Source organism: Pleurodeles waltl, chromosome 12 (genome assembly GCF_031143425.1).
Source record: "Pleurodeles waltl isolate 20211129_DDA chromosome 12, aPleWal1.hap1.20221129, whole genome shotgun sequence".
Taxonomy (NCBI): domain Eukaryota; kingdom Metazoa; phylum Chordata; class Amphibia; order Caudata; family Salamandridae; genus Pleurodeles; species Pleurodeles waltl.
Window position 1 is genome coordinate 163,519,024 of NC_090451.1, and position 72,089 is coordinate 163,591,112.

The following is a 72,089-nucleotide window of genomic DNA, read 5'->3' on the forward strand; positions in this document are numbered from 1 at the left end:
GCTGGCAGAATGATGCAGCTGAGACAGATTTTTATGAACAAAGTCTGAAATGTCTGTGCATGGAAATGTTAACTCACCTGAAAGTAAAAGCTGTAATGTGTGTCCATGTAACACACAAATCCTATTTCCTCACACAAACTGCAGTCCACTGACTACCAGTGACCATTAGACAGTATACCATTACTATGACTGACAACATGCAGCCATGTTAAAATGAAAGTGAAGTTCAGGGAAAAATTGTAGAGGGTCTGGAGTTGTCTGATGCTGTACTGCCATGTAGGATTCCAGCACATATTGTGTATTAGGTTGCTCTCTAAGGTTGAAACCTGTCTCGGAGCCACAAAGAGGTAAACTTATTTTAGGTGCAGCAAGTTCAGATGACACAATCTGTCCATTCCAAAACACACTAGTTCAAACAACCCACACATCTCTGCTCTTGCTGGCACATAGCAGCCCTTCTATCTTGCCCTCAGTCACTGTATGTGATTCAGACCATGGGTTCTGACTCATGGGATTTTAGCCAGGAAGCCAATGTACCTGTGAGCATGATTATGTACAAGGATTGTAGAGATGGTTTGGCTTTTAGTAGCTTACAAATGATTGTGAATATTCAGGGGTGCCTCTTTTAACATGATTAGTTGCATAGCTCTGGCCAAGATGATGTTGTAGGCCTGATTAGGTAACATGAGAAGCTAGCAAGTATTGATGGTGCACATGAGATCACTGAAAATCAGTATTTCTGCTCTACCTGTAACAATTTGCTGGTAAAAATTCTAGTAACTGTTGGTAAATGTACGTGTGAATTTCCAAAATGTAATGTCACAGCAGCACTGCCCAATTGTAACACTGAATTTCCTTTTCTTGTTCTTTTATGCCACCTAAACAGGTCAGTGCCCATCCGAAGTGGGAAATCTGGAAGGCTATCACAAAGAAGGTGTGGAACCTGGGGTCCACAAGCAGTGTAGCCTGCACTGTTGGAAGAGGTGGAAGGACCTGCATAGACCAGCAAGAGTTAGCTGAGAGCCTAGTCGGACAGTCCTCCCAATGATCCAAGCAGTTGTGCCACACCCTGACCCCCCTAATGGTCCACATCCCTGTGATGGCTTAACCTGGGCTTAATGGGAAGTATATTGTTGTGGTTCAACCTAATTTCTTTCCAGCTATGTTGTATGCCATCAACTTTGAAGTTGACACACATCCAAAGCCCAGGGGTATTTCTGGAGATGTAAGTTGATCAGACACTGTCTGATGCTGTGTGTGGTGTATTACTTCGTGTTGAAGGGTGTCACTAGATTACAAAGGAATTGCTGAGGGACAGTTTCACAAAACATGCCCCATGTCATGATTGGGTCAGGTGTGATGGTATGTCACAAAGATGTGTAGTGAATCTGGCTTCATTTCTGGTATCTGTGGCAAACTGTGCAATTATGAAGCATCTGATATATAAGACTTGACATTGCTAAGTTGGTGCTTTGACAATGTGAAAATGTTCATCCACACCAAACGTATTGGTATTCTGTGTAGAGTGCCATCATTTCTTTTCTGAAACATGTTTGAAAGCAGTTTGACAGTGTTAACGCGTCCTTCTATGTTAATTTATACACATTAGGACTCGTTTTTGGCCAATGAATCTTGTGACCCAGTGGTGAGACACCGTAGGACGAGATAACTGATCAATATGTCAAGCAATATATCAATAATGTCATCAATATTAAATACCACAATGCGCTTTACTTTCGATAAAGACATTAATCAAATTGTCGACGCAACCATGACCTTTCAGTCATGAAAAACCACACCTTTTGATAGAATTTTATGAATTTTATTCCCTATTGATTACAATCTATGAGCAGAAGAGTCAATCTCAAAACCAAGAAGCATAAGAGCATAGTCACAATATGCCAACTGTGATAAGGTTTCATTAATGCAAGAATCACAAACATAAGAACATAGCACGGCGTGAACATAGATCAGAATACAGTGAATATCACAAAGGTCTCAGTTCAGCATAGCGCAACGTCAGTCATTTGTCAATTTGCATCAGTCAGAGTGATCTCCTATCCTAACCACTAATTAGCATCAGCATGTTGGGCTTCATGCAAAATAATTTAGAACACCAATTTAGAAAACACCTAACTATGGCCTCTATTAAAAATGAGCAGTTGGTACCTAGAAAGGAAAAGCAAACAGACAAATTACAAATTGCATTGTCATAATTACCCTCCAAGGATTAGGTCAGCACACAGGATCAGTCTTCGTCTTCAGGACATCAGTCAAATCGCCATCAGTATAACTTTGTCTAAAGGACCGGGACACTTCCCTCAAAAGGAGGAGAAGTGTAAAGGGGCAGTCTATGGGTGAGGATGGTTTATTAAGTTTCAAAGTCACCAAGCAGAGTGACAGAGTTTCTGGATAAAATCAATCGCATTCCCTACCTAGTTCTAACGACCCGTCTGTGACATGGGTTTTTATCCCTTTTTTGTAATACCTTCCCCAAAATTCTATTGGACATTTACTATACCCCACTATCTTTAACCTATCAAATTATACATTAGGTAATTCCAATTGTCACCCCACGATAATTCATAACATTTTGATTGGTCTTCATAATTGACGCCTTCAGAGGTGGCACATCCGGGGTTACTTCACCATTTGGCACGTCTTCTCGGGTCATGAGTTTCCTTTGTCCATGGTTAAACGTCCTTGTACATTACATTAATCTACTTTTGTTTCAACTTTGTATTTAAATTCATACTAAACAACAAGCATGCGGATGAGAACAGAATCTGTTTTGATACATGAAATGAAGAAAAAGGAACAATTGCAGGGTCATGGCCCTTTGCGAATCAAAAAAACAGAGAAATGCCTTTAATATGAAAGCTAGGCAGCTAGATCCACAACTCACGCTAACTTAAGCCCTATAGGTTTTTCAATGCAATATTGTAAATGCTAATATAAGTTTGATTAATCATCTCACGAACAATTTTACTCATTATTGTCATTAGTTCACATTAGTAGCTCCACATATCATAATCATAATTCAAATGCACGTTAAGCAAATCACAAATTATTGTTGTTTTCTATGCAGCATCATTAAACATTGATATAAGCATTTCATTCTAATATATGTTATTTAGACTACGCTCGCTCAATCCCTCCTCTGATGACGCTCGTCATCACACAAACCTTTCTCTTTGACCTTTCACTTTAAATTTTTCACCTTGCGCATAATGCGCATTTCAACATCTTGCCCTTTATGTGAACTTTCCCAAATTTCATTGAACATTTTCTCTCTTTCACTTTCTTAATTTCTTCTGGTTCTTTTAGTCCAATTTTTCTTAATTTTGCCATTAATTTTGCATGCCCCCCCACAATCCTAATAGACAGGCCAGAACAATTAATAGACCCATTAATATTTTTGCAAGCATTCCAAATATTGGTAAACCAGCTACCAACTCTGGCAATTCCCTTTCCAAATTTCTCCCACACTCCAGGTTCCTTCAAATCCTTCAAATCCACACTATCTCTAGTTAGGTTAGTAAGCATACCTCTAATCTTTTTACTATTGGCCAGAATGTATGAGCAACAATGGCGCTCATTAAGCATCTTGCAGACCCCTCCACTCTTTGCTAAAAGAATGTCTAAAGCAAGCCGATTTTGAAGAGTCATAGCTCTTTCTGCAGCAAGTTCAGTATCCATCAGGAGTATAGCCCCTGTGAAAATTTGTCAGCATGTTATCCACAATAGTAGACAAATTTTGAATTTTCATAGAATTCAAGATAACCCCCACTGAAGGGATTATAGCTCCAAATATGTCACCAATGACAGCAGCCACTGATTCTCGCTTTTGTCTAGGATGTTGTAATTCAGACGTTTTAGGTATTTGTTTTAAGTCATCAATCTGGTAAATCTTTGGGAAAACTATTCCCAAATAACATGTCCCATACCATCCCCTAGAGAGACAGTAATAAGCATTGAGTCCACAGATGTAATAGATCCCAGGGATCGCTGGATCCTGTCCATTCAACATAAATGTCCATTTACTCTGAAACAAAAACACATGTCAACATTCACTCGTTCCCACAAACAAATTGTCTTGCTCAGATTTTGGCCTATATCTACAAAGCCTACCTACATGTAATGCATCTATAGCTAGTTTGCCTTGTGTTTTGATTGCAGTGTAAGCATAATCATTTGCATATGTGCGTTTTTCTAACCCTTTTTCTAATCTCTCCTTCAATGCTTTGTGTCTCTCATCAGTGTGACCTAAAAAGCTTTTCTCTACAGGTGATAGCAAGCAAGTCAAATTATTGCGATGTGCATAAGCAGTTCCAAATGTAAGCATCGGCTCAAAGAATCCTCTAACTATTTTTATATCATGTTACTTAGCTAACTTATTTAAGAATTCAATCACAGGTACAAAAGAAAACACAACATCCAGCTCGGGTTCACAAGTGTGTGACCCCTGGGATCAGGGAAAACAGTGAGGTGAACTGTCCCAACACCTGGCGACAGTCCCTCTGCTGCTCTTTAGTCAGGGAGGGGGAGAGGATCACTCCCTCCACAGAACCATCTTTTTCTCCTGCACACAAGAGGTCAGGAAGAGGCTCACACTCCTCCTCCACCCCATCATCTGTTGCAAGGAGCATGGACAGTTCAGTCCACTCAAAGTGAGGTTTGAGGCAGTTGACATGCAGGACCCTTAAAGGGTTCCTTGGAGACTGCAAGTCCACCATGTAGGTGACTTCAATCTTGCTCCCCACCACCTCAAATGGCCCAGTCCACTTATCCTGGAGTGCCCTAGGCTCCACTGGCGCCATCACCCACAATTTCTGATGAGTATGAAACTCGACCAGACTGGCATTCCAGCCATACCACCGTTTCAAATCCTCCTGGCTTCCTTCTAGGTTCCCCTGTGCGAGACTCCTGAAGCGGGCAGTCTGGTTTCTCAAAGCCAGCATGTAGGAATACATCCTGGGGGGGGTTTAGTAGGAGCTTTCTCCAAAGCCTCCTCCACCAGACTCAAAGGTCCCCTCACAGGGTGGCCATAGATGAGCTCAAAGGGACTAAACCCAAGTCCCTTTTGAGACACCTCCCTGTAAGTGAACAGAAGGCATGGCAAGAGGACGTCCCACTTCTGCCTCAAGGGCTCTGACAGGCCCTGAATCATGCCTTTCAAAGTGTGGTTGAATCTCTCAACCAGACCATTACTTTGGGAGTGGTAAGGTGTGGTGAACTTGTAGGTCACCCCACGCACCTTCCACAGAGACTTCATATACTTGGATATGAAGTCGGTACCCCTATCAGATACCACTTCCTTGGGGAACCCCATGTGGGTAAAAACCCCCATCAGTATACGATCCACCACAGGAAACGTGAATGATCTCAGAGGAATGGCTTCTGGGTACCGGGTGGCATGGTCCACCAAGACCAGGATGAACCTTTTGCCCAAGGCTGTCTTGGGGACCAGAGGCACCGCAATGTCAATACCTATTCTCTCAAACGGAGTACTAACCACAGGTAAAGGTTGGAGGGGAGCCTTACATTTCCCCCTACTCTTGCCACTTGCCTGGCAAGTTGGGCAAGACCTACAGTGTGCAGCAGAATGTTTGCTTTTCTGGGGCCAATAGAAGTGGGAGACAAGCCTCTTATAGTTCTTGTCCTGCCCCAGATGTCCTGCCAAAGGCACATCATGAGCCAACCCCAGTAGGAAGGCCCTGAAGCACTGGGGTACCACCAGCATACGAGCTGACCCAGGCTCAGGAACCTTAGGCTCACTATACAGGAGGCCATCCTCCCAATAGATCAGATGAGTACCTTACTCCTCGCCAACCACCTGGGCTGCAGCCTGCCGCCACAGTCCCTCTAGAGTAGGGCAAGTTTTCTGTGCTTCACAGAATACCTCCCTGCTGGGTCTCCCTTCCTGCTGCCACTGCGACAGCTCAGGGACCTCCCCCAGTTCAGCCACCTGTTCCCCTGTAGGCTCCGGGGCGTAACCCTCAGGCTCCTCCTCCTCCCAGACCATGGGAACTTCTGGGGCCGGTTTCCCATGCCCCCTGCTCTTCCTCTTCTTGGCGGTCCCCTGGGCCACTGTTTCAGGCTCCAGGGGCTCTTGACCACCCTGACGTGCTGCAATTGACTGGGTGGATACGCATACCCACCCAGGCAGACCCAACATCTCCAAGTGAGACCTGTGTTCCACCTTCCTCCAAGGGGAATCCTCCAGGTCATTGCCTAGCAAACAATCAACAGGCATGGTTGGACTCACCGCTACCTTCAAGGAACCTGAGACCCCCCCCCATTCAAAGGGAACCTGCGCTACTCTTCACAGGCGCTCTGTCCACTGCAACTACTTGGTGAACTACCAGGGGATCAATCTGCTCTTCATACACCAGCTGACTCCTCACTGTAGTCACACTGGCTCCTGCGTCTCTCAGAGCCTCCATCCTCTATCCATTGATGGTCACCCACTGTCTGTACTTCTTAGTGTTCTCAAGCACTAGGGTTCTCTGGACCATCTCACTGTCCCCTAGTAATGCAAGGGTCATCTCTGCTGGCTCCCACCCACCTGGAACCAACTCCTCCCCAAGCACTACACTGGCCAAACCCTGGGACGGAGCACCAGTGGGTGCTGGTGTGCATTTGGGGTCCCCCCTCACATGACACACCTGGTCACATGCATGGCACTTACGTGAGGGACCACCTGCCACTGGTTTCCCTTTGGAGAACCATGGCTTCTTCTCACTGGGGGGTTTGAAATCTTTGCCCTGGGAATCAGTTTGGGGCCCTTTAGAGATCTCCCCCTTTCTATCCTTACCCCCCTTCTTCTGAGAGGGACCCTGTCCGCCCTTGGCGTGGTCAACCCCATACCTCCTTTGGACCCTGGTGCTCTCCCAGCGGTCCGCTTCCTGCACAAGCTTTCTGGGATCAGTCAGCTTGCTGTTACTCAGGTGCTGGCGTAGCTCTGGAAAACATAAACTGTATAAGTGCTCCCAAGCAATCAGATTTTAAAGCCCCTCATACGTAGTTACCTTACTGCCCTTCACCCGACCATCCAATGACCTGCAATAGGAATCAACACATTCCAACCATGTTTGTGATTCCTTCTTCTTAGAGGACCTAAACTTGTCCTTACACTGCTCAGGGGTGAGACCATATCTTGTGAGTAGGGCATCCTTCATGATAGTGTAGGTGAGATTCCGGTCATCCCCTAAGGCCATTAGTGTATCCCTCCCCTCTACCTCAAAGTGCTTCCACAGAGCTGCCCCCAAATGAGCTTCAGGGACCAGATTCATGTGGAGAGCAGACTCATACTCCTTAAACCACAAGTATATGCCATCCTCCCTCTTGTAATCCTTCACTAGGTCTTTTGTGATGTGTACCCTTCTTTCAGGCTACATTGTACTGTTTCTGCAACCATCTCTACTGGGCTGGCCCATATGATCTAACTCCTTTAGGCTAAGCTCATGAGCCAGCAGTATCTTCCTTTCCTCAATGGCCATCCTTCTCTCTTCCATCTCTAGACTGAGCTTCTTCAGCTCCAATTGGTACTCTGTTTCTGCCTGTCTGTCCTGCAACTCTTCAGGTGTCGGACCCTTGGAGGAGACACTACTACCTGCCTTAGAGACTCTGGCCCTCATTCTAACCGCGGCGGGCGGCGGTAGCCGGCCGCCATGGAGTAACCGCCATATGGCCGCTCCGCGGTCAAAAGACAGCTGGGGCCATTTCAACTTTCCCGCTGGGCCGGCGGGCGCTAGCCAAGTTAGCGCCCGCAGGCCCAGCGGGAAAGGGGCCTGCAACACTGAAGCCGGCTCCGAATGGAGCCGGCGGTGTTGCAGGTGTGCGACGGGTGCAATAGCACCCGTCGCGCTTTTCACTGTCTGCTAGGCAGACAGTGAAAAGCAGGCTGGGGCCCTGTTAGGGGGCCCCTGCACTGCCCATGCCATTGGCATGGGCAGTGCAGGGGCCCCCAGGGGCCCCAGGACACCTGTTCCCGCCATCCTGTTCCTGGCGGTAAAAACCGCTAGAAACAGGGTTGCGGGAAGGGGGTCGGAATCCCCATGGCGGTGCTGCTTGCAGCGCCGCCATGGCGGATTTGGGCAACCGGGGGAAATCCGGCGGGAAACCCCCGGACCCAGTTTTCTGACCGCGTCAGAATGGTCCAGGAAACACCGCCAGCCTATAGGCGGTGCTTCCGTCACCCGCAGCCCTGGCGGTCTATGACCGCCAGGGTCGGAATGAGGGCCTCTATCCCTAGACAGACCAGGCCCACCCACTACATAATTGTGAGTGACTTGCACCTCTTCCTCCTCTTCCTGCTCAACATCTGTGTGCTCCTCAGCTTGTTTGGCTGTCACCAAGGCCCTCAGCGCCTTTTGCAGCTCCTCCTTCTTGGATGAGCTCTTAATAGGACAGGCAAAATCCTTGCAGAATTGCTTCAACTGAGCTACTTTGTAGCTCTCCACTTTCTCTATGTCAAAGGCAACTCTAGCTGACGCATCTCCAGATTGAAACACGATGAAGATTTGAAAAAGTAAAAAGTTCCAAAGGCAGAAAAACAAGTTCCCAAATGAAGTTTAAAAAAAAAAGTCAATCACTGGATCAGCAAGAAGTAGAACAAAAAGAAGTGCCAAAGAGAAAAGCAAAAATCACAAGACAGGTAATATGTGGTCACGTAGTTGTCTGAACTCAAACAGTAGTGTACACTTAATTACTGTATGTCAAGTACAAATACAAGTCCAATCTCATCCGCTGATCACCAATGTTAGAAATGGGGTCTTTGGTTGGCAGCCAGGTTACCCCCTGTCCAAGCAAGGACCCTCACTCTAGTCAGGGTAAAAGAGAATGTGCTAGGTGTAAAGTATTTGTACCAACACACACAGGCCCTCATTCCGACTCTGGAGAGTCATAGACCGCCAGGGCCGCGGGTGTCGGAAGCACCGCCAACAGGCTGGAGTTGCTTCCTGGGCCATTCTGACCGCGGTCAGAAAACCGGGTCCGGCGGTTTCCCGCCGGATTTCCCCCGGTTGCCCAAATCCGCCATGGCGGCGCTGCAAGCAGCGCCGCCATGGGGATTCCAACCCCCTTCCCGCCACCCTGTTTTTGGTGTTTTTTACCGCCAGGAACAGGATGGCGGGAACGGGTGTCCTGGGGCCCCTGGGGGCCCCTGCACTGCCCATGCCAATGGCATGGGCAGTGCAGGGGCCCCCTAACAGGGCCCCAGCCTGCTTTTCACTGTCTGCCTAGCAGACAGTGAAAAGCGCGAGGGGTGCTACTGCACCCGTCGCACACCTGCAACACCGCCGGCTCCATTCGGAGCCGGCTTCAGTGTTGCAGGCCCCTTTCCCGCTGGGCCGGCGGGCGCTAACTTGGCTAGCGCCCGCCGGCCCAGCGGGAAAATTGAAATGGCCCCAGCGGTCTTTTGACCGTGGAGCGGCCATATGGCGGTTACCGCATGGCGGGCGGCTCCCACCGCGGTTAGAATGAGGGCCACAGTAACTTAATCATAACACTACAAAATGACACAACACAGGTTTAGAAAAATAGAAAATGTTTATCTAACCAAAACAAGACCAAAATGACAAAAATACACAATAAACAAGTCAAGTTTTCACAAAAAATGCAAAAAGACTCTTTATGTAATTTTAAACACACACTAACGCTGTTAGCGTGAAAGTGTACCTTGGGTGCATCCAATATAACCCCGCACGGGCGAGTGTGCGTTGAAAAGGGCTTGCGATGTGCCAATATCACTCATGAGCGAGACCTTGCATGTTTCTTCTTTAGTCAGGTCGGCGTGCGTCATTTCTTCTCTACGCAGGAGAGCGATGCATCGATCTGGTCAGCACTCCCGGGTCCAGACAGGCCTTGTGTCCTTTCTACACGTCCAGTGGTGTTTGCATCGGAAATCCAGCCCCACAATGATCTGAAAACTGCGCAGCACGGGTTGCATTCTCACCAGCTGTGCATCGTTTCTCCAGCCCTGGGCGTCGCTCTTCGTGTCACGTCGCAGGTCGGAGTCGCATCGATCTGTCTGTGCGTGGATTTCTAACTCTTGGGCTGCCTGCTTCTCCTTTCAGGGTCTGGATGGGCAGGGTAGGAGTCTCTCCAGAAACTCCAGGTGCTGGCAGAGAAAATTAATTGCTGTCCCTGAGACTTCAAATAACAGGAGGCAAGCTCTAAATCAAGCCCTTGGACATCTTCACAAGAAGGAAGGCAACACAAAGTCCAGTCTTTGTCCTCTAGCACAGGCAGAAGCAGCAACTGCAGGATAGCTCCACAAAGCACAGTCACAGGCAGGGCAGCTCTTTTTCCTCAGCTCTGCAGCTCTTCTCCAGTCAGAGGTTCCTCTTCGTTTCCAGAAGTGTTCTAAAGTCTGTGTTTTTGGGTGCCCTTCTTATACCCATTTTCTCCTTTGAAGCAGGCCTACTTCAAAGCAAAGTCTCTCTTGATTGTGAAATCCTGCCTTGCCCAGGCCAGGCCCCAGGCACTCACCAGGAGGTTGGAGACTGCATTGTGTGAGGGCAGGCACAGCCCTTTCAGGTGTGAGTGACCACTCCTCCCCTCCCTCCTAGCACAGATGGCTCATCAGGAAATGCAGACAACACCCCAGCTCCCTCACTGTCTAGTGAGGGGTGCAACCAGCCCAACTGTCAAACTGGCCCAGACAGGGAATCCACAAACAGGCAGAGTCCCAGAAGTGGTTTAAGCAAGAGAATGCTCACTTTCTAAAAGTGGCATTTTCAAACACACAATCTTAAAATCAACTTTACTAAAAGATGTATTTTTAAACTGTGAGCTCAGAGACCCCAAACTCTACATGTATATCCGCTCCCAAAGGGAATCTGCAATTTAATCAGATTTAAAGGTAGCTGCCCTGTTAACCTATGAGAGCGACCGGCCTTGCAAAAGTGAAAAATGAATTTAGCAATATTTCACTGTCAGGACATATAAAACACATTACTAATAGGGTCATTACGACCTCGGCGGTCTTTTGAAATGACCGCCGAGGCCGCGGGAGACAGAATACTGCCATTGCCGGCGGTATTCCTGTCTCCCTATTATGACATTTCCGCTGGCCCAGCGGACGGTAACAGTGTTACCGTCCGCTGGCCCAGCGGAAATGTCACATCAACATTGCAGCCGGCTCGTAATAGAGCCGGCGGCAATGCTGATGTGCAGCGGGTGCAGTAGCACCCGTCGCGCATTTCACTGCCCGAAATTCAGGCAGTGAAATGCGCAACGGGGCTATGCCTGGGGGCCCCTGCACTGCCCATGCCAAGTGCATGGGCAGTGCAGGGGCCCCCAGGGGCACCCCAAGTCCCCTTACCGCCGGCCTTTCAATGGCGGTGTGTACCGCCACGGACAGGCCGGCGGTCGGGGACTCATAATCCCCAGGGCAGCGGTGCTTGCAGGCGGAATCCTGGCGGGAAAATGGAGGGGCCGGCGGTATGGCCATGGCGGAAGCTGGCGGAACACCGCCAGTCTGTTGGCGGTGTTACCGCCAACATACCGCCGGCCGCCAGGGTCGTAATGACCCCCTATATGTCCTACCTTAACCATACACTGCAACCTGCCCTTGGGACTACATAGGGCCTACCTTATGGGTGCCTTATATGTAAGAAAAGGTAAGATTTAGGCCTGGCAAGTGTATACACTTGCCAAGTCGAATTTACAGTTTAAAACTGCACACACAGACACTACAGTGGCAGGTCTGAGACATGATTACAGAACTACTTATGTTGATGGCACAACTAGATCTGCAGGCCCAATAGTAGCATTTGATTTATAGGCCCTGGGAACCTTTAGTGCACTGTACTAGGAACTCACTAATAAATCAAATATGCCAATCATGGATAAACCAATTACATATACATTTTGTATAGGAGCACTTGCACCTTAGCACAGGTTAGCAGTGGTACAGTGCCCAGAGTAACAAAAACAGCAAAAACAGAGTCCAGCACACATCAACAACCTGGGAAACAGAGGCAAAATGTTAAGGGAGACCACGCCAAGGATGAAAAGTCTAACCTGGTAATATCTGATCTGAAAGGAGTGGAATTGTCGTGTTGGTATGGTTGCAATGGTACTGAGAAATCCTGCATACTGGTGAAGTTAGATTTAACATTACTAGTTTAAAAATGCCATTCTTGGGAAGTTGGCATTTCTCTGCACTTACTGCTCTCTGTCCTTTACAGCCTGTCTCAAATCCACGTCTGGTCTGTGCTGATTGACAGCTCCCCTTGTGCATTCCAGCCAGGCAGCCATAAACACAGGACAATCAACTGCATCTACATTCAACTGCATACTGGTGGGTCTTCCTGACGAGGACGGGTGGAGGGACCCTCACTTACACTTCAAAGTCAAGTGCCCTGACCTCACACAGAGGACTGATAACTCCCCACAGATCTCCTGGCAGGTAGGACAGGTTTGAAATGGGAACTTGTGCACTTCAAAACCAATCTTTCAAGTCAACTCCATTTCAAAGGCACATTTAGGTACATATACTGGGTCTGTATCCCCCTCAAATCAGACACTTCTGGTCCTACAACTAGACACTGTCAGAAGGACTACCATGCTGACCAAAGGACTAATCTGGACTGCTTTTCTGGAAGGACTACCCTTCTGCCTGCTGCTCCCTGACTCTGCTGGAAGGACTCTGTCTTCCACCACATGTGATCTCTAAGGGATTTGGACTGAGCTTGCCTCCTTTTAAAATGCTTCAGGGCCATCAAAGACTTCACCTGAGAGAGAGAATCCATTGCGCCAAAAATAATCAATGTGACACCTGCAAAATCAATGCAAGTAGAATCGAAAAATGAAAAATAACTGCAATGCCTACCAAATCGACACAGTGTCAGTTTCATCATTGCAGCATGTTTGGATTTTCCATGCATCATCCCTGAGCATCAAATTATCCCTGCACCACACTAAGGAACAAAGGCAGTGTGACTGTAAATCGATGCATCACCTTACCCACGAGAAAAGAATCAATGCATCACCTCCACCACACCAGAAAAATCAACACAGCACTTTATTTTCTGATGCATCACCTCATCTGCTGCCCTCGTTGAGGCATTCCAAGTACTTTGTGCTAAGAGATACATCCATTGATTCCTATTGATTAAGATTACTTAAACCTCTAAAAAGTGAAATCCTGACTTGTGCATATTGGATTTTTGTTGTTTTGTCTTGTTTTATTTAGATAACTATTAGCTATTTTTCTAAACTGGTGTGGATCACTTTTTGTGATGTTTGCACTGTGTTACTGTATGAGTTATTGTACAAATACTTTACACATTGCCTTCTAAGTTAAGCTTGACTGCTCAGTGCCAAGCTACCAGAGGGTGGGCACAGGATAATTTTGATTGTGTGTGACTTACCCTGACTAGAGTGAGGGTCCTTGTTTGGACGGGTAACATGACTGCCAATCAAAGACCCCATTTCTAACATCTGCCAATTAGAGACCCACATTCCTATCACTTATGTAAAGACATTTTATTTTGAGCATACATTTGTCCTAGCCTTAATTTTGGATTGTTACTAATTGATGATGTTCTTTCTGCTAATGTGTGAGCCAAGCACTTACTCTCATTTGTGACAGTGACAAACACAGGTTGTATATTTTAGTTGTTTTTTTAAATGCATACATTAGATTTGTACATTAGGGATGGACACATTAATTTTGGTGTAAGCATCCATGTTGTTATTGGACAGTTACACCAAAATTATATGTGTTTCTGTTTTTGTGAGAGGAGATTGCATGTTTGCTTATTTTGACATGATGTGTCAATAACATGCACATATGCATTACACAGATGGCACTTTACAGTTGAATGGGATCTTATGTTTGTGATATATTGCACACACCAAGGGGACATGTGACCTCCATACATCTCTGGCAAGTTTGGAGTGTCCCAGCAAAAATTGTATTACATTCTGTGCACACACACCATTGCATGTTGTAGTGTAATTGCTACATTATCATTGGATTGTTTGTTTCAAATAGGGATACTGTTTAAGTTGATACTCAAGATATTTTGGGGTCATTATTGGGCACACATTTACAGACACATTTCTATCTGTGTCCATTGCCATGACGGCAGTTTGTCCCAAATTGGTGGGTGATACTTAAATCTCGAGGTCTGTTTAGTTACATTTTCAGAGTTCAACATTACACACTTCAGCATTGTGCAACACTATGGTGGTGTTCACACAAAGTAATGAACCATGCATTAGTGCAGTAGTATTGTGAAGCTACAAGTCCAAGGGTAACAGGAATATCCATGACCTATCTTCTGTTCTGGCAATGATGGGGTTGATTTCCATCTTGGACCTGACCTAGGAGCAACAGGGGGACTGGCAGCAGCGGGTTCACAGTGGCAGGATACGTGAAAGTATTAAAAATGTGAGTTTTATGTTTATATAGCTCTCAAACTGCCAATTCAGGTGTGAAGTTTTAGATGCCACAGTTACGTCAGCGGGACTGCACATCGTGATTGGCTCAGAGGTAAAAGGGGCTGCCATCCCACCGCTGCTTTTACCTATGGCACCATCAACGTGGGTGAAGATTCTTGGCAGTGACGACAGACAGCCAGTGGTTTTTTGCCTATGCTCTCGCTGACATCTAAAAATGGAGGGAGGAGCATCAGAGGGGTGGGCTGGTTTCCGGTCGAAAAGTCAACGGTGGGACCGATACCACCAACATCTAAATCAGGTGCATAGCTTCAAAAACAAATAGGATTTGTCTGCCTCTGTGCAGAAAAGAAACTGTGAGGAAAAAAAAGATTAAGAGACTTCATGTTCCTCTGCTTCTTCTGTGACAGCGAAATGGCATGAAACAGACAGTAAAGATGGATTAAATGGAAAGGTCTACCCACTAAGGTAGCATGTCAGGGAAAACTAAATAAAAAAATGGAAATTAGCTATAAATAGCATACTGGAATCGAAGAAATATGACATTATATTGATTAAGCAACACAGAACATCAATCCAAACTAAGAGGGTGATCTTATTGTTGGTTCCTGATGTGCAAGTCTGCCAAGATGGAGGAGATTTTGACTTCTGCCCCCTGCTGTAGGGCCATCTACCTCATTTAGAGATCCTTGCCCACCTTGCAAGATCATTTTGTCTTTAGGACATCCAATAGTTCAGCATGTGTTCAAGGAAGTGCTGAGATTCTCAGCAGGCACAATATTAATTTCACGTGCTTGGACTTCATTTTTTACTGAATCAAACTCCCAAAGTTGAAGTTTTTTTACCAAAACGAAAAAATGAGGGCCCTACTGTGCAATGAGTTCTATCAGTGGTGTATCAAAGGCCCTCTGCAGCCCCTCGTGCAGGGGTGGGGGGGAGGCAGCTCCAGGGACTCCCTTCAGCACAGCACCCTGGCCTGAGAGCTCCTGAGTGAGTCTGGAGGGAGCCCCTTCCATGTACTTTGCAAAGGGACCCCCTCAAGTTTCATTACCTCACTGAGCTCTATCCCTGCACATGGTGGACAGTATTTATTTATCTAGCCTGGCTTTGTTATTTCTTGCATAATAGAGTGAGCCATGGAAAATCAGTGACTCTCATCCTGTTTTAATTAGTCTGGAGAAATGTTTAATGTGCTTTGTCGGTCCAGTGCAAGGTAGATCATTGGGTACAGGAGTTCTGATGGCGAAGAGTTCTGAGTTTCCTCTGCCTGAATCCCTTTGTTTCCTCTGACTGTAAATGAAGGGCTTGGGAATATGGACTGCGAGTTTGGTGGAACATGAGCTCCACAAATTTATCGTGGTGCGCCCATCCAACACCAAGTAAGCCCCTGAAAACGAATCTAGGGCCAGATGTAGCAACCGTTTTGCATGGCGCAAACTGCAAAATTCAAAGTTTGCGCCATGCAAAACGTGCATCGTGATGCACATTCCCATTTTGCGAGTCGGTACCGACTCGCAAAATGGGAATGCGACTCGCAAATAGGAAGGGGTATTCCCTTCCTATTTGCGATTCGCACCGCAATACAGAATTGCTTTGTGACCACGAACGCGGTCGCAAAGCAATTCGCGGTTATCACCCATGTCAAGTAGGTGCTAACTCATTCGCAAAAGGGAAGGTGTCCCCATGGGACCTCTTCCCCTTTGTGAATGTCGCCAAAACTATTTTTCAGAGCAGGCAGTGGTCCAATGGACCACTGCCTACTCTGAAAAAACGAAACCAAATGGTTTCATTTTTTCTTTTGTATTGCAACTCGTTTTCCTTTAAGGAAAACGGTCTGCAATACAAAAAAAATAAAATAAATTGCTTTATTAAAAAAGCAGTCACAGACATGGAGGTCTGCTGTCCGCAGCAGGCCACCATCCCTGTGAGTGCAGGGAATCGCAAGGGGGTCGCAAATTTCAACCCACCTCATTAATATTAATGAGGTGGGTCTTTTCGATCCCCTTGCGATTTGCAGAATGTGTCATGGACAACATTCTGCATATGAATTTGCGACTCGGAAATTGCGAGTCGCACCAACTCGCAATTTCCGAGTCGCAAATTCATATCTTCCTACATCTGGGCCTTAGTTCTCTGCAGTAAAAAGATTATATCAAGACCCCCCCACTTATTATTTGTGAAGAGAAATGGAAAATGAAGTCGAGGAGAATTGACAGTGTGAGTAGTCGAAAGTATAAGTGAATGGTCGAGTAGGAAATCGTTTTCTGAACAGTTACATTAAATGAGAGACATTGCATTTGGGTCACGTTAGGTTTGTGTATATCTTAAGTTCCATTGTGATACACAAACACAGTGCATTATACTAGAACAGTAAAATACACTAACAGTTACAACTATTAGCACATTTTAAAAAAGAAAATATGTTTAGTCTACACTGGAAATCCGCTGGTTAACTAGGTGCCAGTTTTGCAAACTCAGCCTTTTGTCTCCCAATCTGAGGTTTGGAAATATAACCACTGACATTATACATCCCTTACAGGGGCCAATTTACAGGGGCCAATTTCAAGTGGCCTCGTAATCGGCCCTTCTTCCCACAAGGAATTGTCTCCCAGCCGACCTCATTCTTGATAATGAAATCTGAAGAGTATTACAATAGCCGCGATAGCTTTTATTTGTGATGAAGAGGCAGTAAATGTTTGACACAAATGAATAAGTGTGAGTGTTCTATTTCCAGTCATTTTCTTGAATTTTTTAAATAAAAGTTTGGTAAATGCGCACACCTAGATTTTGGACCATTCCAACCAGAATAGGCTTTTGTATCACAGATACCAGATAGCAGACATTTAAATAAAAGCATCACCACAGATTAAACGCCAGAAAAAGGTTTAATATTCGTGTTTAGTTTAGTATTCATAACCACATGAACCAGCCAAGGCCCTGACTGACACATTATGGTCAGTTAAAATATCTTGCCGATTGGACAGAACTACAGTATATTGTTTTTGCCCACGTGACACAGAGTAGAATAGGTTTGAGAAACTATAAAGTGCAAATACATGGGAACATGTTGGTATACAAATAAGAGGCCATAGAGCCATGTTCTGCATAAGACCACCGGAAAGTCTAAGTAAAAGGATTTCAACAAATGTTTACAGAAGGTTTTGTTTACAAATATAAGATTCTCAGTTCAACTGCTTGTGCCCTCCCCCTAATACCACAGATGGCACTAGGACTGACCCTCATCAGGTTTTGAGACCCATTTTCGAATCCCTCTTCCACACCTGTGGTAGGAGATGTGACCTAGCAGTACTTCCTACTTCGGAACTGGGAAACAAGGTTTGAATACTGGTCCCAGCTCAACATTGTGTGATTCTGGCAATTTGTTCAATCTTCCTGTGCCTACAAAATGTGTAACATCTGTCTCTCTTGTAAAATATTCAGATGCCCTCAGACTAAGTTGTTTGGCTATGTAAAACTGAAAGAAAATTTGTCAGCACAGTTACTGACATTTACTTAAGGAAGTATGAAACGATTCTGCTTCTAGTGTACCTGAAAAAAGTATGTCCAACCTATTTAGAAGATATTCTTAGCAATCAAAACATGCTATCTGTGTTTCATGCACTCACCTGGTCCCAACTACGGAGATGGCACTGGAGCTGATGCTGGACCTCCACCCCGTACCAGAATGATGCAAGATCCAGGAACGGTACTCCTAGATTCTGCACCGTCCCGAAGGGGGGAAAGGACAAAATAGGCAAAAGAAACTTGCTCACTAGATCTGTTCAGCGATCGTACTATGCAGCTTAATAAGATGCATCGCTCCTGAGACCTTCTGGGTATGCGGAGGTGGAAGTTTATAGGACCATCATCTCTTGTTTCATGAAGATTCAGTGCAGAGGGAACAAGAAAAGGCAATTACCATCAGTACACTAGGAAAACTAGGAAGACTCTCGAGGAAGAACTTGAAATGAAATATTGATTGGAGCCTCTGACACTCCTGGAGTAAACTCGGAATACAGATTGGAGTTACTGGCAATCCCAAGGTTACACTCAGTACATAGGTTGCAGTATAGAGACACTTCCAAGGTATGCTACAAACAAGGTTACACGGCAACTAGGTTACTCTTGGAACTAGGTTACACTTGGAACAAGGTTGGACTTGGAATAAGGTTGGAGTTACAGACAATCCCAAAGTTGTACTCGAAACACAAGTTGGAGTTACTGACACCGCCAAGGTAGCACTTGGAACATAGGTTAGAGTTAATGACACTCCCAAGGTATGCTAGAACCACAGAAACACAGAATTAAGGGCCAGATGTAGCAAGCCGTTTGCATGTCACAAACTGCGAAAATCGCAGTTTGCACCATGCAAACGGCCTCACGCGATGCACATTCACAAATTGCGAGTCGGTACCGACTCGCAATTTGTGAATGCGACATGCAAATAAGAAGGGGTGTTCCCTTCCTATTTGCGACTCGCATCGCAATTCAGAATTGCTTTGTGACCGCGAATGCGGTCGCAAAGCAACTCGCAGTTACCACCAGTGTCACACTGGTGGTAACTCATTCGCAAAAGGGAAGGGGTCCTCATGGGACCCCGGCCCCTTTGTGAATGTCGACAAAAATATTTTTTCAGAGCAGGCAGTGGTCCTATGGACCACTGCCTACTCTGAAAAAAACGAAACCAAATGGTTTCAGTATTTTTTTCATTTTGCAACTCGTTTTCCTTTAAGGAAAACGGGCTGCAAAATGAAAAAAAAAAACTGCTTTATTTAAAAAGCAGTCACAGACATGGAGGTCTGCTGACTTCAGCAGGCCACCATCCCTGTGAGTGCAGGGACTCGCTATGGGGTCACAAAATGCGACCCACCTCATGAATATTGATGAGGTGGGTCTTTGCGACCCCATAGCGAGTCGCAGACGGTGTCTGAGACACCGTTCTGCATCTGAGATTGTGACTCGGAAATTGCGAGTCGGACAGACTCGCAATTTCCGAGTCGCAATCTCGGACCTTCCTACATGTGGCCCTTAGTGCCTGATTTAGATGTTGATGGGAGTTCTGTTGTCACTCCATGGTGGTGGTTTCCAGTACTCCGTCAAGCTGATGGAATTGCGATCACCATATTTAGATGTCTGCGGCTCATCCTTTGTCCACGTTAGTAGAATGTAGTCTGTGGCATAAGTGGTTTCCTGCTGCTGATGCAGAGGACGCCCATGCTAGCTAAAAGTACTCCATCACCGTCAGGGTGGGGACATTGGTTGAGCATACTTAGATTTCCATGTTGTGCTGCCATTGTTCCAGAGGCAGATTCTTGATTTCGGGAGTTCATGGCGGAACCCACTCAACATTGTCCTATGTCTGTAGCTAATGGATGGATGGTAGCACCACACACTTGATCTCATTTGGCTAATTGATCACACCTGCATACAACACTATAAACATACTCCATTTCAGACCTTGATCCTTTGCCAGTCCACTGCACAACACCATTCTGCTGCTAAATTTGCCACATTGAAGTTAGGTTATTTTCGTTCTTTTCCCTCTGTTAATCTTTCAGTTGTTTTTTTTCCTCGACTTGTGGGTCGTCTATTAAATTCAATTTTATTTCATCATAATGGCATGGAGAAGAAATTCCCATTTTACAGAGGGAAAATTGTCAGTCATGGTGGATGAAACCATTAGAGTATAACCACAATTGTTTATAGCACAAGTGCAAAATACAAGCATATCTCAGAAAAGGCAGATGTGGTCCACAATAGTAGACAGAGTGAATGCTGTAGCAATCAATGTGTACACACAGGAGTACTTTAGGAAGTGGTGGAACAACCTGCAGGGGACAGTGTGTTCCCTGGCCATCAAGCATCACCTGGAGGTCCAGAGGACTGGTGGTGGTTCTCCGGGTACCCCATTACAACTTTTCCCTAGGAGGAAAAGTTCTTGTAGATTCTATATCCTGAATGCTTGACAGGAATCACTTGTGAAGTGGGGACTTCTAAATCACACTTTTGAATGGCGCACTAAACATAACTGTTGTTTTTGCTCTTAAGTTAGCTGTTAATAAATTGGGTTTATATGTTTTATGTTTGTAAAACATAAGCCCAATTTTTCACATCTATTGTTATCATCAAATTAGTAGCATTATGGTACTATCTCTCTGATCCTGTGGCCACAAAATGTAGTACTGCCATGATTTTGACTATTGGTGTTCTTGATGTGGGATTCCTATTGTGAGGAATAAGATCTGGTTGTAGCTGATTAAATAAATCAAGTTTTAGTTTGCCTATTCATTCGAATTTTTTGATAATATCCTGTTCTCCCTTGGTGGCAAGGTCTGGATATGGCCTAAAGACTTGAGGCTGTCGTCTTTTACCTCTCCCCGGGTTCATATGACTGCATTTAAGAAAAACAGAAAAAAACATTTCAAATGTGCCGACATCTCCTTGATATCAACAAAAATCTCAGGTCTTTGTAATTTTTTTAATGTTTTGTAATATATCTGTATGCAACATTACTTAGTGATGTTGGAAATTAATATAACTATTTTTACTTGTCTGATAATTTAACAAAAATGTGCAAATAATAAATTTTAGTTGTATTATTTGCACTTTATTTTTTTAAAGAAAAGTTTTCTAAAAATAATCTGTCTACGGACGTTTAAGCTAAACCATGTAACTATTGCATTTAAACACAGTAATACACTATATCATACTATTTTTATTTAACAAAACTGAGTAGCGTTCGCATTTTGTATATGTAAACAAACTTGCCACCATTTTGAGTGGTGGTGACTCGCTTAACTTTCAAAAATACACTGTTCCCCAATATAGAATGGCTGCAGCTGCAAGATCAGGACATAAAGCCGTTGGCAAAAGTTGACAGTGTATCTGTTGTGGGTGTAAACTCCACAACGGATACAGCCATCGGCTAATGTGTGTGACAGCAACGTATGACAGCCAATAGAAGTGTCAGTCTCCATTGATGATCACATATGTCATGTACATGTACACGACATTTGTAAAAATGCTCACTTGCCTGCTAATAATGCAGCCAACAACACCTCCTCCACTGTTGCTGCTATTTCAGGACTCTGGGAGCCAAGATGCTAGGAAGAGCAGGTGACAGGGCCCCTAACTTCTTAGCTGAGGAATACATTTGCTGGTCACCAAGGTCCTGTCCCTGCACAGCTAGCTGTATGGCTCACCAGAAGAACGGGTACATATTTAAAATGAAAATGTGATTCTAATTAACTTGTTTTTAATTGAAACACAGGCTAGAATGTTACTTTTAGTTCCAGAGTGAAGCATAGTGAATGGAGTGAAGCCAACTCAATATTGGAGCTGTGAACAAAATGATGTTTCTGAATGCTTTTAAAGGTCAGCAAATTTAAATGATGAGTTACCTTGAAGATTAAGGTAACACTTCATTTTAGTTTACTCACATATAAAAGTGTTAGCAGGAAGAGCAGGTGACATGGCCCCTAACTTCTCAGCTGAGGAATACATTTGGTGGTCACCAAGGTCCTGTCCCTGCACAGCTAGCTGCAAGGCTCACCAGAAGAACAGGTACATGTTTAAAATGAAAATATGATTTTCACTAACCTGTTTTCAATTGAAACACAGGCTAGAATGTTACTTTTAGTACCAGAGTGAAGCATAGTTAATGTAGTAAAGCCAACTCAATATTGGAGCTGTGAACAAAATTATGTTTCTGAATGCTTTTAAAGGTCAGCAAATTTAAATGACGAGTTACCTTGAAGATTAAGGTAACACTTCATTTCAGTTCACTCACATATAAAAGTGTTACATTTGCAAACTGCAGGCCCCTTACTCCCAATGGCTAGTAGACATTGTGCCATAAATATCAGTGAAAAATACAGCCATATGTTGACATGAGAGAAATGTGCAGAATAATAATTCATGTTATGAACTTGTCTGCATAAATATAATCTACCCTTTAAGTGTATCCCATTTTCAAAATAATGAGTGTCTGTTTTACACATTTAACATTGCCACATATGGCAAAAGGTATATCCTGTGGTGCAAGCACATATGACACAGGCTCTCAGTCACCCATACAATTATATCCCATTCTTACACACACATGTTCATACATTACCAAAGCCACACTTTTACTGACACACATCGCAGTCCTTTCATAGTGCCTTAGTCATAGTCATGGTCATAGTATATGTTCTAACCATAGTATCTGGCTATATGGACATTAGGCATTATGCCAATGCACCTGGGCGTGGTAGGGTGTGGTAACAATGCACAAGTTGGTTATTTTTCAATAGCTTACAATGATTCGCACTGATCAGAAGTAGCTCTCACTACAGGAAATGTTCCAGAGCCCTGGTCTAGATGATGTTAGTGACCTTGATTTGGAAAATGAGGACATGAAAGTGATGAGGATACTCAACAGAACACTACAAATTTGTAGTTTCAAGTATAAAACAAATTTTATAAAATATGCTGTATTCATTTTTATAGAAATGCTTGTGATTTATCTAAATTGTCACATCAAGACAAACAAACAAAACCTAACAAAAAATGTTGTCTTTCTTTTTTCATATCAATACATGTCAATGCCCATCAAAATGACCATGTGGAAGGCCATCTCAAAGAAGGTGTGGACCCTGGTGATCTACTAGCAGTGCAGCATTCAATGCAGGAAGATTTGGGAGGACCTACGACGCTGGTCGAAGAAGTCATCCGAAGTCCTCCCAACATGGGAAGTGTGTGCCCCGCACCATGACACGCCTAATGGCCAGCATACATGTGGTGGCCTACCCCAGTTTGTTGGGCAGTTGAGAGACCAACAGCAGCATCACTGGGGTAAGTTCCTTTTTGAGTTCTTTTTATTTAATAACTTTTGTTTGTTACAGAACAAATTATGTCATCAACATAAAGCTTGACACAAGGTGCATGATGATGTGTTCTGTGTATTAATGTGTTGACATTGTTACCACTAGATTTCTGATCACTACCAAAGGACTGTTTTGAACAGATACATGCCTGTCTAGGAAAAAAGAGGTACATGGATTTTTTCTATGTTCTGAGGGACAGTTGTACAAGACAGGCCACAATTAATAAATGTTTCAGGTGTGATGTTCCATTACTAGTGGACCTATTACAGGTAACGTAGCATACAATGCACTTCTGATACATAGGATGTTCCAAACATCACATTGGTGAGTTGACATAATAAACAAACAATAGTGAGCATGTGATCAAGAATGACTAGAAACATGAGAACAATGGCAACATCTTTTAGCAAAAACATATCAAAAATATGTTTTCACTTTCAAATTCAAGTCAGTTCATGTTAACAGTCGCAATCCGGCATGAAGCCTTACTCCATCACAAATGTGCATGGTAAACCAGTCTGTTTTTTTCAAACATAATTTGAATTTTTGAATGAAACAGACAGGAATGTGTACACATTGGTGCCAATGTAACTTATACCCCAAAACAACATTTTTGTGTCCTTTAGTATGTCCAAATGCTAAATCAATATTGAAGAAAAAAGAGATTAGTGAAAGGGACTTTTGCAGATGGACAATGTACATGGTACAAAGGTTTCTTGCTCATATTGATTTTAGTGACACGTGTTCCTTATTTAAGACAACCAATTTGTACCATTCAGGGGTGTTCAACAATTCCAGTGGAAATTTAACATTTTTCAAACAATTTATCAAAATTGAAATGGGAGTAATGATGGGAAATTTCAAAACTGTGATCAAATGGGTCCTGAAGATGTTTCCTAAATGCATGGGCTAATTGTAAAATACCTAAGTTTAAAAGGATTAAAACAGGTGAAATATGAAAATTAGGAAATGTTTTGGTAAAAAACATCATGATCACTTTTCTTTGCACAGATCCAATACAAATGTTGTATTTGTATTTTCAGCACCTTCAGGAGCAGGCAAAGGGGACATTGGTCATGAAGGCAGGGAAGCATCTGGTCACTGTTTGTCAGTGGTGAGACCCCAGAACCCAATGGACACAGTGGCATTGAGGGTGAGGGGACTGGTACAGAGGTCACCAGCTTGTCATCTTTTTCAGAGGCCTCCACAAGTGACCGGTCCCTAGTGGCGGTGGTCTCTACAGGACCTTTACCATCTCCATCCTCGTCCACCACCCAGATTCCCATCTCTACTCTCGCTGTTGCTTTCCCACATTTGGCCAAACCAGCCCCCCCCAAAAGGGCTCCTGTGTTCTTTGCCACAGGCACCGCCCCCACCCTTTGCCCCCCCAGCTGCACACAGTGAATGGGCTATTGACCTTTTATGCAGCATCTCTGCAGGCCAGACTGTGATTGTGAATGGCATCCAGGGACTTAGGGCCAGATGTAGGAAGGCATTAGCGCCTCGCAAACAGCAAAAAACACAGTTTGCGAGGCACTAATGCCCTCACACGATGCTGAAACACATATTGCGAGTCGGTACCGACTCGCAAAATGTGTTTCAGACTCGCAAATAGGAAGGGGCGTTCCCTACCTATTTGCGAGTCGCACCGCGATGTAGGATTGATTTGTGACAGCGAAAGCAGTCGCAAATCAACCCGCAGTTACCATCCACTTGAAGTGGATGGTAACTCATTCGCAAAGGGGAAGGGGTCCCCATGGGACCCCTTCCCTTTTGTGAATGCTCACAATAATGTTTTTTCAGAGCAGGCAGTTGTCCTATGGACCACTGCCTACTCTGAAAAAACACAGAAACAAAAAGGTTTCGGTATTTTTTTCTATTTGCAGCTCGTTTTCCTTTAAGGAAAACAGGCTGCAAAGATTTTTAAAAAACTGCTTTATTTAAAAGCAGTCACGGACATGGTGGTCTGCTGTCTCCAGCAGGCCACCATCCCCGTGAGTGCCTAGGCTCGCTAAATATTTATGAGGTGGGTCTTTGCGACCCCATAGCGAGTCGCAGAAGGTGTCTGAGACACCTTTCTGCATACCAATTTGCGAGTTTCAAATTGCAAGTCGGAAGGACTCACAATTTGCAACTCGCAAATTGGTTTCTACCTACATCTGGCCCTTAGTTGCCAAATGCAACAAATGGATCTGGATCGTATTTATAGTTCAATGTGTGGCATGCAGAGATCTCTTGCGCAAATAGCTGCTGCACTGCCCCCAAATAGTCAAACCTTGTGTCCCTACTCTGATCCCTTTCTCATCTCAAATCCCACCTCTCACGCCAATCCCAAACACACTCACGTCTTTGCAGGCACACACTCTAACAGATACAAGGAGCACACCCACACAAAAACGCACAAAGAAACACAAATAACACCCATCCAACATACATACTACTGACACTTTTACTAATTTGGTGTAAATCCATTAGGTAGTTTTGAAATTATTTAAGAAATAGAAGTATAGATATCTAGGGACAAGGAGGGTCAATGGACCTGAGAGATCTCATTGTCAGATCTGATTGGCTGCCAACTCTTCAACCAGGAAGTGTTGGCAGGCATCTTGGGACTTGGAATCATGGACTCAGCCGTCATGGAATACCCTGACCCCCTAGGCCTGGTGGTTTGGTCCACCAGGAACACACCATGGCCCAAAAAAATGTTTTGTTTTTTTTAAATGTCGAAAATTTGTGCAGGATCCACAAATCCATGCAAAAATAATAAAAAAATACAAGAGCAGTCTCCTGCTTTTTTTCATATGCCCCCCAGGTGGGCCAGGGCCCAGGTGGAGTGAAAAATGTATTTTATTATGGGAGGGGGCGCGCATGTTCCCCCTCCCGAGGCCAAGTTCAGTCCCGGGGAGTCCATCCCTGGGGCCCAGCTGGGTTTAAAATGTGGGGGGGGGCCCCCTCCCAGGTTGATATCAGCCCCCGCTCCAAATCAGGCTTGACCCTGCTCCCCATGGGACAATCCTGCCCAAACTGCCAGGCCAGGTCCTACCTGGACTGGAAGTAAGCTCCCTGGGACCTGTTTCGGGTATCACCGCTCATCGGCTAGACTAACGTGAATCCAGTGACGCAGTGAGCGTGGTACTCACGTCTGGACAAACCCTTCTCACTTAGCGTGACAAATGCAAACAGAACAGATGATAGACGGATTGCTGTACTAGTCAATCATTCACCCACAGTCACAGATTTGGTTTAATCAATCGTTTTTTTGCACTCCATTCCAGTATACAACCAGCCATAATCAAATCAGTCTTGACCCTGCTTCTCATGGGAACAGTCAAGCCAGAACTACCAAACAGGTACTCCCTGTACTGGAAAAAAGCATTGGGGGACCGGTTTCGCGGTTATCATCCCTCATCAGTCAGGCTACCTTGAATCAGGTGGCATACTGAGCACGGGACCCACATCTGGACATACCCTTCCCACTTAGTGTGACAAATGCAAAAATAACAAATGATAGATGGCTTCCCTAATGGTGCCATTGCTTCAGCAAGCACAGAGCTGCTTTGACAGGAATGCAGGGTACAGAGATGAAAGCTCTGCTGTTTGACAGTGGGACCTGCTTTAGAGGTTCCGCTGTCAAACAGTGGAGTGTTTGCTATGAATTGGCTGCAACTGCAGAGCTGCAACCAATCCACAGCAAACATCTATGTCCTGGGGGGACAGGGCATAGCAGGATCCTGCCCGGGGATTGGCAGTCCCCAGGCCATCTGTGGCTTCAAAAGAGGGCCGCTGGCCCCCCTACAACGAGGACACAGCCTCGGGGAGGTTGTACTCACCTAAATGTTTCCCCTGGGGGGAGTGGTACCCAGGACAGCAGGGTGCCATGCAGCCCCTGCTCATAAATCAGTGTAGCCCCGGGAGATGGAGGTCCCCGGGACTGTGGGTGAGGCCATTGGGCCTTCCCCACTTATTTAAAACATTTTTGCCCTGAGGAGTGGTGGTCCCAGGGGGCAGAGGGCAGTGTGACCCCCTTGCTCATATTTGTATATTTGCCCCAGGGAGGTGGTGGTTCCTGGGGCACAGGGGCCACGTGGCCCCCTGCACAAATTAGCTCAATTGACTCAGGGAGGTGGTGTTCCCCAAGGCTTGTTAAAGCCCAAGGAGGGGATCCCCATGTGCCCTCCTCCTACATTAACCCCAAATGTCCCTGGCCCACCCGGGGGGCAAGTATAAAAAATCTTGATAAAAAACACAGACCCATCTGTGAACTTTTCTTTTTTTTTAAATGCTTTTTAGCCCTAGCATGATTCCTCAGGGACCCCAGCACCAGGGCTAAGGGGTCAGGGTGACTCTACCGTGGCTCTTTTTCTTTTTTTTTTGTCTTTTCTTTCTGGGACTCGGCTGAAGCAGAGTCCCAAGATGGCTGCCAACACTCTTTGTTAAAGTATTGGCAGCCAATCCGATATCAGCACGGGGACAGTTGGATCCTCGGAGGATCTGCATCCCTATATATCTATATACCTATATTTTTTGGCCTTAAATTACTCCGAACCTACAGAACATATTTGTGCCAAACCACAAAAAACATGATCTGTGGTACAGAATCTAGCTTCGTTCCAAATTTGGTGTAACCCCGTTCAGTGGTGCTGGCTGTAGGTGTGTTTAAAGGTCCTATGAAGAAATGAATGGGGAGAACGCATTTTGGGACCCCCACCCTTTTTCTCGGCTCCCTCTTGACAGGTCACCCTAAAACTATATATATATATATAACTTCAGAGAGCTAGGTGTAAAGTAATTGTACCAACACACACAGTAACTTAATGAAAACACTACAAAATGACAAAACACTGGTTTAGAACAATAGGAAATATTTATCTAAACAAAACAAGACCAAAACGACAAAAATCCGACATACACAAGTCAAGTTATGAATTTTTAAAGATTCAACTAAAAAATAGCGCTTAGAAACACAAAATGCTTTGGTGAGGTGTTAACACTGCATCGTGATGGAGTCGTCCCCAACAAGCCGACACCAGCGGCGCCAGGCACGGAGTTGCGTAGACCCCCAAGTACAGTACCTATGGTGAAGAGTGAAAACAAGTTGATGCGCGAAGTCGGGGATCGCGGAGTCTGTGCGAAACATTGAATCCGCGCACTTCGAGCGGCGTTGGTCACGATGTGGTGTGTTGACTTTCACAGAGTTGCAGACTTCAGTGGGGCTGCAGTGGCATCGGGCCTGCGAAGGTCGTTGCGTTTCAGCAAAGATCACAGAGTCGGTTGCAGGTGGCATCACAGGATTCAGCAGCGGCGTCGGTCCGAAGTCGTCCGATAGTCGATTTCCACCAGCTTTCTTTTCAAGGGCCCAGGGACTGGATAGGGCACCACTTGTCAGAGCAGGAGTCTCTCCAGAGACACCAGGTGCTGGTAGAGAGAAGTCTTTGCTGTCCCTGAGACATCAAACAACAGGAGGCAAGCTCTAAATCAAGCCCTTGGAGATTTCTTCACACGATGGAAGGCACACAAAGTCCAGTCTTTGCCCTTTTACTCTGGCAGAAGCAGCAACTGCAGGATAGCTCCACAAAGCACAGTCACAGGCAGGGCAGCACTTCTCTTCAGCTCTTCTTCAGGCAGAGGTTCCTCTTGATGTCCAGAAGTGATCTAAAGTCTGTGGTTTTGGGTGCCCTTCTTATACCCAATTTCTCCTTTGAAGTAGGCCTACTTTAAAGTAATGTCTCTTTTGAATTTGAAATCCTGCCTTGCCCAGGCCAGGCACCAGACACTCACCAGGGGGTTGGAGATGGCATTGTGTGAGGACAGGCACAGACCTTTCAGGTGTAAGTGACCACTCCTCTCCTCCCTCCTAGCACAGATGGCTCATCAGGAAATGCAGACTATACCCCAGCTCCCTTTGTGTCACTGTCTAGTGTGAGGTGCAACCAGCCAAGCTGTCAAACTGACCCAGACAGGGAATCTACAAACAGGCAGAGTCACAGAAATCGTATAAGCAAGAAAATGCTCACTTTCCAAAAGTGGCATTTTCAAACATACAATCTTAAAATCAACTTTACTAAAAGATGTATTTTTAAATTGTGAGATCAGAGACCCCAAGCTCCACATGTCCGTCCGCTCCGAAAGGGCATCTACACTTTAATCAGATTTAAAGGTAGCCCCCATGTTAACCTATGAGAGGGACAGGCCTTGCAACAGTGAAAAACGAATTTGGCAATATTTCACTGTCAGGACATATAAAACACATTACAACATGTCCTACCTAAATCATACACTGCACCCTGCCCTTGGGGCTACCTAGGGACTACCTTAGGGGTGTCTGACATGTAAGAAAGGGAAGGTTTAGGCATGGCAAGTTGGTACACTTGCCAAGTCGAATTTACAGTTAAAACTGCACACATAGGGGGTCATTCTGACCCTGGCGGTCATGGACCGCCAGGGCCAACGACCGCGGAAGCACCGCCAACAGGCTGGCGGTGCTTCTGGGGCCATTCTGACCGCGGCGGTAAAGCCACGGTCAGAAAAGGGAAACCGGCGGTTTCCCGCTGGTTTCCCGCTGCCCCAGGGAATCCTCCACGGCGGCGCTGCAAGCAGCGCCGCCATGGGGATTCCGACCCCCTTCCCGCCATCCTGGTCCTGGCGGTAAAAACCGCCAGGAACAGGATGGCGGGAACGGGTGTCGTGGGGCCCCTGGGGGCCCTTGCAGTGCCCATGCCACTGGCATGGGCCCTGCAGGACCCCCTAACAGGGCCCCATTCAGATTTTCAGTGTCTGCTTGGCAGACACTGAAAATCACGACGGGTGCAACTGCACCCGTTCCACACCAGCAACTCCACCGGCTCCATTCGGAGCCTGCTTCCTCGTTGCTGGTGCTTTCCCGCTGGGCGGGCTGGCGGCCTTTTGGCGGTCGCCCGCCAGCCCAGCGGGAAAGTCAGAATGACCGCTGCGGTCTTTTGACCGCGGTACGGTCTTCTGGCTGTTCCCGCCAGTCCGGCGGCTTCCGCCGCCGGCGGGGGTCAAAATGACCCCCATAGACACTGCAGTGGCAGGTCTGAGACATGATTACAGAGCTACTTCTGTGGGTGGCACAACCAGTGCTGCAGGCCCACTAGTAGCATTTGATTTGCAGGCCCTGGCACCTCTAGTGCACTTTACGAGGGACTTACTAGTAAATCAATATGCCAATCATGGATAAACCAATTACATACAATTTACACAAAAATCATATGCACTTTAGCACTGGTTAGCATTAGTAAAGTGCTCAGAGTTCAAAAGCCAACAGCAACAGGTCAGAACAAATAGGAGGCAGGAGGAAAAAAGATTGGGGATGACCCTGCATAAGTAAAAACGTCCAACATATATACATACACACATTGTTTCCCTCCCTTCAATAAAGCCACAATATGGAAAACCAACCAGCCTTCTAAGCCGTCTTTCCACCCGTCCCCCCACAGCCAGATACTCATGTTTTGGTCTTGATATATCTTCAAACTTGGTGGCCAAAATCTAAAACTGATAGCCACTGATGTCTTCTATTTTTCAGAGAGTGGTAACATCATGTTCTAATACTTAATATTATGAAACATTCTGTAACATTTATTCTGGATGTCCAAAATCCTGTACCTTTTCAGGAAGGGTGGCTTTGACTCCTCGGGAGGCGCAAAAGGACACTTGGTGGAGGCGGGGCTGTCCATGAGACCTTAAATTCATTTCTCACGCTCCCGCTCTACGGGAGGCGCGAAAGGACACTTGGTGGAGGCGGGGCTGTCCAGGAGCCCTTAAATTAATTTCTCGCGCACCCGCTCGCGGGACGTGCCCGGGCAAAGCCCGGGCCAAGGGCGGGCCCATCCTTGCCCGTCATTGCCAGGAAGAGGCAGGGCAGGGCCCTCCCCGGCACCCCCACTAAGGCCTATGGATTTGGTGACATATAGGCACCTGGCTGCAAGGGGGTTCTCTCTTAGAGCTCTCTTTCTTCCTCTTATCGTTTTGCTGCTCACATGACTGAGCCTAGCTTTTAGTTTATGTAAAGCAAATTAAAAAGGGCAGCTCTTAGCTACTGTCATTGGGGCAGGCCAAAACTCTTATATACTTGACGCTGTGCTTACATCACAAACGCTGGTTTTTGCTTGCAACTGTTGGAGGTGGGACTAAGTCCCTACAAATTTTATTTCGAGTACCTGAAAGATCAGACTCCACCTGTGGGCGTTGGAGGTGGGATTCACTTCCCATGAACACTTTTTGTGCCCTCTTGGCTTTTTCTTCACGCTATCTAACCTGAGGGATTTTAACAACCCACCAGGATGGGGAAAAGGAAAGCCAGTGGTAACCCCACTGGGCTGGGTGGGGTGAAGAAAGAACCTCGACATGCTGCTGAAAACTGTACATTGACCCAAATTGATGATCTAATAGAGGAAGTAGAAAGTTTGCTAGCTACCAAGCCCTCTAAGTCCCTTAAGAAAGGGATCACTGCCGCCACCAATGACATAAAATCCTTTTTCACCCCTGTGAACAGAGAAGTGCCGTTACCTTCACCGCAAGGATCTAACCTAGAACTTACTATGCCAGAAGCTTCAACCAATATAATAGAGAGCCCTAAACTGAGCTTGCCAAGTCAGCAGGGCATTGTGTTACCCCTCATAAATTGCGCTAATCGTTTCCTACCTCTTGCCTCCTTGGCGCCCTCTGACTTAGAGAGGAGTGCCTCAAGGGAAACTGAGGAGCCACTAATGCACTTAGCTACTCAGGGGGAACACCCTGTCGAGCCACAGTTAGTACAAAGAAGAGCTGAAATTCTGAGCCTCAGAGAGTATCTTGCATCTTTTAGCCACACGATACATGAGAAGTTGGACGGCATATCTGCCGTAATTGGGGGTATAAGGAAATCTAAACTTGAGCCTAATTCTTTATCTAGGCAAATCCAACAAGCTGAGACATTCACGGCAGGAATACACAGGGGAAAGATGGCTGGAGTGGCAACACAAAATTCCCATGGGGAAGAAAGTGTACTTCCTGTTGTAGTCGACTTAAAAAAATGTGATACAAACCAGAACAAAGGGGCTAATCAGGAGGCGCATAGAAATGAATTCTTAGATAAAAGTTTCATAGGTCCTCCGCAAAGTGCCCCAACAAGCCAGACCAAGTACAGCCAGTACGATGTGTACATGACAAACGTCCCCGAGCTAAATTATGGCCTAAAAGAACAAGGAGATTCCCTTAAGAACAAAGTAACCCACTGGATAAGGGGGGTAAAGAAGTGTAGGTCTATTAGAAGGGATGATATAGTTACTGCCCAGAGATATTCAAGAGAATGCTCAGGATCAGACCTTATAGGGCTGAAACTGAGCAGCCAGAGCCTAGTAAAGGCTCTCTTGGCCCTTGATCAAAGACCGAGACCTGGTACTTCATCCCAAGTGTCACTTGTCCAAACAATCCCCCAATCTTTGGCTAATCTGTTTTTTAAAGAGACATATAACATTCCAATGCCCCCCAGCACATGTATTTCAAGAAGGGATCATAGGAGCATCCCAATTTCGACCATAGATTGACGTGAAGCCCCCATAGTGAAGGATGGGAGAGACGGTATTTCCAGCAAAATGGCTTTAGACCCCTGTATACTAAGCAATCAGAAATTGGGTACGCCGGTGGTAGAGCCAAGAGCACATTGTAGTGACCAAGCAGAGGAAATGGACTGCGGAGTAACGCCCTACTTAAGTGAGAATAGAGAGAAGCTGCAAGATATGGGGGATGGAACTGATTCACTAATTAAGCTCCTATCTTGGAACGTGGCAGGTCTGCTTAAAAAAATAGCTAACCATGACTGGCGCAGCCTCATAGACCAACACCATATTATTTTACTGCAGGAGACATGGGCCTCTTCTACGATTAATAGAGAAGGCTGCGCTCCCATCACCATTTGGCAGGGCATCAGGGGGTTTGATAATCTGGCTAAAACATGATTTGTTCCCAAAGGCGAGGGAGCTAACAACCCCCACTAGGGACATACTAGCTGTCGAGGTTGAACTTAGCAGTCCAAGGGGGCCTGTTCGTATAGTATTTGTAAACATATATGTTAGACCTGGCTCCCAAAGGTCTCAGACCGCTTTGATAAGTATGCTAACAGACCTCTTGAACAGTTTACCAGGGGGGCAGGGCTTAATTGTTGCAGGAGATTACAATATACAACTGAATTGTAGAGACGACTACCAGCAAAAAGGAACCCAGTTTGTAGATCCATGGGATAGATCTGGGCCGGTCCAGGCCACAACTAAGAAAGCAGGGGGAGCATTAGATCTATTAGAGGACCAAATAAAAGCAAAGGGGTTAAGAATAGCAAATGGGAACACGAAGTCAGACACCCCGGCATTGCCTACATACAGGAGAGGTCCATATTGGGGTCATCTAGATTATGTCTTAGTAGATGACGCGCTCTGGAAATCTCTTATTGATATGGTCGTTCTTCCACGTGACGATAGTGACCACCAAGCTCTGAGTACTTCCTTTTCTACTACCTTATTTAGTTGTAAAACATTGAAAAAGTGGGTCAAGGGCAATGCCCTAAAGATGACGAATGATTATAAAAATGTGAAATGGGAACTGGTGGAAGATGATGCAAATTTTCAGTTATTAATTTACAAAATAGTTACATCAACGCTTTCTCCCTTGAAACTTACTGATTTTGTACAGGCGGATCTGATTAATTTGCACAGTATTTTGACCAATCGGCTAAAACCACATTTCCAGGTAGTAAGGAGGCAGGCAAAAATTGGGCCCAGAACGTTGAATAGGTTTTCTAACTCCTGCCGTCAGGCCAAAACACAGTTATTGGGAGCACTGAAGGCAGGGAACTGCGGAGAGATAAGAGAATCCAGGGTCGCGTACAAAGCAGTACTAAAAAATGCTAAAAAAGAGTGGGAAATCAAATATTGGAATGGGTTGGTAGATGCACTTCATGAGAAGGATCTTAAACTATTTTGGAAATTAGTGACAGGTAAAGGTAGCTCCCGAACTGTGGAGAATTACCCCATAATCCAGCCAGAAATTTGGGTGTCACATTTTAAAAACTTATATAGAGTGGCTCCAGTTAGTAGCATTACTGTCCCTTTATTAAAACCTAATGGGCCCTTTATTTCCCATATACCAATCGTTGAGATAGTTACACTACCTAAATTTGACTTGGATTTCTTTTCTCTAAAAGAAACATCTTTGGCTCTCCAATCAGTACGTAAAGGGAAGGCCCCCAGGCTAGATGGTATCCCAGACAATTTATACTTGTCTCGAACTACAACCTGGTCTTTATATCTAAATGCGCTCAGTAACGAGATACTGAGGGGTGGAGGACTTCCCCCCACGTGGCAAGGAGCAATCATAGTCCCTATTTTCAAGAAAGGGCCTAGGGAAGAACCAACTAATTATAGGCCAATAAGTCTAATCGATGTCAGCCCAAAAATATTCTGCAAGCAGGTACTGAACAGACTACAGGCATGGATAAAGGATTCTCACATCATTTCCGACTTCCAGGCAGGATTTAGGAAAGGAGTGAGCACAATAGACCAGGCGTTCAGGTTCAATCTCCTTTGCTGGAAATACCTGTCACTCAATAAGAGCCACTTGTATGTGGCTTTTATTGATCTAAAAGCTGCCTTTGATATGGTTCCACGGGACTTACTGTGGAATGTTCTGGAGAGCTGCCAACTAGATGGAGAAATAGTAAGATTGCTTAGGTACCTACACAAGGGGACTCATGCTCAGGTACGTTGGTCTCAAAGTGGTGATCTAACAGAAGCTATACCTGTTAATAGGGGGGTCAGACAGGGATGCGTCCTGGCCCCTACATTGTTCAATCTTTTTATCAATGATGCGGTGGACCAGTTGTTACACTGTAACCACGATGCTCCAAAGTTAGCAGGAGCCCCTGTCCCCACTTTAATGTTCGCTGATGACACTCTAATAATTTCAAGAACTCCAATGGGCCTACAAAACAAACTGGATGTTTTCTACAATTTTTGCTCCAGTAGAGGACTTGAAATAAATCCAACCAAATCAAAGTTCATGGCTTTTAATCCACATAAATCATTCAGGGGGACAATGACCATAGTAGGCCACCCGGTAGAGAGAGTTAGCCAATTTGATTATCTGGGGCTTAGGTTAGCAGATGATCAACAGTGGTCGGCACAGATTGGGAAGAGTTTGTCAGTCCTCAGACAGAGGTCAGAGTGATAGGGAAGGAAATTGCTAATATTTCAGAAGGGGAGATCTCACCCGCCATTACAGTCTATAAAGCAGCGGCAGTGGCAGCTTCAACTTAGGGCGCCGAGCTTTGGGGGCACTCTAATTCTAGGTGTTTGACAACAGTAGAAAACCGCTTTATACGTAACTTTGTGCGGCTGCCGATGAGTACCCCTCTCATACCCCTTAGATTTGATTTAGCCTTAAATGAGGATCACAATGAAATTGCTTTAAGACCTCTTATGTATTGGGTCAGTCTTTGGACTTCTGAGTATTTGTCCACTTTCCAAACAGCAACAGATGAGCTTCTTGTGGATGACTGTGCATTAAAAATCCCCTGGTTTAGATATATCAGAGACATGTGTAAACTTCTTAAAATGGAGGAGGTGTGGAGAGATCCTCACAACTTGACCAAGGAAGTAAAAGTGCGCATAAGCAGGTGCTACTGGGAGAACATTTTGGTGCAAATTTGGTCTAAAAAAACTCAAGGTAGCCGGACCCTACAGTTTTTGGACCATAAATGTAGCCCTGAGTTTGAGGCTTATATGGATAATGTAAATCCTCCTTACACCAAAACCCTCTTTATTAAATTCAGATTAGGGATTCTCCCGCTCAAGACATTTACTGCGAGATGGAGCGTGGAGGATTGCAACCTGACCTTCTGTCATTACTGCCAAGAGAAACCAGAGACACTCGCACACTTTATGTTTTTTTGTCCTAGATATCTGGCCCCCAGGAAGAAGTGGATTATCCCAATATGTAGGTCAATGGGGATAAGGGAATACAGTACATCATTACGCATTTTGACAACTGATACAACTGACAAGGTAGTCTTTTCAGTTGCGAGATACCTGCAAAACGCATGGGCTATAAGAACCAGAGAATTGTTATAATTGTGTACTTTAACAAATTGATTTTAGTATTATTTAATGTAGCAGCTGTTAATTGATTGGAGTTAAGATATAGTGGCCCATTATATTTTAATATCTTAACATTTTAATATTTTAGGATTTTAAGATTTTAAGATTAATGTCTGCTTTGCGCTGTTTTAACAATTATGTGATTTTATAACTCACTCAGGGTCTCTTAATGTATTATTTGTCACTTCTTGTTTATCTCTTTTTCCTAACTGAACTATTGTATAATTATGATATGATGTTCATTGCATACTTTTATGGCTTTTAGCCGAAACAAAGTTATTATTGATTGACTCCTCAAAGGTTCTCTACATCAGGTCCACTGCAAAATGGCCATTTATAGCTGGTTCCTGGCTCTCTACTACTTGGAACTACTTTTATTCACAAAGGCTACACCTATCCCTAATCACAAATTAGATATTTCATGCATAAACTAATAAATTTTGCAGATAGTGGCCTGGTTTTACTCCTAGTGGACAAAGATGGATTCAGGAGAAGGTCATGTCCTTACATCTCAGAGGCAGTTTAGGCCCCGTAGGTCCAAGAAATTGCAGGAGGCACTGTCTCTCCATAATCCCCTCTCCGGCATGTGGAAGTAGGAATTTGACTAATAGCCATGACTTATTTTCTACTAAATGTCTAAACAGCTTTCTGCTAAGACCAGATCAGGCAATCCATTTTAAAAGGTTAAACCAGTCTGTGTTAGACCAAGCCTCTGAGTAATAACAGCGCAACTTTCAGTGCTTTGTTTTGTCAGCATCTTTAGCTTAGTAACCCTTTTTCTCTAGTAAATACTTTAATTTCTGTTGAAAACTTTCCCTAAGGAATTTCACCACAGAAATCATTGTGGTTGCAGTCTTCTTCTTCTTTAATGCCCCTCCTTTGTCTTTAAACTACTCCTGTGGCCGGCTCAGTTATGACCTTCAAATATCAAACAAAATCTCCAGCTTCCCAGCATCATCTATTCTTATTCCCATTGTAGAAAACTGGGGATATTGGTTGAGGGGTACTCAAGCAAGAAGCATAATCCTTGTCAGGGTGAAGTCACAAGTAAACCCCAAATGAACCTTTACTCAACACTCTGGTAGCTTGGCACAGAGTAGTCAGGCTCAACTTAGAGGCAATGTGTAAAGTATTTGTGCAACACTTCAAACAGTAGCAAAATGAAAACACTACAAAGAAAATAATCCACACAAAATTACAAAAATAGAGTAGATTTGATTTTAATAAATAAAACCAGAACAAAACAACAAAAATAATTTCATTAGATCCAGAGGTATGCAGAGTTCATTGAAATAACACCATAAAATCCAAAGCACCACTCTTGGCCAACTGGTTGTGCTAGACCAGGAGAAAAGTTAGAAGTTCAGGCTGACTGCGACCATGGGTCGATACAGGTACTAGGTTAGCACATAGAATCTCATTTGCAGTGGAGTCTGAGGTCCAAATCTTGTTCTTCCTCTGAAGGGGGAGACACTTCTAGAGGTTATCACGGGCTTCTTGCCTACCCTGCCCTGGCTACAGACTAACTAAAGGGGCTATGCAGCCCTATTTGTGGAGACAGGAGACAGCCTATTTATGTGTAAGTAGGTCTCTGCCCATCTCCACCCTCCCACCCTGCCTGTGATGACCTATCCAGGCACACTTAAACTCTATATTGTTTGTAGCTGTCTAGGAAAAATACACAAAGCCTAACTGTCAGCAACACCCAGTCATGTGACCCAAAAACAGACTGCAGGAACTAGTTGGCTAAGGCAGGAAAATGGCAACTTTCTAAAAGTAGCATTCTGAAAATTTTAATTAAAAATCTAACTTTACCATAAGATGGGATTTTTCCACTATTTTTCCAAAAACATCAAACATGAATTATTAAACTGTTCCCATTTGGAAATGACAGATCATTAAATATAATTAGGTAACCCCAATGTTACCCTATGAGAGAGGTAGGTCTTGCATCAGAGAAAGACGAATTTAAGAGGTTTTCACTACCAGGACATGTAACTCTTAAAGGTACATCTTTATAAATACACTGTACCCTGCCTCTGGGCTGTGAGGGCCTACTATAGAGGTGACCTTTATGTATTGAAAAGGAAGGTTTGGGTCTGGCAAAAGCTTTGCCAGGTTGAAATGTAGTGGCAGGCCTGAAACATGTTGAAAGGACTTATGAAGTATGTGGCACAATCAGTGCTGCAAGTCCACTAGTAGCCTTTAATTTACGGACCCGGTGTACACATAGTACTACTTGACTCAGGACTTAAAGTAAATATATATACCTATTGGGCGTAAGCCATTTTACAATATTTTACAATATTTAAAGTTAATAGCACAAGCACTTCATCACTGGTTACCAGCGTTGAAGTGCACAGTGTCCAGACCTCAGCAAAAACAAATCCAGCAAAAAAGTAGAGGGTAAAGGCAAACCATTTGAGGGTGATCCTGCAGAGGGGGCCAGGTCCAACACCCATGCTCTGTGTGGCTCTGTTGTTTAGACAAAGAGCCCCCTCAGCAATGAAATTTGCTATGATGGGTTTACTTTAGTTGTTGTATGTGACCAGGGTAAGTTGGAGCAGGTTTCTCTTTCTTCTTGTATCCTTTGAGTGGCTTGACTGTGAATCTAGACTCAGACACCCTCATAACAAAGGTAAATTCGCCATTTAAAGATACAATGTGGTGTGAACAGCTGAAGGGAAGCTGAAAGTGAACAACCATGCAGCATAACATCTGCCCTTCACTTTACACTGCCCACTCCATATAATTTGGTGAGGCAGGGTTAAGAGAAAGGCAAAGGCTGTGTATTAGAACATTGTACTGTTTCAAGCAGCGGACCAGCATCACTTCATGTAGGTCCCTGCTGCTCCATTGTCTTCAAAAGAGCTCTCAACATTCAAATGTTTTATACAATAGTTGAAACATAGATATATAACATATGTAATCAGAATCTCGAGACTTTATTATGTCATACTGATTTTAGACTTTTCTATACATCTTTATGCAAATTTGTAGAAGTTTTTTTTAACATACCCTCAGACTTTGTATTTCATCAATGTCATGATTTCAGTAGATAGCTTTTAAGCAATATTCGTTTTTAAATGGAAGAGATGGAAGTATTCCATTCATTCTGGCATTCCATATCGGAGCACTTTGCAGGGGCTCACAACTTCATTGAACTACTAACAAGTCACTTGTCTATTCTTCTGTTTAGGAATCGTGAAAGCTTAGTTAGAGCTAACATGAAGACTGTGACCTATTTCCTTTGTAGATAAACTGGATTACCCTACAATTCCCCAATACAACAATGCGATTTTGACATCAAGTACATGCAGAATATCCCATTGAATATGACCTTCATCAGTAATGTTGCAAAATGCATGAATGCACAAGCACTGACAAAGCCAAAAGGTCTGGTGCTGGCTGTCAAGCTTTTGACTTTGCAAGTCCTTCTTTTCTTTGAATGGCCTTTCGAAAACTGTAAGAAATGCCAGATCTGGCCACCCAAATGAGTGCACACAGGTAGACACCGCTGAATGTTTTTTTTTTTTAATTATAACAAAAACAATTTAAAGATAGCTTCCTCGGAATGCACATACAGACATCCATAGCGGACTTGTATTAGGAATTTATTTTTGGCACAAATGCACAAATAGAAAGCTGTCACTCACAGTGAGGGTAGCCAAGGGGTAAAGTGGGCTCACCCATGGCCCCAGCTGTGGAGGATAGAAGCAAAACATAAACAATATTTAATCATCATTTTATCTTTCTTCTGATGCCTCAGCCAGCAGTGTGTTCAGGGTGGGGTAGGGCTGGGCTTTGGGAGGGGGAAAGAGGGGAGAGTGCACTAAGTGCACACGTGTGTTTGGCCGGCCCTCTGAGGCCGGCCAACGCACAAGCACGCTTGGGTTTCTCCAGCCCAGCTGTATATGCAGCCGGGCTGGGGAAACAGCACAGACCTCAGGCTTGTGTCTGAGCCTCACTCTCAGCCACTCAGACCAACCCCAATGCTAGTTTTAATTAACGTAATGTCTAATCACATAATGCGAACACGTGCCAAATTCAATCAAAATGATTGCAATTGTTTACCAATCACTATTTGTTGGTGAAAGTTTTTCATAGTATTATCGTGAATGTCAGGTGCTTTAAAGGTCTCACAATGAGACTGAGGGTATGTGGAATTCTTAGCAAAAAACGATTACTAAAAACACGGAAATGTGCTAGAAGTATGTGGAAATACCGCCACCACACATTTCTGCATTCACCCCACCTCTCTTAAAAAGCAAATCTTCAAAGTGGCATGTTAGAGGAAAGAGGAACGTTCATATTGTAAATGTATACTTCATTCCAAACAAGCTTTTTAACATTGCCCATAATGTTTTAATCTTTAAAAATTGATGGATCAAGTTCACACTGTTTTTTCAGGCAATATTAATTTACAAGTCGCATATCTGAGGTCAGTTTCCTTTTATTATGTTATGTGCGTTAATGACAAAACAGGCAATTTAGCGAACCTACGTAAATAGCAATAAAACTCTGATTGTGCACTATGTTGTTCGTATACAGTGCAGACCACAATACATTTAAAGGGGCGGCCTGAGCGCTTTGCATTCAAAGCAGAGAGTTGTAAGATATATTGGTCTGAAAGCACAGCATTCTGTAGTTTTAGAAAAAAAAACTTGAAAGCATAGGATTGAGATGGATTAACTTCCCTCAAAAGAGATTCAAAAACATCTTTCATCTTTTTAGCAAAACCCACAAAGGGTTGTCTTTGCCAATTACAAAGTCAAAGGGCAAAAAGTCGCAAAGGGCAACAGCTTTTCAGAGACAATTATGCCTTGTCAATGGAATATTTTACTAGGAATTAGTGTTAGGCTCTTCTGCTGTGCACATCGATCAGGAATGCGAAAGGCAGTGTCTAGACAGATAACCTATTGAAAATGAATTGTGAATAATGTGTTGAAGAAAAGAATGTGTCATTGATGACACAGATGTTTCATACTTAGGTTTTGTGCAAATGAATGATTCACTATATCCTATAAATCATTTCGATGGGAGGGCAAGTGAGTGGATGTGTGGGTGAGAGAGTGAGTGAGTGAATGAGTTAGTGAGTTTGACCTGAAGAAAGTCGTAGTTTTATCCCTGGCAAGTGCAGTAATACATCTATTACCAGACTTGTTAAGGAGACAAAATACATCCCAAAATTAGTGAGGATGTTAAGGAAGGATGCCTCTATAGGAAAAGAGTACATTTCACAGGAAGAAGTAAACAATGACACGTTATTCAGTGCAAATCCACTGATGCATTGCAGTTATTTATTAACCCGGGATTTCTTTTTCTATGAGGTAATTAAATGTATCCTTTTTTCTCCAACTGTGTTACATCAAAGGTAGAACTCTTCATAGATCAAAGTCAAGGGGAGTGGGAACCAAATGGAAGCAGAGTCAGAAGTTTGGAGATGGTGTTCTTTAAAGAAGTGCCCCTGCAACCATGCCATAATGGAGCTTCCAGGGTAACACATCAACTGCTGTCCAGCGGACTTCGTTACATTCAGAATGTAAGTTGGAAGGAATAGTCAGCAACTGTCATTGACTTCATCAATAAAAATATTCTACCCTCTTCTAACAGACACAAGGCATTTAGATAAAACACTGTGTACCTTTCTTACGAGGTATAATAGCTTCCAGCAGTTGATGTTAAAATATATGTTTTTTCGTTATTATAGGTGGCAAGAGAAATTGGCATGTAAGCTATGGGTTCACTGTATCCCTCAGGTGTGAAGAACAGTAGGTAGTAGGTCAAAGGAGAAGACAAGAAATTCAGTTTACACCAAACCTGCTTCTAACAGCTGCTTATTGCCTAGCAGTAGATGACCCATATATGAAATAGCTCTCTCACCAATGTGCTCCTTTGATACAAATGAGAATTTAGTAAACATGCTCCTGACCGATGTCAGGAAAGACTCATCAGTGGGGCAGTACCAAGCTCAAGGCATTATCACTCACACAGAACATAACTAGATGTTTCAAGAAACCAATACATCAAGATCATTGGTGTTTGGTGCAGGGTTGCATCAGACTGTTGCAGCCCTGCACCAAACAGCCAATTGTATTGACAAGAAATACCATGACAGTGGTTCCTGACAATGCTTTATAAATGAGTGGGAATCATTTGTAATGTTGATGGGAGATCCCTCCCTCATGTGGACAGAGGTATTTTTCCATCCCCGTGGCGTTACAGAGGGCCTTCAACTAAGATATAAATGAGGCCCTCAATATTCTGGTATAGCACCTTCAGGGGTCAATGTTTCTTACTAACCATAGAAGTCAAATATTGCCAGAAATGTAATCCATAATTTCTTGATAAGTGATTGCAAGTGTTACTAATTGAATGGACTATCCAAAAAGAAGTAATTTATGTCAAATATTTGAGAAACCTCAGGACTGACTTGTATCATTATCTCAAAAGTTACACACTCTTTCAGTAGTTTGTGATGTTTCTATTAGACCTTTAATCCTTGGCGTGAAATTCCTCCAAATGAATTTACCTTCACTCCTCCAGTTTTGTTGGATTTGTGTCTGTTGGCTTTAGGACTCTGTGCATATTACCACAGCTGACCAGCGCTAAAGTGCTTGTCTCTGTTCCTAAAATATGATACAATTGGCATGTACCTGATTGATACATAAATCTGAATGAATGAATAAATAAATCTTGGATTGCATGATTAATTGAAGTTGTTGCAGCAGATTATAATACATTAAAAAGAAAGCATAAAAACAACAAGAAACACCCTTCATATGCCAAAGCTCTTAACCAGCATACTCCCACCTAGCACCTATAAGGGTGCATAATCATAAAACCTTCAATCTAAACACAATAAGATACCAACAAAAAAATCCAACCCTGGAATCCCCAAAACTCAAACTATTGCACAAAGTAAGCACCCATTGTGCCTCCCTCTACGGGCACCAATTAATAGTTCAATAATTGACTCAATACCATATCCAACATTTCAGAGGCCCTCAGTTGGCTCAATTTTTAAAATAGATGTACAAAAAATACATACTGTGGGCCCTACATACATACCACAGAGCCTTACCAGACTCAATAGAGCTTGCCAGATAGCTATTGACTGCACAGATCGATGAGCTATATCAAACTAATATAGGAAACAATGCAAACTCATCTCTGCAGCTCAGTTCGTGCTGAAGGTGAACAGAAGCCAGCGACCATGAGCCCGAAGCTGCTATGCATAGATTACCTCTCTCAGCTCATCATCCAGGGCAATTAAGTGGTAATGAGGGATAGCTTAGGTGGTAGGAGCCATTTCATCAGAGCCTTTTTCTTAAAAGCCGCCCCCCTCTGCGAGTACCCATACTAATTTGGCTCCTCGCCTGAGGTAAGGCTAGACACGGCTTATACATTTTGTTTTCCAAAGCAGGCTAGTTCCATGGGGACCTCTGAATTAAATATGATTCTTAGCTCTTAATTACATGTTCTCACCCCGTCTTTCAAGAACAGAGGTTTTAGAAGTTGATGTCTTTCTGAAGCCAAGCGTGGGCAGCAGCATACAAGGTGTATTATAGATTCAGTATGGTATTTACAAAGCGTGCATTCATGCACGTGCCACTGTGCCTTCTTCCACTTCCGTCGATATTCCCAGGCAGGCAGAGTTAAGAGGTGCATTTGCAGAATGTTCTGGAACACTCGCTCTCCTAATGGTGCTTTTAAATAGGTCTGGCCTTTGGTGATTGCATAGGATTCAATCAAGCCATCGGCTCCACAGATATCCCTGACTGTTGAGATATTTTTGTCTCTGGATGCTTGCACCCCAAGCACTTTAAATTTTTTCTTCAACATTGCTTTTGTGATGGTGGGGTCTGTAGAATAGGATGGGGCCAAGTTGAACTGTTCCTCAGGCTGTGTCAGATAAATGGCCCAAGTACTTGTTTTGTCTTTGAAGGTTGTTTTCAAGTCCCCTCTGAGGCTTCCTGCCTCTGCCTTGCAGACACTTTGATAGAGATTTATCATATCCATTTTGCATGCTAAGTCCATGCTTATTTTGTCTAATTCCAGACGTATCCCTGCAGGCCTTGTTGGTCTGGGGATCTTGAGAATCCTTTTGTAAGCTCTCATCTGGGCATTCTCTCATGTGATTGTTAATCTGCCCGGAAATGCCAAATGGCCATAGGTAATTGCAGGTAGCAATTTTGGTCTTATCACCCTCCTTAATGGCTCCAGTGTAGGTGCCTTAAGACGTAGCTGGAGTTTTGCTAATGCATAAGAGATTTTCACTGCTTTAGAAGTTAGTGCAGCTGCTTGGTGTGTCTTTCTCCCCGTATTTGTTAACCAAACTCCCAGGTAGTGATATTTATCTTCCATCTCTTTGCCTAATGGTGCAAGTTTCCATATTCTATGCAGATTTTGTGTCTTACGGCTGAAGACCAAGGCTTTAGGTTTTTCGGCATTTGCTTTTAAGGCATTTTTTTCGTTGTAACCATGCAGTATGTCAAGACCCCCTATTGAGCCCATTCCGAGTTTGGGCAAGCAAGACCATATTGTACGCATATTGAATTATGGATTGCTCCTTCCCACCACTACCCACTTCTCCCACATTTACGGCTGCACTGGCATTGCGCGACTGGCTTCACAACCGGCGGATGGTGGATGTGTGGGGTCAACGTAATCCCACTACTAGGATATACTCGTTTTAATCTGCACCACACCTATTGCATGTCTGCCTTGACAGGTTGGTGTGCACTGCTAACTTATATTCTGAAGTACAATGGTCTGACTATTTGGGCCGTACCCATTCGGACCATAACCCACAACTAGTGCATCTGGGAAGGGACTCACTCTGCTCCAATATCCCCACTTGGAGATTCCGTCCGGAAGATGCGCCATTTAGGACCTCGCTAGACAAGGCAATCCCCGAATACTTTAATCACAATATGGGCACAGCATCCTCTGAATTAACTGAATGGGAGGCATTTTATGTGTTTATCAGGGGCCATTATCCGCCAAGACCACGACCAAAGCCCCATTATGGCAATCCATTCGATAACTGGGGACATGCTTCATACCCCTCGGGAGATTCACTCTGAATTCACTGAGTAATATTGGTCACTTTATCGGTCAGCAGTGGTGGATGACCTGGAAATGAGAGCTGATTTTTTTTCAGCACTCACCCTACCCTGATTGTCAGATGATCAGTGGGCACCCCTGGCATTGGAAGAGGTGTGCGAGGGAATACGGCCCTATCAGCCCCCAAAACGTCTGGCCCGGATGGACTCCCGCCTGAGTTCTACAAGTCTTTCTCTGCGACGCCTGCGCCCGTCTTCTTTCTCTTGATGAGCGGGCGCTGCAGGGGGCATTATTGCCGGCTTAGTAGTGCGAGGAGCTGTTGGTGTCGCTCCCTAAGCCGTGCAGGAATCCATCTGAGCTGGGCTCCTGTAGGCCGTTGGCGATGCTTAATACGTACTATAAAATTCTGGCCAAGATTCTAGCAACGCGTTTGGGGCCCTTGGTCCAACAGTTGGTGCACTCAGACCAAAACGGTTTTGTACCTGCACGGGACACCTTGAGCAATATCTGGCGCCTTTTTAGAGTCATGCAATATTCAACGCAAGATTGTCCTCATGCAGGATGCCTGGTCCTCGATCTGGGGAAGGCCTTTGACTCCTTTTAATGGTCCTACCTAATTGATTCATTACATCGCTTCGGGTAGGGCCCATACTTCCTACACTTAACCCAGTTGTTATATACTCGGCCACACTCTAGGGTGAAAGTTGGCACATCTATAGGGGTACCAGGCAGGGAGCCTTTGGCTGTGGAGTTCCGTAGGGACAGACGAACCTGGGGCATTCCGTTGGGTGATGGCTTTTGTACGTCCATGATATTGACAATGTCCCTCCCGACATTGCAGACATCCTGCGCCGCTTTGCTGCATTTTCCGGCCTCCATGTTAACTGGGCGAAATCATGCCTCTTCCCTTTTGACCCGTGGCAGTCGGACCCGAAACTAAGAATCTCTGGCATAGATGTCCCCTGGCAGTCAAGTTCGTTCCGCTACCTGGGCATACGGATATTCCACACGGAGAGGGACCTGCATGATGGCAATCTCTGCAGGGCAGTGTCATCCATCCGATCACAGATGACCTTCTGGCAGACTCTGCCACTGTCAGTGGCCGGTAGGATCACTCTCCTGAAAATGGTAGTCCTCCCTCGCCTTATACTACTTCTCCAATTTGCCTCATTATGTTCCAGCTGGTTTCTTTAGTGATTTGGAGCCTAGATTACAGGAGTTTGTTTGGAATCGGGCCGCTGTATGGTGGCATTGAAGAAGCTCCATTTGCCCCTTTCCCGAGGTGGCCTCTCGGTTCCAAATATGGAACATTATTACCTGGCCTCCCAGCTTCAGTGGGTGGCGCACTGGGTAGCGAATCTTCAACTGGATGACACTGCAACCAATTCCCCACCCTGGACACTAACCTGGATTTCTCATCTCTTTCACCCCCCCACTAAACCGCGGCCCCCTGCGGAGCTCCTGCTGAATGTAGCTCACCGCTGCTATCACAGATGCCTGCGCCTCACAAGTGACACTGCTTCCTACGCTCCAGCACTCGCGTTGCTGGGTAAACAATGCGGCGCACAACTCACAACCACTACTGAATTGGGTCCTTGGTATGCGGCTGACATACACACATTGGGTGATCTATGCAGCAAGAGTGGTCTGATTTGGTTTACAGAGCTTTTGCTGGAGACGGGACTGCCGCCGGGACAATTTCTTCTGTACAATTCATTGCTGCAGGCACTATTACACGTATGGGGAGATATGTCCTCTGAACCCCCTATACACCTGTTGGTGCAGTACTTACAAGTTATGGGACAAGGCAGACACTTGATTCGATGGTTCACTGATGCCCTCAGAGCACTTACAGCGGGGACCCTCACTGCCTCGCAAACCGCTTGGGAGGGTGATCTAGAGGGACCCTTCACTGAGGCCACTTGGTCGGGAGCACTGTCCAGCCATAATAATGTCCCCCTTAATGCCAGATTCCATCTCATTCAATTTTAAATACTCCACAGAGCTTATCTCACACCAGCCCGTATTAACAGGTATTTTAATCGAATGGATGCTGCTTGCCCTCGCTGCAGTGAAATTGGGGTGGACTTCCTCCACATTTTCTGGGCTTGTCCCTCCTTAAACGCTTATTGGCATGAAGTTACAACATCCCTATCCAAGTTTACATCGCGCCCACTTCTGTTGGATTGCGGGTCCTGCCTCCTAGGTCTTTTCCTGAGAGCCAAAAAGCATAAAGCATCCACAAGATTCCTGGATTTGGGTCTTTTGACAGCTAAGCGTCTCATTACTAAAAGATGGAAGGACACTGAACCCCCATCAGGACTAGTATGGAGACGCACCTTTATGGTATGGGTGGAGGCGGAGGGAGCTGCACTGCGAGGATGCTATGGCCCTGCACACGTATCCCATTTCAACCGGCTGGGATGAGATGTTGACTCAGTTGCAGGGGGAGGATCAAGTCGTAATCAATAGTGATCCAATAGCGCCCAACAATGAACTAGCACCTGCTTAGCCACATTGGTCATCTACTAGTATGTTCTCTCCTCTAAGTTTCTGCTGCTCCCACATGTTCCTTCTTTAACTGATGTTCATGTATTGTCCTACCCGCGAGTGTGGCTGTGGGATTGCTACTATCCATTGAGTCCTCTGGCCTCTGGGGGCATGGGAGGTTGTGGGTGGGCTCCAATGTTTTGTTACCAGTTCTGTTTGTATTATGCAATCTTTTTTCTCTCACCATTGTTGCTCCTGTACACGTATTAATATCTGCTTGCATGTAGGGCCTCATTTATATTAGAGCCAAGCCAACTCTAGCCTTGATGGAGATAGATTCTGATGCGTAGGATGCCACCTCTTGCCTATCAGGATTATCCAATTCATTCTTGGTTTCTGGTCCCCTCATGGCACCTATGCATGTCATTTTTGTTATTATTACTCTATGACGCTGACAGCATTTTATTGGTCCATCCACATGGAATTTGTACATACAAATTGTAAGACCATGATATGTATCTGACTGGTGGCAATGCCACTGCAAAACTGTACGGTGAAAACTGGAGATCTGTTAAATGGATAAAAATCAACAAAAAGATTTGCCCCCCCAAAAAATAGGGCCATTACTGAAGCTAGCAGTTTCCATGGAATCCCCCAAGTCACTAATTTCTTCCAGAGGATGAGCCGCACCACCCCATCAAAAGCTGCGCTATAATCAATAAAACATGCAAAGAGCGGAGGAGATGTTGCTTTCAGTGCTTGTTGCCCAAGATATGAGAGTGCCAGGACATTGTCTAACATAGAAGAGCTAGGTCTAAAGCCTGTTTGATATGAAAGGATGTTGTCATTTGCTGAGATCCATTCCACTACCTCTTGAAGCAACACCCTTTCTTATGCTTTGCCATCCAATAAGGCTATCAGCCTATAGTTTTCAGGGCACGTGGTACCCCCTTTTCTATAAATGGGTTGAAGTATTGAGCCCTTTCACGCTGCTGAAACCACTGAAAAGTTTAAACAGTCATTAAATAGAGCTGTCAGGGGTACATCCCAATATGCTTGATCTTCTCTAAATATGCTCCCTGGAAGGCTGTTGGGACCAGGAACCCATTCCTCCTCAATTTGCCATGGATCATTTGCACAGTTTCAATGGTGACAGGAGCTGTTTTATCATCTAGCCCATACATTTTGTAGAAACCGGCAGCAAGTTCTTGATACCCTACAAAGTTTGGGTCCACATAAAGATTTCCCTAATGCCTTTCCCAATCGCTGGCAGAGATTACGTTAGTACTGGTTTCAGATGCATAGAGGAATGTACTGATGTAGTCCCAAAATTCTCTTCTTTTATTAGGCGGCAGCAGTGTTACAAATGTTTCCAGCAATCTTCCGTCTCTTTTACCTCCAGTGACCATAATGCTCTTTTGTACTCTTTCCATGCCGACCTCCTTAGTGCATCTGTGGTTAGAGTTTTGTTCCTCTAATAGCACCTTTCTGCCTGCCGACATCTCTTTTTATTCTTTGACCATCGTTTGATTACTTGCTGCTTATCCACCCTGTGCTTTTTACCCCCAGTATGACCGGCCTGCGCTCTGTTGTAAAGGTGAGCTTGGAGGTTTTTGAGCACATGTCCCCATTGATCAGTTATTTGCCCTGCCCCCTGGTGGAATTTTATTGGGCTGTTTGCCTGCTTCCATGCCTCATAATTTTTTTGGAGGCAGCAGACCATTTAATACATTTTGTTGAAGGGCATTTGGTGAGTTGGCGGCCACTAACTTAATACAGATCCTGTCTCATTGCCCCCAGATCAGCTTCTTTTACCACCGGATTATGGTCACTTTCAGTTCTATGAACCACTTTGTGGCTTAAGCACTTGCTCAGAAGTGCTGGTCTTAGAAAAATCTAGGGGGTCATTACAACATTGGCGGTAAAAGCCACTTACTGCCGTGCAGAAGACCGGCAACACACCGCCGCTGCAGCGGAATTCTGCCACGGTCATTGTGACCCACTGCTCGGAATCCGCCAAAATTCAGACACCCACACAAGTCCGCCACACCAAAGGTCAGTGATAAACTGGTAAAAATAAAACCTCCACCGTCACGCCAACAGAAAGACGCCCACACTATCACGACACATGAATCCACGAGGCGGTCTTTCAACCGCGGTATTCCATTGGCGGTACACACCGCTGCGCTCAAAATACACACATTTACAAAACACCACCACATTGGACAATTCAAAATACACACACCTCATACACATATACACACCACTCCCACACACCCATTACAATATAAAACACACACCCACATCACCCACAAACCCCTATGACAAAATTACAGAGAGAAGGCCAGAGAGACACTACAAACAACTACCAAGCATCCACAGGCACACAATACCATCACCCACATAACTTCCACGCACCTCACACAACACACCACTAAATATCACCCCATTTATCACTACACACACCACCCCACACATCACCCACACCACCCCATGGCACGGCAAAGACACCCCAGGTTCTCTGAGGAGGAGCTCAGGGTCATGGTGGAGGAAATCATCCGGGTAGAGCCACAGCTATTCGGATCACAGGTGCAGCACACGTCAATAGCTAGGAAGATGGAGCTTTGGCGCAGAATAGTGGACAGGGTCAACGCAGTGGGACAGCACCCAAGAAATAGGGATGCCACCAGGAAGAGGTGGAACGACCTACGGGGGAAGGTGCATTCTGTGGTCTCAAGACACCACCTTGCGGTTCAGCGGACTGGCGGCGGACCCCCACCTCCTCCCCCACAACTAACAACATGGGAGGAGCAAGTCTTGGCAATTCTTCATCCTGAGGGCCTCGCAGGAGTAGATGGAGGAATGGACTCTGGTAAGTCAAATCTAAACTATTACATCCCCCACCCTATTTGCATGTTATCACATACCCCTACAATCACCCCATCACTCCAACTCCTCACAAATGTCCCAACATCATCAATACCACACATCCTAACACCAAGCCCTGCATGCAACAACAAAGCATGGACACCCATCACTAAAGCATGGCCACTGCACATACCCATACACCCCCCTAAAGCACCATCACACAAGGACCCACACAGGAATGCAAGCACTGGGGTGCACGGTCACCCACCCATTGCACACCATGGCACACACAGATGTAATAAACATCCTTTTATACCCCTGCAGGACCCCCACCCAACGTCACCGGACAGGAGGGTCCACACATGTCCACACCACCAACAGAAGAGGCCCACAGTGATGACAGCAGCTCTGTCCAACTGGATCTAGATGACCAGCCCGGTCCATCGGGGACCTCTGGACAGTCGGTTCCCCTGACACAGTCACAGGCCACCACAAAGCTTCCCCCCTCTAGAAACACCCGCACAGCACCCACCTAGCGGGCCCATACCTCTGTCCCCAGGACACGTCAATCAGCATTGTGTCCCCCACTACAGGGAATCCAGGCTAACCCACCACCCCAACAACAACAGGGACCTGGGGGCAGTGGCAGTGGGCACTCGGTCCATGGCACGGAGGCCCAGGAACACAGGGGAACTGGGAGGGCTGCTGTGTGACAGTGTGTGGACAGGCCAAGGGAACGCAGTCTCCACGAGGCCCTCTCCAACATCATGGGAGCCTACCACCATTCCCAGGAGACAATGGCAACGGTACTGGCCAAGTTTCAGGAGACCCAGCGGCTGCAGGAGGAACAGTATTTGTGCTTCAGGGAGGAACTCAGATCCATCAATTACCCCCGGGCACCATCGTAGGGGTGCTGGAGGAAGTCCTCAACACCAGGAGGGACACTGTGGCACAACAAGGGACCCCTGACACTAGCCTGGATGATGAACTGCCCACCACCTCCACCGGCGCTAGTGGACAGGAGGCACTGCCACAGGACCACCACACCAGCACCCCACCCCCTGCAGAGGGAGAACCACCCCGCAAATGGTCGCTGAGATCCAGGACAAAGACAGAGAATGATGCCAAGACCCCCACCAAGAAATGAGACCACCCTGAGTGTGATCCTTCTGTCCCACTTTGTCACCCTGTCCATCCTCAAACTGCCCCAGCTCCACTTCCTATGTCCATTTGGGCAATGCACCTGTGAGACTAATAGACTGGACTCTGCCATGGACATTCCTCCACCATCACCCCTCACCATTTTACAGCATTCTCCAATATTGAGCACTAAAATAAACACCCTTAAAGCACAAAACAATCTGGAGTCTGTCTGTGATTTCGAAATAGTGTATTAGCAATTACAGTGTCAAAATGCTCTTTCAAATGTAATGTCAACATACCTATGTCACACAGCTCTAGCCCATGAGGAAACAAAGCAGATGTCACACAGTGGGACCCACATCTGTGAAATCATAAGGGAAGGTGAAAACTCAGTGACCATACACTGGGTCAAAACGACAGACAGTAGAGAGGTAGTAGTGTTAAAGTACATGTAGTAGGTAGGTTTGTATTCTTACCTGTGTCTCACTGGAAATATTGCAGGATAACCGAGTTCCTGTTGTCGATGTCCTCTTCTTCTGCTTCCTCGTCTTCACTGTCCACAGGCTCCACAGCTGCCACAACACCACCATCTGGACCATCCTCCTGCAGTAAAGGCACCTGTCGTCGCAAAGCTGAGTTGTGAAGCATACAGAAGGCCACGATGATCTGGCACACCTTCTTTGGTGAGTAGAATAGGGATCCATCTGTCATATGGAGGCACCTGAACCTGGCCTACAGGAGGCCAAAGGTCCTCTCTATAATCCGCTGAGTTCGCCCTTGGGCCTCATTGTAGCGTTCCTCTGCCCTTGTCCTGGGATTCCTCACTGGGGTCAGTAGCCATGACAGGTTGGGGTAACCAGAGTCACCTGCAAATGGCGAGGGCAACTTTTAGACACACACTAACCTGTAGGGATATTCCCACTGACTTGCTTCCAGGTGCTCACCTAATAGCCACACACGGTGCCTCTGGAGTTGCCCCATCACATAAGGGATGCTGCTATTCCGCAGGATGTAAGCATCATGCACTGAGCCAGGGAATTTGGCATTCACATGGGAGATGTACTGGTCTGCCAAACACACCATCTGCACATTCATGGAATGATAACTCTTCCGATTTCTGTACACCTGTTCACTCCTGCGGGGGGTACCAAAGCCACATGTGTCCCATCAATGGCACCTATGATGTTGGGGATATGGCCCAGGGCATAGAAGTCACCTTTCACTATAGGCAAATCCTCCACCTGAGGGATAACGATGTAGCTCCGCATGTGTTTCAGCAGGGTAGACAACACTCTGGACAACACGTTGGAAAACATAGGCTGGGACATCCCTGATGCTATGGCCACTGTTGTTTGAAATGACCCACTTTCAAGGAAATGGAGTACTGACAGCAGCTGCACTAGAGGGGGGATTCCTGTGGGATGGCGGATAGCTGACATCAGGTCTGGCTCCAGCTGGGCACACAGTTCCAGGATTGTGTCACGATCAAGCCTGTAGGTGATGATCACATGTCTTTCCTCCATTGTCGACAGGTCCACCAGCGGTCTGTACACCGGAGGATGCCACCATCTCCTCACATGTCCCAGCAGACGGTGCCTATGAAGGACAACAGCGAGCACAGAGTCAACCAACTCTGAGGTACGTACCCATAGCTTACACAGAACACAAATCATAATCTGAAATTTGGCCTCTATGAGGGTTGAGGCAAGGCCTAGGTATGTGTGACACAGTGAAAAAATTAAGCCATGTGGGCCCCTGAAATGGCGGCTGCCTGACCCGTAAAGTGGGACAATGGGATGTGAGGTAACTGCACTGGCGTTGTACACCGTTGCGGTAGGCGGTTGAAGACCGCAGCGCAATTCTGCATTGGTTAACATTGGACCCTATGGGTCCCAAAAGCCAATGACAATGTACGCCGGTGATGACGGTACGCACCGCCGTGGACATGACCGCCATTTTCTATCTGTTCAATCACTCGATACCTGATCTTCGACAGGAGAGGACCTACACTGCAAGTGCTGTTGTGACCTCGGTCTGGACGAGACAATGGCTTGTGCGTCTGGGGAAAGGGCCCCTGCCTTCACATCGGAGGAGTTGGAGAAATTCGTGGATGGGGTCCTCCCCCAGTACACGCTACTCTATGGTCCTCCAGACAAACAGGTAAGTACACTGGGAGCATGCTATATGGGCTATGCCTGTGTGGAGTGGGGTGGATGAAAGATTTTGGGGGGGGGAGATTGAGGCGTGCATGAAACGATGGTGAGTGCATGTGCCACATGGCAAGGGTAGGGAAGGGGGCCAATGACTGTGACGGTGCGGACGGTTATATATTCTCCTTTTCCCCTGTACTATTCCTGTAGGTCAGCGCCCACCAGAAGAAGGATGTTTGGCGTGCCATCGCCAAGGAAGTCCGGACCCTGGGGGTCTACCACAGACGGAGCACCCACTGCCAGAAAAGATGGGAGAACATTCGCCGCTGGAGCAAGAAGACGGCGGAGGCCTTGCTGGGGATGGCCTCCCAACGTACACTCTCATTCTGCTGATTTTGCGCGCAGTGGAGGTGTCTGGGTGGGGGAGGTGGGCTGTGGGTTTCCCTAGGCGAGGGCTAGTGCTAGTTAGGTCCCCTTGTTCTGGCAGACCCTGTGGCACCCCACCCCACCTGTGTACAGTGCCAAGTACACCTAGTCAGGCTCCTGTGACATCCATATGTGCAGATGTCAGCCATAGCCTTGTAGGCCATGTCCCAGGGATTGAACAGTGGACCCCAAGTGCTCGGCGTAGTGCAGGGGGCTTCTGTCTCTGTCGTGTTCGCCAACGGTAGCGGTAATGCATGCACTCAACATGTCTTTCTTCTGTCGTTCCCCCCCTTTTTGTGGTCTCCCTGTTCATGTGTGCATTAGCATCATCAGGTGGAGGTGCAGTGGCACCGGAGCAGGAGGGAGCTGCATCCCACATGGCCCTGGAGGGCGAGACTACGGACTCGGAATTCACCAGTGGGACGGAGGGCGATGGGAGCTCCACGGCGGGGACAGGAGCTGACACCAGTGATACGGACTCATCCTCTGATGGGAGCTCCCTTGTGGTGGTGGCCACATCTGTGCCCCCCGCATCTACAGGTACAGCTGCCACCCCACCTACCAGCACCGCCCTCCCAGCAGCCCCTCAGCCTTTGCCCCATGCCCGCTCACCCAGGAGGGTGGGCATCACCTTTGCCCCAGGCACCTCAGGCCCTGCCCCAGTCACCCCTGATGCCCTCAGTGAGGAGGCCATTGACCTCCTCAGGTCCCTCACTGTTGGGCAGTCTACCATTTTCAATGCCATCCAGGGTGTAGAAAGGCAGTTGCAACAAACAAATGCATTCCTGGAGGGCATTCATTCTGGTCAGGCGGCCCTTCAGCGAGCATTTCAGACTCTGGCCTCAGCACTGATGGCAGCTATTGTCTCTGTTTCTAGCCTCCCCCCTCCAAATTCCTCCACCCCGACCCAATCCCCTCTACCTCAGCCTATCCCAAGCACACCTTCAGACCAGCATGCACACATGTCAACACACAAGGGAAGCTCTGGCAAACATAAGCACCACACATCCCACAGGCACTCATGCAAGCATCACACACATGCAGACACACCAACATTCACTGCCTCCACTGTGTCCCCCTCCTCCTCGTCTCCCTCCTCCGTCCCAGTCTCATCTCCACTCACACCTGCATGCACTACATCTACAGCCACTACTTCCATCACCAGCACACACACCACCACGCCCCGCTCACGTGCAGTTACCACCCCCACTACCATTCACACGTCCTCTGTGTCCTCTCCCAGTGTGTCTGTGACGCCACCTCCCAAGATACACAAACGCAGCCACACACCCACCCAACAGCCATCCACCTGACGACAGCCTACAGCGCATGCACCTTCACCCAAAGTCACCAAACGAACACATCCTACAACCACAACCTCTTCCTCCACTCCCAAACCCCCTCCAGCTACCCATCCCAGTGTTCCCCAAAAACTTTTCCTTTCCACCCTTGACCTCTTTCCCTCACCTCCCCCACCCTGTCAGTCTCCTAGGACCCGACTCTCCAGGTCCCAACCTAGCACCTCAGCCACAACATCTCAGAGACCAGTGGTGCCTGTAGTCACCAGAATCTGGAGTGCACCGGCCACCAGGGCAGCCAGTGTGGCACGGAACCACAGCACGGACAGTCCCCCATCTGTCAAGCATCAAAAGTTGGCCAGTGCCCGGCGGGAGATGGGGAAGACTCCTGCCACCAAAGCCGCTCCCAGGGGTACAGGTGGGAGTGCGGATTCAGCTGCGACACCTTCCAAGGTGGGGAAATGGCACAAGAAGTCTGCCATCATCCCCGCTGCTCAGAAGGCCACCGCCATCATTCCCGCTGCCCAGGAGGCCACCGCCATCATCCCCGCTGCCCAGGAGGCCACCGCCATCATCCCCGCCACGCAGGAGGCCACCGCCAGCTCAAGCCCAGCTGCCCAGGACAGGACCGCCAACACCAGCCCAGCTGCCCAGCTGCCCAGGACAGGACCGCAAGCACCAGCCCAGCTGCCCAGGACAGGACTGCCAGCACCAGCCCCAGCTGCCCAGGACAGGACCGCCAGCACCAGCCCTGCTGGGCCAGACAGGACCACCAGCACCAGCCCCGCTGGGCCAGACAGGACCGCCAGCACCAGCCCCGCTGGGCCATAAGGGACCATCAGCACCAGCCCCGCTGGGCCATAAAGGACCGCCAGCACCAGCCCCGCTGGGCCATAAAGGACCACCAGCACCAGCCCCGCTGGGCCAGACAGGACCGCCAGCAGCTGAGTCACTACCAAGGACCATGCCGCCACAAGCACCGCTGAACAGGACACTGCCGCCACAAGCACCGCTGGCCCATGAGCGCAAAGGGCACTGACGCTACAGAGTCCGCCACGAGTAGGATGAAGCACTCTGAGCACCAGGCCCCCTCCAGAACCAGTGGTGATTCACATCCACTACCTCGGTCCTTGGCAGGATGAAGCACTCTGGGCACAAGGCCCCCTCCAGAACCAGTGGAGAGATACATCCACTACCTCTGTCCTTGGCAGGATGAAGCACTCTGGGCACAAGGCCCCCTCCATAGCCAGTGGAGAGATACATACACTACCTCTGTCCTTGGCAGGATGAAGCACTCTGGGCACAAGGCCCCCTCCAGAACCAGTGGAGAGATACATCCACTACCTTAGTCCTTGGCAGGATGAAGCACTCTAGGCACAAGGTCCCCTCCACAACCAGTGGATACTGTTATCCACTTGAGAGACTGTGGCTTTGCACTCCCCAGGATTGAACAGTGGGCAACCCACCCACTGTAGAGACTTGAGAGACTGTGGCTTTGCACTCCCCAGGATTGAACAGTGGGCAATCCACCCACTGTAGAGACTTGAGATACTGTGGCTTTGCACTACCCAGGATTGAACAGTGGGAATGTGGCCCCCTCGTGGATTTGGCGTTGTGCACTCAACTTGCTGAGGTGCCCCCCTTTCCCTTCCCCCTGAGGTGCCTGTTTTATTGCTCTCTGATGCCCCTGCAGTGTTCTCTCCGTCATGTTCGGGGATTGAGAGTGGGCCTCGCCCATGCCGTGTGGGCCCAGTGTTCCACGGACTTCAATGGAGCACTACCTGGACTACTATTCTTGGTGTATATATTTGTTTATAGTGTATATATATTTTTGCGTCCTGTATTTTAATATATTACAATGGTTACACTAATTTCCTTTTGACTTTGCATTCTTCCGGGGTGATTTGGGGGTGTAACTGTAATGTATCATGCTGTATTAGTGTGTGCGTTGTAGTGGGTGAGGGTGGGGTGTTGCGTGTGTATGGCCCTGTATTTTCCCTCCCCCCTCCCCTGTGTCGTAGGTGCAGTACTCACTGTGGTCTTCGCTGCCGGCGTTCGTGCTCCTGGTAGAGGAACAAGAAGATAAGGGGTGGCAGGATCTGGAGCTCGGGTTCCATGGCGTACGGATTCCTCGTGGGGTGTGTAGAGGTGAGCATTTTCCCTTCAAAGTCCAGTTTCCACCGTGTTTTTGTTCGCGGTGAATCCCCCCCGGAAAAGGTGGCGGATTGGTAGGTTGTGATACTGTGGGCAGTACATTGTCCTCCGCCTGTCTGTTGGCGGTGACCGCCAAGCTGTTTGTTTGTATCGTCGTGGCGGTCGGAGTGTTAAAGTGGCTGTCTTTGTTGGCGGTTTCCGCCACGGTCGTAATTCCAATTTTTTTACCGCCGGCCTGTTGGCGGTCCTACCGCCGCTTTAACACCGACTGCCAGGGTTGTAATGACCACCATAATCTATTGTGGATATATTTCTGAAACTAGGAATGCAAGTACCTGCTACTAGACTGCTATGATCCATCGTTTTAAGGGCATGTTCATTAAGGAAAGATTCTATGGCCCATCTTACTGGATCTTGACAGAGCCCACCTTCCTGTCCAAGCTGGCAAATGTTAAAGTCGCCTGCCAACACATATTCATGACTTGGATGTTCGTAAACAAACTCCTTCAGTAGGACCAGTATAGATCTAGCCATCATCTGTTTCTTTCTTTCATTGGGTTTGATGCACATGTTTATCACTGTTACCGGGGTGCTTTTTTACATAAGGCTAAGCCATGTATTGTTAACAATAGCATGTTGCTTGTAGATTTCTCACATATTGCTAATTTAATAGCTAAATTTAACTTAATCTAAGTAGCAAGACCTCCAATGAATCTTCCAAACAAGTTTTTTTTTTTAGGCAGGTGACTGAAATGTTGTAAAACCCTCTATGGTCAGGGGTTCTGCCGACCATGTTTCCTGGAAGCACATAACATCTGCCTCATTATCAAAGCTCTTAATGCTAGGGCTGGTTATTAGGGAAGCCAAGCAAACCACGTTCCAGCTAATTATTTTGATTGCATTAAGTTCGGATTTTATAGGAGGCCAGCAGAGCTAAATACACTTCTTCGTTTTAGTAGACAGGGCTGCAGGGAGCCCTTCCCATCCTTGTCCCCTCACAATACAATGACCGTCATTTAACCCCTCAGAGTGACGCATACCTATATTCCTAGTCCCATCCAGGTAGGGTTTACCAGTATTCCTTGTTAGTTGTATGGTTATTTTTTCCTCTAAAAATTGTGGTTTCATGACAGGAGTTCCTCTCAAGGCACTGGGATTTTTCCTCACAAGATATGTTGCTTGGTTTCCAGCAGCTAAGACTCGTGGTTACTGTTAGACCTGACAGCTTAAGGGTGGTCACCCCTAACTTTTTGCCTGCCTCCCTCCACTTTTTGGACACTGTTTTTGCTGGCTTTTAGCCTCTGCGCACTTTATCACTGCTAACCAGTGCTAAAGTGCATATGCTCTCTCCCTTTAAACATGGTAACCTTGGATCATACCTGATTGGACTATTTAATTTACTTATAAGTCCCTAGCAATGTGCACTATATGTGCCTAGGGCCTGTAGATTAAATGCTACTAGTGGGCCTGCAGCACTGGTTGTGCCACCCACCTGCCATTGCCAGGCCTGTGTGTGCAGTTTCACTGTCGCCTCGACTTGGCATTTAAAAGTACTTGCCAAGCCTAAATCTCCCCTTTCTCCACATATATGTCACCTCTAATGTGTGCCCTAGGTAACCCCTAGAGCAGGGTGCTGTGTGGGTGAAAGGCAGGACATGTACCTGTGTAGTTTACATGTCCTGGTAGTGTAAAACTCCTAAATTCGTTTTTACACTACTGTGAGGCCTGCTCCCTTCATAGGCTAACATTGGGGCTGCCCTCGTGCAGTATTGAAGTGGTAGCTGCTCATATTTAGTATGGCCAGAATGGTAATACCAAATCCTGCTGACTGGTGAAGTTGGATGTAATATTACCATTCTAGAAATGCCACTTTTCGAAAGTGAGCATTTCTTTGCACTTAAATCTTTCTGTGCCTTACAATCCACGTCTGGCTGGGCTTAGTTGACAGCTCCTTGTGCATTCACTCAGACACACCCCAAACACATTGTACTCAGCCTCACTTGCATACATCTGCATTTTGAAATGGGTCTTCCTGGCCTGAGAGGATGGAGGACCTGCTCTCACACAAAGGACTGCCACACCCCCTACTGGGACCCTGTTAGACAGGATTGAACTGAAAGGGGACCTGGTGCACTTCTTAGCCACTCTTTGAAGTCTTCCCCACTTCAAAGGCACATTTGGGTATAAAACAGGGCCTCTGCCCTACCTCATCAGACACTTGCTGGAGAAGAAACCTGAACCAGAACCTGCATCCTGCCAAGAAGAATTGCCTGGTTGCCTAAAGGACTCACCTGTCTGCTTTCTACAAAGGACTGCTGCCTTGCTGTTGCCCTGCTGCCTTGCTGAACTCTTGCCTTGCTGCTGAAGTGCTCTCCAAGGGCTTGGATAGAGCTTGCCTCCTGTTCCCTGAAGTCTCAGGACCAAAAAAGACTTCTCTTTTTCATTTGGAAGCCTTGTGCGCCTAAAAATTTGACGCACAGCTTGTTCCGCAGTGAAAAATTCACTGCGCGCCGATCCGGAAAGACACCGCTCGACACGATGCCTGCGGTGCGACCGGAACTTCGACGCACGGCCTCGCCTGGACAACGCCGCCCGACCTTAGAAAGGAAATCGACGCGACGCCTGCCGTGAGGGAGAAGATTCCACGCACAGCCCACCGGAACGACGCACAGCCGGAAAACAAGCCTAGGATTCCATGCACAGACCCCGGGACATCGCGAACCACAGAAGGAGACTGTTCGCGCGCCAGAAAATGATGCACGACTTCCCCGTGTGAAAAATATCGACGTAAGTCCATGTGTGCAGGGGAGAAATCGACGCACACACCATTTTTCCACGTATCTCCTCCTCTGCGGCCCTTTGCGGAGATTTTACACTTTAAACCAGGTACTTTGTGTTTGAAAGAGACTTTGTTTGCTTTTTAAAGACTTAAGACACTTTATATCACTTTTCAGTGATAGCTCTACAATTTCATATTGCATCTTTATTCGTTTTGACCTGCAAATATCCTGATAAATATTATATATTTTTCTAAACACTGTGTGGTGTATTTTTGTGGTGCTATATTGTGTTATTGTATGATTTATTGCACAAATACTTTACACATTGCCTTCTAAGTTAAGCCTGACTGCTCGTGCCAAGATACCAGAGGGTGGGCACAGGATAATTTGGATTGTGTGTGACTTACCCTGACTAGAGTGAGGCTTCTTGCTTGGACAGACTGTAACCTGACTGCCAACCAAAAACCCCATTTCTAACAGGTACCGTTCTCTGACTTCCTTGCTAATTTTTATGCCTTACTTGCTAATTTTTATGCCTTAATTTCTTTTGCTTGTAAGTCCCTAGTAAATTGTACTATTTATACCCAGAGATTGGGAATTACATGTTACTAGTAAGCCTGCAGCATTAATTGTGCCACTCATTAAAGAAGCCTTTGAAAACATGCCTCAGACCTGCCACTTGACCCGTCAAAATAAACCATTTGCCAGGCCTATACCTTCCTTTTTTAAAGCTTATATGCTAAAGGTTGGCCCTAACCACCCAGAGGGCCGGGTGCATAGTATTTACAATGTAGGCCATGTTGGATTAAGTTAAGTTTTACTTGTCCTGGCAGTGAAACACTCCTAAAGTAATTTTCCAGTGATGTAAGGCCTATCACACCCATTGACTAACACTGGTTTTCCTTATTACACTTAATAAGGATAGCATTATATTGGAGGCAGGTCGAAATATAGGTCCTCATTACAAGTTTTGCGGTCTTCAGGCAAAACTGCCATGGAAAATGCCACCACCATCCGGCCATTGTTGTGGGTACAGTGACTGCCATATTACGAGTCATAATCACCAATCCAACGAAACAGCCAGAAATCCAACACCGTCAGTGCCACTGACAGCAAAAAAGCAACTGTCTGCCCACCGGACCAGCCACGCTGACACCATTTCGGTCGCCATATTATGAGTCACATTTCAGCACAGCAGAACATGCACAGCGGGAAACCATTGGCAGTGTGCACCGTGGCGGTATAGAAAATCACTGCCAATAGAAGGCAACACTGGATTGGACAGGTCGAAAACCCCACACCTGAAACACATACACACACTACACATACCTGTTCACTGCACCATAAGACACACCACCTCAGACCCCTGCGAATACTACCACGACACAGAGATACATGACCCATGACCACTGCACATTGAGCATTTATTTAACACGGTGCACGCACCCCAACAACACATCATGCCACAAGCACCCAGGCTTCACCAACAATGAGTTGTGTGTGATGGTGGATTAGATTGTCAGAGTAGAGCCACAACTGATTGGAGCATAGGTCCAGCAAACATCTATGGCCAGGAAAACCTAGCTATGGCAGAGGATCGTCAACAGGGTGAATGCAGTCGGCAGCTACCCACGCACAAGGGAGGACATTAGAAAGAGTTGTAAAAACCTCAAGGGGAAGGTTCATTCGATGGCGTCCAGGCACAACATCGCCCTCAACAAGACTGGTGGTGGAACCCCACCTCTTCCCCTTGGCTTGACATCCTGGGAAGAGAAGGTCTTGAACATCATGCATCCAGAGGGCCTGACTGGAATCATCGGAGGGATTGACTCTGATAAGGAAGCAACAACCCCCCTTAGCACTAACCACTCCAGTCCTGCATGCCTCCCAAGCACTCACCACTCCCCATACTATCACAAACCACAAGACTGCACTCCACACTATCACCCCACTTTCCTTCTCTACATGCCACACCACCCCTCTCCCGCCATCCACTCACCCACTCCGCACAATGCATGCTAAACCTTCACAATCTCCTTAACTACCACTCCCACAATCCATCACTACGCAGCCAGATCTAAGTCACACTGACACCTCACAGTGGAGCACCTGCATGGAGATTCATGCGTGACCTGGAGGCCCGGCTGGGAGCGTGCGGGTGCCTGGGGGTCTGGGATGCCATGACAGAGGGCGCTTGTGGCAGCAGCAGATTCGTTGGGAGAGTGGGGGCTTGAGCAGGGGCCGCGCCCTCGCCCATTTGTGTAGCTTTGCCCGCTCTATCCTGCCCTCCGATACCCACTTCTTTCTTCCTTGCTGACGTGGGCGGCGCCTGGGGCAGTGTCTGGAGCCCCGACTTTGGTGTGCTGCCCACCTGGACCTCGACAGAGAAGAGGGGGACAAGAATCCGGGCTGCCCCCACATAACCTCCAACCCCTCCCACCTGGGCGGGTTTTCGGGGGCACACAATGGCATTGCAGCTCATTGAACCGGCGCGTGAGAGTGGTCGCCACGAATGTCAAAGACACAGCGAAGCGGCGCAGCGGGAGACTGTCCTTGATTGGCAGCAGCAGAGGGGTCCACACAACAGGTTCGGAATAATCGAGTTTTGTGGGGTAAGGAGAGTCACATGGCGGGTCAGTACCTGGGAGGTTCTTATAGTGGGCCTCTGCACCTCTTGGGAATGACGAGATACTTTATCCTGTGCTTTGTTGCTTGATGTGGTAAGGGGCCCCTGTACTGCACCTGTATCGCCCTGGACCATCGGGCTGGAGCGCCGACGGCACTTGACTAGTCCTCCCAGCGCTGGTCCAATGGAGGGCTCTCTGATCTGATCTGCTACTCCTCTTCCTGGTGAGCCATAAACGGCAGGGCTCAGCAACCCCTACCCCACTTGTGACTTTGGGGCCTTGGTTGCTGACGTCCCAGTGGATGCTCTCTGGTCTTTGTCAGGATCTGGTCACAGCATGAGAGATGACACATCTCCCCCCCTTTTTTCTTTTCTTGCACTGCCCGCCTGCCCTCCTACGTCTGCTGTACCGTGGGTCGGTACCCTTCTGGTCCTTATCTACACTGGGGAGCTTACAATGCCTGGCGGTAGGACGGTAAGCAAACAAACGGGTAAGACGTCCTGGCAACTGCTCTTTTCGGAAGCCTTGCATCACCAGAGAGTCCCGCCCACAGAGGAGCACACCCTCATCCCACCAAGCAGTATGGCGAACCCACTCAGGGTGCGACCATGGGCTGCACCCTGCAGGAGATCTCAACAGTGGGCCGCAAGCTGGAAGGTATGGACAGTACCATGGCTTCTTTGACAGCGGAGATGAAATCCATGCGCTTGGACATAGCAGGCTTTCAGTCACAAGTTACAGGTTTAGATCAGCGAGTAACAACGGTGGAAACACGCATTGCCTCTTGGGTGGACAGAGACCAAGAACTTTTATACCTACGAAGCAAACTGATTGACTTAGAGGACAGGAGCCACAGAGACAATGGGGGTTATTACAACTTTGGAGGAGGTGTTAATCCGTCCCAAAAGTTACGCTAAAGTGATGGATATACCACCAGCCGTATTACGAGTTTCCGGAAAATATTGACGGTGGGGATGTACACTCCTATTTACGGGAGACCCTACCTAAGCTGACTGGCATAACCTTCGACCCTCCCCTGGAATTTCAAAGGCTGCACAGGCTGGGTCCCAAACAGCGAGATGATGCCAACCGCCCCCGCCCAATCATAGCATGCCTGCTGCGCCATGTGCAGACCCGTCAACTATTGCAGGCGGACAGAGCGCACAGTCCATTTAGGTTGGATGATCTGGAGGTTCGACTAATGGCCGACTTTTCCAAAGAAACCAGCGAACGTAGGAGGGCATTCTTGTCCCTTCGACCCTGTCTTCGTCTTCATCTCTTGGATGTGAAATACGGCTTATTCGAGCCAGCCAGGATGTGGATCACTAAAAACGGGGTGTCAAGGGACTTCTGTGACCCAGATGACCTGCAAGTGTTTCAGGAGGGGCTTCAGAACCAGACCCAGTCTATGGACACAGCTTCCTCGATCCGGTCTCAGGATCCGCCGGGGCCGCTCCTGGGTGCCGCCCTTTCAATTCCTGCTCCTGATGACATGGGACGGACCACCGTAGGCTCCCATCCTAGAGGGAGAGACCTGGAGATACTCATGAAGAGCCATGACAATAGGGGTGAAGTGCTGTAGGCAGCAGTAATGCATACGCAGATCGCCGACAGGGACAAATCTCACTCACCTCTGAAACCCACTTTGACCCCCACATGAGGCCAAGGAACCGTAAATATTCCAAGGGTGACCTGTCATTGGCAGACGCGGACTCCCATGAGAAACTGCAGTGGCCATCCTGCAGAGACTGCTGAGATGACAGAGAGATGAGTACCTGCCTTTATACCATCACAGACTCTTTGTTTATAGATGGCCAGTATTATCCCAGGCTCTATGGCAACCTTACTTAGTTGCCTAGCTCTTATTTGGTTTGTTTGAGTGTGATTAGTATTGCTTCAAAGATTTTTCTGTTCCTATTTTTTAATAATGTGTTTCCAGTTTGACTGCTTTTATATGACAGTTGTGGGTTGTCTTACGCTCTTTCAGGCATCTGGTTTCACATGACAGAGACACATGCTTTATTTTTCCCTGACCCACCCTCCCCTTTCCTTGCATCCTATCCCCCCCCTCCCTTATGGGCACTCAGGTACTTTCCCCTCCCAGATCGGACTGCCCCCCTCCACCCCCCACGCAGCCAGTCTAGCCCATGCATGCTTTTGACTCCCCCTTCCCTCTCCCTCCCCTTTACTACTTACGGACACCTTGAACTCGCGTCACCTCCGTGGTTTTGTCTCTCTTGCTGGGTTCATGCCTTGATATCCTTCTTGCTGTGCAGCGAGCCTGCCCCTTCCCCGCGAATACAACCGTTACGGGAGGAAGTCGCCCTCGTAGTTATTAAGTCATGGACCTACCCTGAGGGACGCTTTATGTTCGCTAAGTTAAAGGTGGAGGACTCCTCACTATGTGTGGGCTCCGTATACGCACCAATCGGCTTAAAGCGTCTGTTCTTCCTGAGAATTAACCGCCTCCTGACAGAGATAGGGGCAACCTGCTGTATCATAGGGGGTGATTGGAATTTGGCCAGGGACGGAGTACTGGATAGAACAGGACCCCTGGGCTCTAACAATAATGCCGACAGAGCCCTACAGTCCGACATATTGTTGGACAACGGCCTGGTGGAATCCTGGAGGCTGTTACATCCGCCCGACAGAGAGTATACCTTTTTATCACCGGTACACAGCACCCAATCTTGTCTCGACTACTTCCTTATGTCGCATAACCTAGTGGCCCCTGCCCAAGATGCCTGCATACTCAAATGTGGTCTTTCGGACCACTCTCCAATCCTTTCCGCCATCCAGGTGGGCCTGGTATCCCAGGGACGCAAACCATGGAGATTTGCTGTTCACTGTTACCGTTCCCCCAGGGCAAGATGCAGTTGAAAGCCCATGCGTCCACCTTTGCTCAAGAAAATCTGGGCACCATCAAATCCAGGCGAACCCTGTGGGCGGCAGCCAAGGCAAGGCTACGGGGGCAGCTCATGCGGGACGCGACATTAGCAAATAAAGAGAGAAAAGAGTGACAAGCGGCACTGGAACTTGACATCCGTCGTCTTACACGCAAGTACACTGATCGCCCTTCTCTCCCAGTGCGTCATTGCCTGGAATGCGCCTGTATGGCCCTTAATGAGTTATACTCCTCCCAGGCCGAATACGCCCTACAGCGTCTGCAGGGGAGGCACTATGAGCAAGGCGAGAAAGCCGGTCGGTTGTTGGCAGCTCAGCTTCGTCAGAGGACGGCTGCTCTCGCTATACCGGCCATTCGTGCTCATACAGGAGACGTGCTCATGCACCCACAGGCGATAGCCAATGAGTTTGCGCCCTTCTACCGGCATCTCTACACACCGGAGACAACATCTAGCCGGGTTCAGACTGAGGGTTTTCTTGCTGACCTCGACCTAACCTCTTTATCCGACGACGGGCGTAGCCTGCTGCATGGAGAAATTAGCAAATTGGAATTTGAGAGAGTCATTTCCAACCTCCCCTACCACAAATCACCCGGGGAAGAAGGATTCCCTGCTGAATTTTATAAATGGGCGGGGGAAGATGAGATTGACATTTTGCATGAGGCCTTGAGCAAAGCCCGCAGGATGAGGGCTTTGGGAGCCATCTCTAACAATGCCACAATAGAAATTATACCAAAACCTGGGAGGGACCCCCTGCTCTGCAGTAGCTATCAGCCCATCTCTCTCTTAAACGGCAATATCAAAATCTTAGCCAGTATCTTAGCAAATCGGCTGGGCAAAGTCATACTGTCCCAGATCCACCATACTCAGGTGGGGTTTGTACCGGGCCGGACCTCCTGAAACCACCTGCGTATTCTGTGCCATACCCTATGGGCTTCCAGGGAACTGCCGGAGGCTGCGCTGGCCTCGTCTTTGGATGCCAAGAAGACGTTCGATCGCATAGAGTGGCCCTATCTGTTTGCGACGCTGGCAAGGTTCGGCCTGGAAGACCGATTTATTTCTATGATACGATTGCTGTATAACCAACCTACGGCACGAGTTAACTGTGGAGGTTTCCTCTCAGACCCTTTTCCCATCCGCAGAGGGACGCTGCAGGGATGCCCCCTCTCACCCCTCTTGTTCCTATTGGCAATGAAACCACTTGCTGCTGCCAACCGCTCCTCACCCTCAATGAATGGTATCACTTTGTCGAACGACATCTCCCAAATATACTTGTACGCCGACGATGTTCTTTTAACCATTATGGACCTAGAGCGTTCTCTGACAGCTTTGCTGGAGATTATTGATGGGTTTGCAACCTTCTCTGGCTATCGTATTAACTGGGACAAAAGTGAGGTGCTTCCTCTTTCGTTTGTGACCACAAAAGCAGCGCTTTTCAGCTTCTCATTTCGATGGACTCCGAGACCTCTCAAATTCTTGGGGGTGTTGGTTAATCAGGGCATGGTGCACATGGTGGCGGACAATCTGGAGCCCCCTTGTCACGCGAATGAAACTTGATTTTGAAAAGTGGAATCATCTGGGCCTCTCCATGTGGGGTAAGGTACAGGCGGTTAGGATGGTCATAGTGCCTCGTTTTACCTATGTCCTGGGGCTCTTACCCTTGCAAGTGCCTCTCTCTACCCTACGGAATATAGACACTCTCATCAGAGCTTTTGTGTGGGGTCCCACGTGCCCACGCTTTGCACCAGCTAAGTTGCTAGCACGCCGCTCCCATGGGGGAATGGGTCTCCCCTCAGTGGAACATTATGCACTGGCACTACATCTATCACAATTGGTCCACACACTGCCCGGGGTGCCGGACCCGCCACAGTGGGTAGCTTTGGAGAGGGTGCTGCTTTCCACTGACAGGGGACTTGGAGGGCTCTATCGTAATAAACCCTTGTCTTCCGGTGGGACCAACCCAATCCTGAAGGCGACTCGAACAGCCTGGCGCAGGGCCCACCGCCTGGTTGGGGTACACCCTCTCTCACACGCCCAGGCCCCCTTCTGGAATAACAATGGTCTGCGGATAGGCGGTGAGGTGCTCAACTGGCCGCAATAGAGCAGGGTAGGTATCCTTGATCTCGATCAGGTTCTGGAGGGTGGAACGCTCAAATCCTTCACCAGACTGCAGGAGGAATTTAACCTTCATTCGCGGCAAGTATGGCGATACCTGCAACTCAAACATTGTGTGCAACAGGGCGCTGACACCATCCGATGGAGCCTCCAGACATCGCCAGTTGTAACATACCTGAAAACGTGGGGACGGAACAAGGGCATTACGGCAGGCCTCTATGAGACTATCACCCGACAGTTATACTCACAACCTCTTCTGGATAAACTGCATTTACAATGGCAAGATCGCCTGCAGCGGACGTTTGATACAGAGGACTGGGTGGACATCCTTGAGGCCTTGGATAAGGGCACCCGGGAGGCCCGACTAAAGTTCTCTCTATTCAAGGTGCTGAATGACTGGTATTGGTCTCCAGCGAAGCTGCACAGGACAGGTCTCCTCCTGCATGCAAAATGTTGGCGTTTCGCAGAGGCCCACTGTGATCTGATACATATCTTAATCGACTACCCGACGATCCGACCTCTGTTGGCAGCTGTGAGCTCCACTCTGGCTGAGTCTATACTGCTTCCAATGCCGCTCCCCCCTCCCTTATCATATTGCACGATATGACCTTTCTCCCGCCCCTAACCCGCCCACATAGATGACTGTTACACACGGCATTAGCGACCACAAAAAGTTGTATTCTTCGCCATTGGTGATCAGCAACCTCCCCAACACAGGAGGAATGGATTGTGGCAATGACCCGCATAGCCACGCACAAGAGAGTCATTTACAACCTACAGGACCAGGATCAGATATTCAGTCAAGTGTGGACCCCCTTCCTCAGTGCCGGACCGTCGTAGGTTGTCCGACTCCACCCATACCAGCTGTGGGCCACCCCTTGTCTCTGTCTCTGTTTCTCACTCGCACGTCTGTCCCTACCAGCACCTCACTGAGATCACAACTATAAGCAGCGCCAGACCCACAACCAAAGTCAAAGCCTTAGTTACTATGGGGGTCATTTTGACCTCGGCGGTCTTTTTGAAAGACTGCCGAGGAACCGCTGTGCTGAAGACCGCCAGTGGTGGCGGTTTTCCGCTCTGCGTATTATGACTGTTGGCAGCTCTCCGTCCATTTTCGGGCGGAGAGCCGGCAACAGCCATACTGGCGGGCGGCGGGGAAGTAGAGGTTGCTCCACTGCCACGTCAACAGAACACCGCCCCTGGAATCACATCCTGTGATTCGGTGTGGTGGTGTTCTGTTGACGGTGTGGTGTCGGCAGAGCAGCCCCCATGGATCCCGTCCCCTCCCGGCGGATCGACGGACCAGGTAAGTCGATCGTCCGTTAGGGGAGGGGGGTGGGGGGTGTTGTGTGTTTGGGAATGAGTGCGTGTATGTCTGTGGGTATGTCTGTATGGACGAGTGCGTGTATGTTTGGATGTGGGTGTGCGTGTATGACTGTGTGTGTGGATGTTGGCATGTATGTCATTGTGTATGTGTGTTGGTGGTGCCTGCATGTGTGTCGTGTGTGAATGAGTGATGTGATGGGGGTTGGGGTGGGGAGGGGGGTCCTGCTACCTTTGGGGGGTGGCATGGGTGGTGGGGGGTGTAGGTGAGGGAGTCGGGGTGGGGAAGGGGGGTGGGGGAGACCCCTATCAGTGCCAGGGAATGAATTCAAAACCGCATGTAATCCATGGCATTCAGCCAGGTCAAAATACCGCCGGCGGTATAGTGACGACCGCCGGGCTGGAGACCCAGGTCTCCAGCCCAGCGGGCGGAATGGAGAAGCGGCGGATGACCATGGCGGTAACCGCCATGGTCATAATTCCCAAAAAAAGACCGCCATCCTGTTGGCGGTCTTACCGCCGCTTCTCCGCCGTCCGCCAGGGTCGTAATGACCCCCTATATCTCTATTCCCCCCAGCCTCTAGCCTTCAGCCCCCTCCTCTCCCTCCTCTCCAATAGCTTCATCTTAACATGCCTATCCTTCCCCTCCCCCCCTTTCTTGTATGTCCGCCTCTCCCCATTTACCCCCTCTTCCACACAGCATTCTCCGCTGTCCTTCTATGAATACTACTCCTGTCCCCTCTTTCTCTCTTTTTTCTTTTCCTTTTCCTTCTTTCCCTCTTTTCTTTTCTCTTTTCTTTCTCTCTTTCTTTATGCCTTTTCTTCTCCTCCTATATCATCCTTTTCCATCAATGCTGTGCGGCCGTTCAGTGACGCCTTTGCATGCCTTCGTGGGCCTCTCTAATGCTCTTAGTTTAAGAGATCTGACCTCGGTCCTCTATTCCCCTCCTTGTAAGACCCCCTCATAGTTTCATCTTCTGAGCCACGGCTGTTGTACCGGGCACCCACTACTTCCTACAACGGGTGAATGCCTAGGTGCAAATGGCCCCAGTTATTTTGTTATTTTGATATTGTGAAATTATGATATTTCAATATTCTGGTAATCTGACACTCTGATCTATGACGTGAAGGAATACTGTTCATTTTAGCATCTTAGGGTAAACTGACGGTACAGTATGATGCAGACCTGCGCCTCAGTCAAGTGAGACTTGACATCTCCGACACTGCGTCATTAGGCTACTACGTACTACCCTCGCCCTATCCCCCCCCTTACCCCCCTTTTTTCTTCAATTTTTCCTTTTCTCTCTCTTTGGGTTCCCTCTCTCTTTTTTCTCTCATTTTAGAGATATCGATTTTTTTCTCTTCTTCTGTTTTATTGCAATTGTCCCTTTATTGCGATCAGATGTATGTATGACTATGACTTACTCAATTTATTTTCTATGCAATCCATTATGTGTCATCTCTTGTTTATGAAGGGACCTCGGTCCTTCTTTGGTTCTGTATCATCTTGCAGTGCTAATAAAGAATTACAACAGAATAGATTAGTACAAGAACACGGTTAAACTAAATAAACATTTATAATACCATGATTGTAGTTTTTATTTTAAGAAGTTATTATAAGACTTTATTTCAGAAAGTACACAATGGTAAAGATTTTCAGATAACATATGAATATCACAGAAACATTTGAAGAGCTATAACTCACAGTATATCGAGGTACTAAGTTTAAAAAATTTCATTTTGATAGTTTTTACAAATAATTTGTACCTTTATAAATGTTGTGTGAAGGGTTTATTTCATGTTGTAAAGAGTAGATTTAACATTGGCGAGTTGTAGTTTTTCGAAAGCATCCTTGAGGATTAAATAACTTTTTAGAGCTGAAATGTAGTAGTACTAACTAGAGTATAGGGTCTATAGTGACAGTAAACATTTTTTTTTTTTTGGTATTTGCCAGTACATGGGTACTCACTCCAGAGTACCGCAGTACTCAGCGAGTATAACAATGATTTTGATAATCTGGAATAAGATATTTCCAGCACTTAGGAAGCTTGTTTTGACTTTAGATGCTTTCTGTTGTGGTTCAGAGCTGTTGAAAACTGTACCTGGACTGCTACACCTCTTGCTGCTGTTATAGTGGAGTTTTTGGCCTGATGGCGCAAACAGATGAACCAGTTGCACTGCTCAAGATCCATGGGAGATGGAAGAGAAGGAGCATAAGGAGCATAAGGAGCTGAAGTGTCGGAAGAAGCTCAAAGAGTCTGTCATGTGGCAGTTCTTCTCAATTCTTCCCAGTGAGAAGAAAGGTAACGCACG